Consider the following 72,089-nt stretch of genomic DNA (forward strand, 5'->3'; position numbering starts at 1 on the left):
TCATTTTGTGTCTAACAGGTAACCAACACTCCACATAGAATCATTCCCTGGCTGGTTGGCTAGTAGCACAGGTCATTTTTTCTCAATTTTTGTTCTAAACTGAATAAAACATGGGGAATTAAAGGAAAAAAAATTAAAAGGAAAAGCAAAGTATTTTTTTAGCCCCCTCCAAAAGTAAAAATTTTAACAAAAATAAATGAGTTTAAATAATGGGTTTAGCTTGATTTGAAATCACAAGAATATATCAAAAAATATTGTCACTCTAACTTATCTTTATCTCTATTGGATTTGACAGACACAGAATAGGCACATAAACATACAGAAAAATCATACCCTCTTACTGTACCATTGTTTGACAAAATAAATGCCTAAAGTGTTATGTAGTTGTAAAATATTTCAGGAATGTTATGGAGATTTCTATATGCTTGGCTCCACAAATTATAGTTCACAAAATAGATTGCCTCTTGGTTTTAAACAGACCCCAAATGAAGAGCTTAAAAAATGCCAGCATTTATTATATTATTTCTCTGTGCCAAGAAACTGGCTGCATATTTTCCATTCCATTTAATCTGCACATTAATCCAGTTTAGTAATTACTATTGTGTTGTCCTGTTTCTTTTTTTTTTAAAGAGAGAGAGAGAGAAAGAGAATTTGTAATATTTATTTTTAGTTCTTGGCAGACACAACATCTTTGTTTGTATGTGGTGCTGAGGATCGAACCCGGGCACACGCATGCCAGGCGAGCATGCTACCACTTGAGCCACATCCCCAGCCCCTGTCCTGTTTCTTTAAATAAATTAAAAAACCTATGATCAGAGAATAACTTCTCTCAGATTCTCAAATTCTTCAATAACTGACTTGAGGTAAAATCCTATTGTTTTAAATATGATATTATCCTCCCAATGATACAAAAAGAACCATATAGACTTCGAAACTTTATAATTTATAAAGAAAGAATATCAAGAAAAGGCCAATGTAGTTGAATTTTGCAATAACCTTGCATTTACTAGAGTATAGAAATAGAACACATATACCTGAAGTATAGATATTAGGCTAAAAACTTACTCTAATATAAAATATTGTCATTATTCTTTACCTCTAAGAAGGCCAAACCTAAGAATAATGTAGACAGGAGGAGAGAGAAAAATAACCGTTTAACACAAGAAAAAGGGAGTGGAACCTATTTAAAAAGCCATGCAGATATATCATCTTTGTATAGATAACAGTTAAAAAAAAACTTTTATTTTCACATCTAATAGGGAATTTCATCTAGATTCATTATTTTATAGAAAGCCAGTGAGAGAAAAAGAAAGACATTAAGAAGAGTAATTATATGATACTCATTAAGTTCTACCAAGTTAATGATGAAACTTCATTTTCTTTAATATACTAAAGAAGTAGGAGCATAGAAATACAAATCACACCTTCTTAATTAGAACAGATTAATTACAAAAAATTAAGAAAACAATTTTCAATGACTTCATTTTCTTTTAAATTCATATTGGTTTCTGTATGAATTTCTAACTGGAAGTACAATTTCTGTTTATTAACATTTGTTGCCAAGTACTGTATATCATCCATAATTCTGGGTTATTAAATTCCTGAAGCATGCAATACAGCAAACTTAATAGATTTTATGCAAATTGTTATATAGCAAAATAAGACCAGGTGGTACTTATCCTAGCAGAATCCTTCCATAACATTTTCATATTTTTGTTAAAATTAAACAAAATATAAAGTTACCCTTGTGACATTTAATTTATTTTAATTCATTCTCTATTACAATTTTTTATCCATTCTTCTGGCCCTTTGCACCATGTTATGATACAGTTTTCATTTTAACATTCTTTGATGTTCAGTAGTTTACTACTTTTAAATTGTGACTAGAAACTATGGGACAATTATGCATAGCAATATTCTCACTGAAAAACCACATGCAGAGGATAAAATCGAGCTTGAGATAGAGTTCAACCATTAAAAAAATGACTCATATTTGATATAATATTTGATTGGATATTAATTGTATCTAAATTATAGAAATTTTCTCAGATTTCAGATACAAGATCTGAAAAAATTTTCAAACATCATTAGACATTAGGAAAATACAATACAAAAATCAAATACTACTTTATACACCTTTAAGAATGTATAAAACTGAAAGAACTGAAAATATCTAGAATTTTCAAGGAGAAAGTATTTGAAAATTGTATACTTCATCAAAAGGAATGTGAAACTGTATATCAACTCTGGAAATTAGTCTGGTACTTTTGCTGAACTTAAATTTGTGTTTTCCATATGAACTGCAGATCCCATTCCACATTTACTCACAGAAATATAAATTTGAGTTTACACAATGTCTTTAAGCAAATGTTCATCAGTATAAAAACTCAAATGTCCCTCATCTAGGAAATAAACAAATTAAACTAACAATAAAACTAACAAAAAGGGATGGAATAAAAATAAATACATGGGCTGGGGATGTGGCTCAAGCAGTAGCATGCTTGCCTGGCATGTGTGCAGTGCTGGGTTCTATCCTAAGCTCCACATACAAATAAAGGTGTTGTGTCCATCGAAAACTAAAAAATAAATATTAAAAAACTCTCTCTCTCTCTCTTTAAAAAAATAAATTTAATAAGAACAACAACTCTGAATTCATTAGGTTAAGTTAAAGTAAGCCAATTCAAAAGGTTATGCTAGTATTCTGAGTGAAAAATTAGCAAATCACATCCAGAAGTAGTTAAAAGAATTATATTCATAATTCCAACTGGAATTTATTGTCAGTATGGTAAACCAGTACTTCAATTAAAAACCAGTCACTGTAATCTATCATATCAATAGATCTAAAAATAAAAGTTGTAATTATTGAAATGGATACAGAAAAATCATTTGTGTGTGTTTGTGTGTGTGTGTGTGTGTGTGTGTGTATACATGTGAGTTTGCACACTGGGGATAGAACCTAGGACCTCATACATGCTAGGCAAGAACTCTATCACTGAACTACTCCCTAGCCCTCTTTAAACTCTTATCTTAAGAGAGGGTCTTGCTAAGTTGCCCTGACTATCTTTAAATTAGAAATCCTCCTGCCTCAGCCTCCAGAATGATCAGGATAACAGACATGTGCCAATGTGTCTGGTTCAGAAAACGAATCTTAAAAATCAATACTCATCAGGGTCAGTGGAGCTCACTTGTAATCCCAGTGGCTGAGGAGGCTGAGGCAGGAGTATCAAAAGTTCAAAGCCAGACTTATCAAAAGTAAGATGCTAAGCAACTCAGTGGGACCTTGTCTCTAAAAAAATGCAAAATGGGTCTGGGGATGTGGCTCAGTGGTCTAGTGGGTCTAGTGCCCCTGAGGTTAATCCCCAGTACACATCCCCCCCCCCAAAAAAATATCAATACTCATGCTAAATGTGGTAGTACAGGCCTGTGAGCCCAGCTAATTTGGTGAATGAGGCAGGAGGATTTCAAGTTTAAGACCCTCCTTAGCAACTTAAAGCGACTGTCTCAAAATGGAAAATATAAAAAGGTGTGGGATGTAGTTCAGTGTTAAAGTGTCCCTGGTTTGAATCCCCAATACATAAATGAAACAAATATATATATTTTTAAATCAATACCCATTCAAGAGGAAAAAAAAATCCTCCCAGCAATTAAGAATAGATGTGTACTTTCTCTACTTAATAGAAAATACTTAAAAAATTTTTCAACCAGTCTCATTTTTAAAACAAGACTGTGAACATTACAAAGATTATGTATTTTTATCCAAGACAGAAATTCAAACTATCACAGGCAAGGAGGGAGGGAGGGGGGAAGAAAAGAAGAAAGGAAGGAAGAAAGAATGAATTAATAATTTGAAGGAAGGAAATAAAATGTTTACCATTTGAAGATAAATTTAACATAGGTTTTGTATGTTTGAATAAAACAGCAACAAAATCTTTTGGAACTGAAAAGTTCAGCAAGTTTAGAGGTAAAAAGCCAATGTCCAAGTTTTTTATACAACCTTCATATGGAAGGACAAAAACCTTGGAATAATTGTAACAACATTGAAAAGAATAAAGCAGGAAGCATCATTGTGCCTGATGTTAAAGACAGCTACTTTGCTGCAATTAATAGGAGAATGGAGAACTGGCAAAAGACAGAACACAGACCAGAAGAACAAAATAAGATAAAGAAATAGCTGCTAACAAATATGTCCAACTATGTTTTGACAGAGGGAGGAAATCATTTCATTTCAGGAAGATTATCTTTCCCCATCATTTGGATCAATCCACATGCCTAAAACAAAACAAACAAACAAAAAAACTCCCAGAAACCTCAACATAAACCTCACATGGCTTACATAAAACTCATTCAAAATGCATGCAAAAAGGACTTTCATATAGAACTATAAATCTTACCAGGAAAAAATCGAAGAAAAACATTGGGGGATGTATAGCTAAGGGAACATAAAACTAAACATGCCTGTGAAACAGAATGAGCAAATCTTTATGCCTAACCAAATAACTAAAAAAAAAAAAAAAAGATGGCAAAGATGCAGGGAAAGAAAAAGAGGAGCAAACTAAACCTAAAGCAAATAGGGAAAAAAAAGTCAAAAAATACCTCAGAAATATATCAAATGGAGAATAGAAAAACAATACTGAAAAACAGTGTTATGTATTTTTCTCTAAGATGAATAAAATTGAAAAAAAAAAGTTTGGCTAATTTGATTAAGAGAAAAAAACAAATATTGAAATTTCTAAAGAATTAAAAGTTGAGCCAGTATAATTCAATTCAGAAAATATGTATATATAATATATTTTATTTAAACATATATATATATTTAAAAGGACCACCAATAAATTAGAAAACTAGATAAAATTGCAAAATTCCTAGAAACACAGAAAAGATAAAAACTGACTCAAAAACCATAACAATGTGAACACATTTTTATCAAGTGAGGACATTGAATCACTAATTAAAAACCTCTCAACACAGAAAAACTCAGAACCAGATGGCTAGCTGGGGAATTCTATCAAGCATTTAAAGGAGAATTAGCATTCACATTTCACAAAGTTGTCCCCAAAATGGAAGGAGTCATCACTTCCAACTTATCATATGAGGCCAGCATCATCATGTTACCTAAAATAAAAGCCTTCACAAGTAAGAAAACAGCAAACCAATCTCCAAAATAAATAGAGATTCAAAAAGCTTCAGTACTATTTAAGGACATTTTTTTTGGTGGGGGTAGTAAGGATAATCTCTAGTCTTTATGAAGAGGCCTAGAGACCTCCCTTATCTCTTGTGCCATGTGAGGATGTGAGAACACCACAAGATAGCTAAATGTGACCCCAAACCTACCAAAAACTTGATCTTAAATTTGTCATTCTCCAGAACTTTTGGAAATGAGTTCCTGGTATTTATAAGCCATCCAATTATGGTATTTTATTGAAGCTGCCTAAAAAGACTAAAATAGTGTATCATATTTATAGATATGTACCATATTAGAAATTAAAGCTCAGATATTTTTTAAAAATGTTTTTAATACACTTTAAATTAACTGTACTAAACTTATTAACAAATTATTTTCTTAAAAAATGAATTTTTCAAATGAAAAATGCTAATAGTAAAAGTACTATTTATATTTTCACTAATGTCTTTAATATCTGACAAAACTGAGTTGAAGAGTGTCCTAATATTTACTTCTGTCCTATTTTTCCCAACCTATTTCAGTATCAAATATAATGTAGATTCTAGAAATCTTCATTTCCCTGTCCCTGAATGTTAATTTTAGAATACTGCACCACACTATTGTTATTATTCATTTGAGACCTTGTTTTTGAAGTATTTCATTTAATAATGGGCTTTTTTTTACTTTGCATCCTCTCTCTCATTTCCTAATAAATTATACATGAGCATGAACCAATTTCCATCATTTATCCATAATTTTTATCACTTTCACTTGTGAAAATTATACCAAAAACCTTTGTTTTATTATGCTTAATGATACTGCATATTGCCTTTTTTTCATTAGAAATTAAGAAGACAACAAAACATTGGAAAAAGCTGTTGAGAAATTGTGCAAAAGTTAGAGAAAAAAGTTGACTTTGAGGAATTGGCTTTGATAATTGTGGTTCTGGCAAGTCCAACAAGCCAGCCAGCTGGAAACAATCAAGAGGTGAAGCTGCAGGTATGTGTATAAATCCATAAGGCAGGCTGGTAGGCTGGAAGGACAGGTAGGTTTCATTGTTATCTTCCTGAGGCAGAATTCCTTGTTCCATGGGAAACCTCTTTCCCAAGTATTTCAGGTGAATGGAGGAGGCCCATCTGCATTTTAGAGGGCAATCACTTTTGTTTATGATCAACTTGTTGTAAATATCAATCACATCTATAGAATATGTTTCCTGCAACAATGGGATTAGCATTTGACCAAACAACTGGGCCCCACAGCCTAGATGAGCTAACATACGAAGTTTCACCCACTGTATCATATTAAAATGTGTTTATTAAGTTGATGCATCCATGAGAAAATGTTTAACATTTATTATATTTTTGCATTAGCACAAAGTTATTTTCTTTTCCCTACTTCTCATTCTTTACCTTTGGCCATTTTCCAGTTTTCAAATGTGACTTGCATATTCCAGTTTTACAGCCTAGAAAAGGAGACATGCTTGAGAAATAAGAAAAGATCAAAAGGATTAATTTGCATCAAATTTAATTACCTTTATTTAAAAAATAGTTTGTAAAAAGCAGTGTTCATTGAAATAAAGGAAAAGAGATGGATGGAAGAAAGCCTAGAGTGGCTCACATTATTGAAATAGGGAAAAAAAAAACAGGTGACAAAAAATATACTTACATAATCCTAAAAAAATTATAAGCAATGTTTTAGAGTCATAACAAAAATAATGACAATTGGGGCCAGGGTTGTGGCTCAGTGGTACAGCGCTTGCCTAGCATGCACAAGGCGCTGGGTTTGATTCCTGGTCACCACATAAAATAAATAAATAAATAAATAAATAATCAAATAAAATAAAAGTATTTAAAAAATAATGACAATTATAATAAAAGCTACTTTCTACTTTTTATATTTGAATATTCTTACAAACCTTTCAGCAGTGATACATTCTTGCCTCTTCTATAGAAAGTTCTATATATAATGTTGCCCTACATATAACTAATTTAAAACAATTGTTTCCATTAAATATATTGACTTTATATTTTCTCATTTGTATGCAAATATTATATGTACATTTTTTTTTTACTTTCAGAGAAATAACCATTTTTCATTAGATAATTATGCCTCTAAGGAAGAAAAATCCCAGGGCTAAAACAGGCAATAATTTAAGCTAAAATAAATTATAAGTTTTAAATGTGTTATTTAAAATCTAGATTTACATATATACATTCAAGGTTGTTTATTAGTACCCAAGAAAGCCTAGATAAAATCCTACATGATTTCATTATGAATGGGTACAAATTAAGGGCAAATTGGCAGATGATGTGGCCATTCCTACATATTAGACCAGTAATACACAAAATAAATACTCAACATAGGTTTTGTAACTTAGTTTGAGTAACAACAGGAAATATGTTATTTGATTAGAAAATAACCATTTGACTTTCATGACTTTCACAGTCATGAAAGTCAAATGGTTATTTATTTTTTGTCCATTTATCTGGATTGGTTGAACAAGTTTGTAGGTCACCCACAGAGAACTACTTTCGCTCAATTACTTGGGCAGTCTTTTTGATTATGTTTAAATATGACAAGGTAGTGAAGTGGCCTGGACTCTGAGAGGTTAGTGAATTTGTATGTGTCCTCTTGACTTGTAAACCTTTTATAAAGGACTCTCATAAATGTTCTTCTGTTAATTATCTTACCACATTCTAATGAATGCAAGTTCAATTACTTTGGAAACTCTCCAAAATATTTACAGTAAAATGCAATTCCTCTTTCAAGTATCTTTCTACAAATATTGTGATCATAGTAAAGCAGATCAAGATATAATAAAGAACTTTTCAATGAGAAAGTATGCATCATTGAGCAGCTCACTTAGAACTCCAGCGTCAGTATCTCTAATGGATAGAGAAACTTTTGGGTTCAATTAACTATACTTAAAATATTATTCTACAGAGGCATTAAAATTACGTTAAAAAGCACATGGATGAAAATTTTAAAATGTCACATTCCTATTTTAAAATGAACTCCTATTTCAAAATTCAAGCAAATTCTCAACATTAGAACAACTGTTGAGCATAAAATCAATGAGTGTAAAATATTTAATTGTTGGAATGAAGGCTAAATTCTTACTTTTACTTGTAGATGCTTCGTTACAGACATCAGGAACAAATGTAGGTTTAACTAATCCTTTGTATAAAAATCAATGATCATGAATAAGTAAAAGATATTGGTCTAGGTACAGCTCAAATGACCAAGAAATCATCTCAGTAGTGACCTTACATTTATAACATTTCTTAAGGAACACTACTTTGCAATATCCTAAATGGAACATCACTCTTTGTTTCTAAAAGAAAGGGAAATTGATCTTAATAAATAAATGTGCCAATCAGAGACTAAAACATTACATAGTCAAATCTATAAGAAAAGCACACAAAGAAATAGAAATGCACTGGAAATTTTGTAGCAATTTAAACAATCATGTTGTCTCAAATGGTAAAATAAGGTAAATAGTGTGCTTGAAAAGGTCAAAACTCTGTAAAATATATAATATACAGTCATGTCTAGCTGTATTTCATCTTCTGAAGTCAATTTAGAAATGAATTACATTTTCAAATGGAGAATTTTTTAATATCTATTTTTAAACTTCATTTAATATACAATTTTTTCTTCACTATTAGATTAAAATATAAATTAAGTGTACATCTATATCAGGTGTTTCCTACCATCAATAAATACACACATTCAAATCACAAGTTTCAGAAACTAATTTGCTCAAAACATTTCCTTTGAATACAGATGTCATCAAGCACTTTTTGTTAAATGTCAGATAGTAAATATTTTACATTTTGTGGACCATATGTTCCATATGACAATTCCTCCATAGTATTATTGTAGCAAAAAAAGTCATAAACATCACATAAAGAATAGATGGCCAGGTAAAAGGATGGAGTTGGAGACTATCATGCTAAGTTAAGTAAGCCAATCCCCCCAAACCAAAGGCCAAATGTTCTCATAAGTGAATGCTGATCATAATTGTGGGGGCGGGGGACATGGGATAAATGAAGGAACTTTGATGGGACAAAGGGGAGGCAAAGGTGCCAGGGCTTGGAGTAGGAAAGATGGTGGAATGAAATGGACATCATTACCCTAGCTACATGTATGACTGCACATATGGTGTGACACTACATGGTGTACAACCATAGAAATGTAAAGTTGTGCTGCAATTGTGTACAATGAATAAAAAATGCATTCTGTTGTCATATATACCCAATTAAAATAAATTTTAAAAACTTATGCTCTATATGTACATGAATATACCACAACAAACTTCACTTTTATGCATGTCTATAAAGCACAATTAAGAATAATTATAAATAACTATAAATAAATAGAAAAATAGAAGGAAAACCAGTAGAGTAGAAGAAGAGGAACAGGGGAAGGGAGAAAGGGCAGGAAAAAAAAACAAGTATTGGGGACTGAAATTGAGCAATTTATATTTCATGTTTTCATGACTATGACAAAATGAACCCTAATATTATGTATGACCCTAATGACTAATGAAAACATTAAAAAATAATAGATGTGTTGTTTTGCAATAAAACTTCATGACAACAGCCTCAAATATTCAAATGAACCCTTTTGGCTGGATTTGGACTATTGGCTATATTTGGCCCTCAGTTTGTAAGGTGCTGGCTCATTTTAATGCAATAAACAAATAACAATAAAAAGTATCTCTATAGATATTTTATTGGCTATTTCTTGCACAAACCTATTTCTAACATTGATAATCATCAATTTAGTATTTTCCTAATTTTATACAACTTTTGTGTAACCGTATCTTTAATGATTTTTCTGAAATGCTACTCATTTTATTCTAATTATGTAAGTACAATGAAAAATAGAATGCTTTCAAAATTTGCACATTTTACTTTATTATTTAAACCTGTAGGAAGAATGAGGAAAGACAATTTCTACCAAGTGAATGCTGATAATGAGTTTTAAAACTAGATATGCATACTCAATGGCGCTAAAGTAATTAGAACCTAAGTTTATTATCTTCAAGTTTAAAACCAGTACTTTAGAAATTGTCCCTTAGTTTAGTTTGGACTTAGTATAGAAAAGGTGAGCCATAACGAATATTGGGCTTAATTACCAGCCTCTCATATACATAATTACTTGAGAAACTTTATTAGCATTTTTCCTCCTAATTATGCACACTCTTATTGGAAAGTTCCAATAAACAAAACTCTTGAATCTGAATCTCTATTAGATTTTTTGTTTGCACCATACAGAATAGTGAATCAATTTCTGCTTATTTCAAACACAAAAATATAAAATTAACTACATAACTGGTCTTATCACTGGTTAGTAGAATAAAAAAAATCATATAGTAAAAAAATGTTTCACATATTTTATGAGAACAAAGATTAAAGAGATTGCAACTTGTCATAGCCAGCAATGTCTCTCAGACTTGAGGGCATTCTCATAACATCATAAAATGGAAAGCTCTGTATCATTTCAAAAACTGTTTGATTTTTCTTGCAAATTTAAAATATTATATGTAACAGTTTATTTTAGGAGTTATTTTGAATTCTTCTTCATCCTGCGTTTTCATATATGGCTCTATAAACAATGGGAAAACAAAGGAAAAAAAAATTTCCCTCCAGAACACTTGAGATTGCAACTGTGAGGATGAAATTGTGAACTGTGCGGGTAAATTTGTTTGAATGCAGTTAGGGACATAGGGAAACAATCCAAGCTAAAGTTCATTTACCAGGACTGTTTCAGTGTACAACAAAAAGGAAACTGTTAAGAACTGCAAATATGACACATACTTGAAACTCAATTTATTTACCAACTAAGTACTCTGCTGGGGATAAGTCATAGATTATTCCCTTAAATAATCCAAAAGTTGAGATCGATCATTGTTAACATAGAACAATGCAGCGGAACATGATGAATAAGTCAAAAAGAAAATGGTTCTTGAGTGGATAGACAAAAGATGAACTATGTTATCTGAGTGCTTACAAAATGAGTACTTTGTCAGCTAAGCTGAGATCGGTGTCCATTATGCAGTTTTATACAGTAACATTGAGACAGCATTACTGTGCTATGTGCAGAAGATCTCAGATATATGCATAGAACTTACCTACATATATGTGTTTTTGAGGGATGGAGGGAGGAAAGTGGGAAGAGAGGGGGAGGGGCAGGGGCTGTGAGAGAGGGGAAGGGAAGGGGAAGGGAGAGGGAGAGAGAGAGAGAGAGAATCCAAGAAAAACCTGGAAAAATAAACTTCATAAGAGAGAATGGCTAAACCAAACAAACAAAAATCAAAGGACAACAACCCACAGAATGTCTGTAGTTATATAAGTTAGCTAGGTTGCAGAATGTTCCTTTATTGGGCTGCAGCTCATATTTTTACATCATTAGATTCTTGTTATCCATTCTGACCAGAATGTCATTGAAGTACTGTTCTTCAATGCTCAGTACATTATATTGGTATATTTGACATCTCATTATTGGTGATTTTAAATTTTATCACCTGAGTAAGATGGAGTTTATTGAAGTTTTCCATTATAAAGATACTGTTTTGATTTTTTTCACCAATAAAGGTCCAAAGGAAGTAATATCAGACTATGTTAATACTTCAATTTTAGTTGCATTTTTGACAGAGCATCCATTGATGATTTTTGACAGCATAGATTTTAACTTGTATTGATATTTTGTTTTACAAAATATTTTTCCTATTTTTCTCACTGCTTCTTCATTTTTAGGTTATAAGTATAATATAATAAGCAGCTTTCCCATCAATGACATTTATTTATTTGCTTACTTATTCAATATGAATATTGATATTAATAAATAAGCAAACGGACTCATAGATTCTTATATATTGGTTATAACTCGTTATTGTTACTATTTGCTTGATGTTCATATAGTACCACCAGCTTGGCTGTAAGGAGTACTTTAGTCATCAGTACTTTTTTCATCTCACATAACTTACCCTTCTTTGATCATTTCCATATTGGCAAGAACTTTTAGAAAATATCAAGAACATGGATAAAATGAATGTATGAAGGGCCTTTCCAACTTAAATTAAGAACAAAGAAAAATTGAATGTAATATACATACATAGGTTGAATCTTAATCAAGTTTTGTGGGGTTTTTTGTTTTTTTTTGCTAAGGGATGAATTTTAAATATTTAACAAAATGTTAATAATTGTAGAATTTTATTAATATTAATGTACTTGTGTTTTCAATCATACTGTACTTATATAAGGGCATGTCCTGGTTCACAACATACAGATACTAGTATACTAATTGTAATGAGACAGCCTATCTGTGACTCAACATTTAGTGACCATGAAGAAGATATGGACATACTATGTACTATTTTTTTAAGCTTTTATATAAATGTGAATTTATATAACAACAGCAACAACAATAATTACAACAACAATAATTATAACAAAACATAAGTTCTGAGGTACCGGGTCTGGTTGAAAGCCAGAGATACACATGGATATGTACCTCCATAGGCAAATATGGTCCCTCAGAACAGGAACATGCACAACTTTCAAAGTGATTGGTTCTGGGCTAGATTATAACTGTAGAGCACAACCACCTTGATACACAAGAAATTTTGTTTTAGTGTTTATTTATTTACTGACTTGGCTTATTATTTACTTACTAGTTTTGTTATATACTAGGTTTTGAGAAATAAAAATAAGATAAAATATAAACTCTATTTCTGCTTAGGAAAAACCAAAACTGAATAGTAAAAATTGTTTTGTTTTTGATACTGAGGATTGAACTCGGGGATACTCAACCACTGAACCACATCCCCAGCCCTATTTTGTATTTTAGTTAGAGATAGGCTCTTACTGGGTTGCTCAATGCCTCACCATTGCTGAGGCTGGCTTTGAACTCACCATCTGCATGCTTCAGCATCTCAAGCCATTGGGCTTACAGGGGTGTGCAACCTAACAAAATTTTAATGCTTATCTTAGAGCTATCATAGATAAATTTCTTAATAGTTCTTAATTTCAAATTCTGCATTATGTGTTAAGAGGTAATATTTTTTCTTCTTCATGAGAAATATAAATTTAAGACAGAATGGTCTAGGTTCTGTTATAATAATGAGACAAATAACACTTTGTAAATGAAAGTCATATATGATCAAATATTAAGCAAATAAAATAAAAGATTGAATTAAAATTTAATAAATTTATTTTACTTTTAATTTAAAAATCTTGAGCATAATTGTATTCCTGAACATCTTTGTTTCCCCAAACTTGTATATTTCTTAGAATAGTTACTTTTGCTAGACAATGTTTGATGTATGATATTATAAATGTCTTTAACACAGACAGTTTGCCAAAAATATAGATCACTTGGCAACTGTTCCATTTGTTGTAACTATCAAAAATGACATTTTTTTGACACTTAAAAATTATTCTACCTCGTTCAGAATGATGCAAAGGCATTCAATCTTGAAGTTGAAAGCCATACATGTAATTAGTATACAAAGTGGATCCCACTTATCCTCAGCTTTAGAACCAGAGTTAAATTATGTCAATTGTTAAGAGTCTAGGTCATTAAGAAGGATGTTTTTTCCTCTAACACACAATCTGAGATATAAAAGTTCCCATGGTTAGTATATAAGACATTTGCAAATCCTATAAATTCAGACTTAAAATATTTTTCTGCAGATGTGATTTATATATTTAATCAAGCCTGTGGGTAGAATATCTATATCTTAGATTATAGTTTCAAATGGGATGTGATGAAGATATGTATTATATGGTCAATTCGTATTGTTAGCATAATGAATTCCTCAGAGTACTTCTCAAAAGAGTATAATTTTAAAATAGATTGTATCACCTGTTAAGAATAAAGCAATTAGGATTGCTTTTCTTACCAAGAATTTAATAGTTAGCCAAGTATGTATATAGGACAACCATCAGACTGGAATAAAATTTAAGATAGAACACACATAGTAGCCTCTAAATTTGACATTTATGAATGATGCATCAGGGTAAATAAAATTAAAATAATATGACCTTCCATTAACTGCTATAAGATCATACAATAGTAAATAGTGTTCTATAGCAATACAAAATTGACTTGAATGCAATATAAAACTTGAATGAAGGGGCTTGTGGCTCAGTGGTAGAGTGCTTGCCTAGCAAGTGTAAGGCTCTGGGTTTAATTCTCAGCACCACATATAAATAAATGAATAAAATAGAGGTACATCAACAACTAAAATATAAACTGAAAAAATCATTGCAATATATAAAATTATTTTGAAACCTATGGTACTGCTGATAACACACTGTAGGCCACACACTGCATTGGGTTGAGCCCTACATTGTAGGCATGAACCCTGTGATAAATACTAAAACATATTTTATGTTATGAATGGTACAAAAAAGATGACTCTTTGTGTCCTATAAATTAAGAAAATAAGGCAATGGTCATGAGTAAAAGGAAATGAAAACTTGGGCTTCAACATAAGCACAGGGTTCTGTATCACTGACAGTCTACCTAAAAGAAAGAATTACAGAATGTAACTGGTGTTCAATGAGGTTTCCATAAGATACTTAAAGAAGGATTTGGAAGGCTTTGTGAGGGCTATTAGAGACAGCTTCCATGGATCACTTCTGTTGCCTCAAAAGGAAAGTCGGGGTCATTTGGCCAAATAAAGAAATCCTTCCAAATCTTTTTTTTTCAGTTGTAAAGGGACACAATACCGTTATTTTTAATTAATTATTTACTTTATGTGGTACTGAGGATCAAACCCAGTGCCCCACAGGAGGTGCATGCAAGTGCTCCAACACAGAGCCACAATCCCAGCCCCTCCAAACATATTTTTCCCCCTGTGGAACACTATTAATTGGGAATATCTCTACAAATGGAAAAAATAAAGTGTAAAAATAAATCACTCTGCACATAGGCTTTTCTGACCATGAATACTGCCTTTTCCACACATCAAAATATATTTTATGCAAAACACCAGCCAAAAAAAGAATTCATATCATTAAATGAGGTTTGATAGTTAAACATAATATGCAAAATACATTAAAATTATAAAAATATAAGAGTAAAAACTGAAGTGAAAAACAGTGGATAAAGAAATTTGCCAAAAAAAAAAAAAAAAAAAAAAGATTGCTGAGAGCTTGATGATATATGCAAACCTCAAGGTAGAGCTGTTAAGCATCAGAAAGAGAGGGGTGTGGGTTGGCAGATATCGAGAAGACACTGCAAGAGAAAATTAAGTTATCACATTGTAAACAATGAAAACAGAAGTACTGAAAACGGTAAAAGCATAGAGTACCTGCTACAGAGTGCTATGAAAACAAACACAAAGTAAAATGAGTTTTAAGAAATTATTAAGTATATATATATATATATATATATATGTATATATATATATATATATATATATATATATATATATATATAGAGAGAGAGAGAGAGAGAGAGAGAGAGAGACAGACAGACAGACAGACAGACAGACATATCTGCACAAAGCTTGATAGTTCTTTGAATATATATATATATATATATATATATATATATATATATATATATATATATATAATGTAGTTACTGGAAAGGACAAAATAGCAAATTGAACAGAGGAAAAACAACAACAACAAATCAAAACTAAAGGAAATCTGAAACTACAGGGAAAAAGGGATACTGTTTTCAGGATATATTGCCAAAAAAGTGAAGAAGGTTTGGGTCACTCTGAATTACTTCATAATAAAAAATGAACTTCCAAGATACACAAACTTTAAAGTTTACAGTCATAAACATGTAGCAATCAACAAGAAAAAATGAAGATTAGTTCAAAATTCCCCATAAGTATACAAAACTAAAAAAAAAAAAACACTCACTTCCTGTGAGGAAACTAACTTTTTTTTTTTTACTCAGACTGTCATTTACTTATGAAAAAACCTTTATATATTTTTCATTGATAAACACAAAGAGAACTTATTCTTGGATGTCCTTAAAGACACTACTGGATGACAGGCTATCATGAGTTGCTGTACTTCAGTCACATTCTCAGGGTCCATTTCTAATTCTTTTTCTCTTTCTACTTATACCACATTCCTTACTTCAGTGAAGTCCATAAGGGTTATGATTATCTTCTTCCAAAGTCCTGTTAATGTTGATATTTTTACCTCATCCTATGAGTCACTAATAATAACATCTAGAATTTGAATTATTTCTAGAATCTTTTCAATTTACTTGGCCCAGATCCATCAGAAAAATCACTATGGCTGCTACAGCATTACAAAATGTATTTCTTAAACATCAGTTCCTGGCGATTGAAATTGCTGCTTGATCCATGCATTGCAGAATGGATATCTTGATAGCAGATATGCAAAGAAATACTCTCATTGTGCAACTTTATCATAGCTCCTGGGAATCTTCCTTTTTGAACAGTAAGTACCAACAGTGAATTTAGCATCTTTTTTTAAAAAAAAATTTATTGTTGGTTGTTCAAAACATTACATAGTTCTTGATATATAATATTTCACACTTTGATTCAAGTGGGTTATGAACTCCCATTTTTACCCCATATACAGATTGCAGAATCACATCAGTTACACATCCATTGATTTACATATTGCCATACTAGTGTCTGTTGTATTCTGCTGCCTTTGCTATCCTCTACTATCCACCCTCCCCTCCCCTCCCCTCTTCTCTCTCTACCCCCTCTACTGTCATTCATTTCTCCCCCTTGTATTATTTTTCCCTTTCCCCTCACTTCCTCTTGTATGTACTTTTGTATAACCCTGAGGGTCTCCTTCCATTTCATGCAATTTCCCTTCTCTCTCCCTTTCCCTCCCACCTCTCATCCCTGTTTAATGTTAATCTTCTTCTCATGCTCTTCGTCCCTACTCTGTTCTTGGTTAGTCTTCTTATATCAAAGAAGACATTTGGCATTTGTTTTTTAGGGATTGGCTAGCTTCACTTAGCATAATCTGCTCTAATGCCATCCATTTCCCTGCAAATTCTATGATTTTGTCATTTTTTAATGCAGAGTAATACTCCATTGTGTATAAATGTCACATTTTTTTTATCCATTCGTCTATTGAAGGGCATCTAGGTTGGTTCCACAGTCTTGCTATTGTGAATGGTGCTGCTATGAACATCGATGTAGCAGTGTCCCTGTAGCATGTTCTTTTTAGGTCTGTAGGGAATAGACCGAGAAGGGGAATAGCTGGGTCAAATGGTGGTTCCATTCCCAGCTTTCCAAGAAATCTCCATACTGCTTTCCAAATTGGCTGCACCAATTTGCAGTCCCACCAGCAATGTACAAGTGTACCCTTTTCCCCACATCCTCTCCAGCACTTGTTGTTGTTTGACTTCAGAATGGCTGCCAATCTTACTGGAGTGAGATGGTATCTTAGGGTGGTTTTGATTTGCATTTCTCTGACTGCTAGAGATAGTGAGCATTTTTTCATGTACTTGTTGATTGATTGTATGTCCTCCTCTGAGAAGTGTCTGTTCAGGTCCTTGGCCCATTTGTTGATTGAGTTGTTTGTTATCTTATTGTCTAATTTTTTGAGTTCTTTGTATACTCTGGATATTAGGGCTCTATCTGAAGTGTGAGGAGTAAAGATTTGTTCCCAGGATGTAGGCTCCCTATTTACATCTCTTATTGTTTCTTTTGCTGTGAAAAAAACTTTTTAATTTGAGTAAGTCCCATTTGTTGACTCTAGTTATTAACTTTTGTGCTATGGGTGTCCTATTGAGGAATTTGGAGCCCGACCCCACAGTATGTAGATCGTAGCCAACTTTTTCTTCTATCAGATGGCGTGTCTCTGATTTGATATCAAGCTCCTTGATCCATTTTGAATTAACTTTTGTGCATGGCGAGAGAAAGGGATTCAGTTTCATTTTGTTGCATATGGATTTCCAGTTTTCTCAGCACCATTTGATGAAGATGCTATCCTTCCTCCATTGCATGCCTTCAGCCCCTTTATCAAATATAAGATAGTTGTAGTTTTGTGGATTGGTTTCTGTGTCCTCTATTCTGTACCATTGGTCCACCCGCCTGTTTTGGTACCAGACTTTAAAGAATTATAAACAAACATGTTGTTATCCAAAGTTTTTCCATTTACACAAGCTAAACAAGTAATATTTAATATAATTCTTAAAGGCCCTAGGATTTTTGGATTGATAAATCAATATTATCTTCAACTTAAAGACACCAGATGTGTTAGCCCCTAACAAGATTTAAGTTCGAAGTCAGGCATTAACTTCTCTTTAGCTATGAAATCCCTAGATGGCATCTTCTTCCAATAGAAGGTTGATTTGTCTACATTTAAAATCTGTTGTTTATTGTAGCCACCTTCATCAATTGTCTTAGCTAGTTCTTCTGGACAACTTGCTGCAAAATCTGTATTAGCACTCACTGCTTCACATTGGACTTTGAAATGGCTTCTTTCCTTAACTCTCATTAGTCAACCTGTGTTAGCCTCGAACTTTTCTTCTGAAGCTTCCTCAAAATCAGCTCTCATAGAATTGAAAAGAATTAGATCCTTGCTCTGGATTAGGTTTTAGCTTAAGGGATAATGGTACTGATAAACTTGCTTGACTCAAGGTTATCACAAACCTTTAATCTATAAAGTATCACAATATATGTGAGGCCCAATAAAGAGAAAGCACAATAAAGTGAGCTATGCTTGTATACATCAACAAATTTAATATGTATACATGTCAAAATACTTGCACACAATAAAAAAATTCACCTCCATAAGAATTTTTAGGTTTGTAATTTTGATAGGCATTAGCAAGTTGACATCAACATTTATCATATTTCTAAACTCACATGTGAAATTGACTGTATCCTCATATCTTAAATAGCATAACAATAATAATGTATTTTCAAGGATTTTTATCTTTGCTATTGTGACTGATAAAATATGGTACTTGACTTAATTTTCATGTTCTTTATGTTAAATAAATTTAAACAAATTTTAATATTTTATATTTTCCATTCTGTTAATTACCTGTATATATTGTTCATTAATGTTAGGGTCAGTTTTGGTAGAATTTGGGAATTAACTTGTAGGAGATCCTTATAAAAGGTATTTTAACCCAAATAAAATAATGTAATTTAAAAGTTTCATTTATTAATTAACTTTTACTTGAATAAATTTCCTATTTACAAAATAAGAGACAAATATTTTGTGATTCTTGGGTTCTGATACACATATTGATTTGTAAGGCTCAAATGTAACAACAAATTCCAATTTTAGTTTTCTGGTCTTTCCCAGTTTTTCTTCATATTTTTATTTTTTTTAACACAGTTTATTAACTTGTTGGTGTCAGTATTTAAAATGCTGGAACTGTGCAATAAATTTATTTTTCATTGCAAGACTAAGTTGCCCAGGTGGAGCTCAAACTTGCTATCCTTCTGCCTCAAACTCTTGAATGTGCACTACCAAGCCTGGCTTCTTTCTTCTTTTACTATTATTTCAGTGTTTTCTATTCAGTGTGATTCTGGTTTTGGAGACAAATGATAAAGAGATTGGGGAGATATTATCCCACATTTATAGTTTATTGACTTCTTATAGCAAATAAAAAGTAATAACATTATGATCATTTTGGGCATCTACAAATGTAATTAGGTTTTCCTTCATAATGACTGGAAAATATATGAATCTGGTATATTATGTTTATAAATCATGAGTTTTTCAATGCTTTGAATAAGCAATATTAGTGCTTGTTAAGAAATTGGCGCAGAACCGAATCACTCGAACACATTGAAGCTAAGCAGAAGCAAGCCTATTGTCAGGAGAATCTGACAGATTGCCTCTACAGTGAGAACAGAAGCAAGACAAACTTTTATAAGTTAGAATCTAGGATATGCATTGGGGGTGGGCTTAGTCCTTGCTATTGCAAGTTGAGAGCAAGCTTTTAACTTTTTTGTAGAAAAGTAGTAAAATAATTATTTTTATTTTAAAATTTATAAAAAAAATTTGTAGTTGTAGATGGACACAATAGCTTAATTATTAATTTATTTGTGGTGCTGAGGATAGAACACATTGCCTCACACATGCCAGGCAGGCACTCTAACACTGAGCTATAACACCCCCTAGTAAAATATTTTTGTGTTTTACAGTAGTAATGCTTAGAAAGATTAAGCTCTCATCAACTTAAACAATACATTTAAATTTTATCCCAGCATAAAAGTAACATGAAATTTTGTTGATCTTATTGATGACAGGTTTAATTTAAAAACATTAAATGGCATAAATACATTTCAAATAAAATATTTTATCCTTACAATTTTAAAATTATTGGATAACTTTAGTCTGAAGCACATCAATTTGGTATAATGTTTTTTTCAAATCTTTTCCCCTAAAGATTTGTACATCTGGAATATATGAATACACTGAATGTATAAAAAAGAGCAATAGCATTACATTTACATTGATGTACTTATATTAATTAAGTTTAGCTTTTAAAGAAAAATTTAGATCCTGTAACAATACAAAATTTTTAAATAATAGTCATCATTTGATCATAATTGTAGCAACCTCAAGACTAGTTGCTTTACAGAATAAAACTTAATAGCCACAATGTTAAGAGTAAAATTAATGTTTTGAGAAATCTTGGTCATTTTAATAATTAGATTAAATCCAAGGTCAAAGGTTAATGTACTAATATAAATAAAGGACATTGATATCTTGACCCTAGGAAGAAACCTCAAATAGCTTTAATTTATATATATATATATATATATATATATATATATATATATATATATATATATATATATATATATTTCAACTTAGTTGCACATCACCTTGTTGAAATTTGCCCTTTATACAGACTTTCATTTTAATGAGGTGAAATTTTTTGTGTGTGTTATTTATAGTACTCTAATTAAAACACAGTTAAAACTTCGTATATAGAAATATTCTATAAACCATTTCATATAGAATTATATCTGTTTACCAGCTTATGAAAATCTAATGTTTAAGTATATAGTTTATGAGCATTGTATATGTTGGTTTTGATATTACACACATGCATATAGACAAGACAATTGATAGAATAAATAGAACCAATAAGTAAAGGTCTTATGACTTTCAAAACTTATTAGATTAAGAGTTGACTTTTGTAAATTGGCCTCCATGAAACAAATCTGATCAGAAATTACAATTTAGGCCTACAGGATCAAAATTATGAGCTCAAAGTGTAGTCCTAAGGGGAAAATATATATATATATGGTCGTTAATCATTTCAATTTTAATCATTTCAGTTTAGTAACATGAGAGAATCTCCAATTAACTAATTTGGTTTAGCTATATGTGAGAATGATAAAGAGAGAAAGAGGGGGTGAGTGAGAGGGAGAGGGAGAGAAAATTTTGAAGTTACTATGTTGCCATGCACAGGGAAGTAATTAAATACTTCTGGGCCTGTTGGTCTCTTGTGTCTTTAAAATCTCTTTAGAAGGGGAATGTTTGGCAATTTATCATTTCTGTAATTTGGGATCTTTGGATGTATTAGGAGACATGGGAAACTGGCTGCACTGAGGGGAGGGGTATTTTTTTCAGGGGGCAACCAATCTGCCAGTGTCCCCATTGTTCACATTTGGGACAAAACTTGGTTGAGGGCCTTGGGTAAGGGCATGCTTTGCCCAGTGTCCAGTTCATCCACATTGGAAACAGGACTCTGTGGGTATTTTGGAGGCTCTATAGAGTTGGGTTGGGGCATAAGCCTTAGAAACTTTCCTTCGGTTTTGAATTATGGAGGCTCTAGCTAAATTTGAATTTTAAGATGTTTCACCTATTTGTTTTTGGTTTCATCCATCTGGTTGTAAAATTCTTGAAAGCCTTAGCTAAGATTAACTGCTGAGGAGACTCAGGACTCTTCTCTAACAGTCTGAGTTTTTTTTTGTGGATGTCAGGTGTATACCCGCAGATAAAATTAAAATGTAGAAGGAGACTGCCATTAGGGTTGTTGACATCCAAATTTGTATAGTTGGTGATGTACTCAGTAATTCGGGTCAAAAATTGGGTGGGATTTTCATTAGGTAATTGGGTAATTTCTTTTATCTTTTCCCAATTTACCATGATTAGCAATAGTTTTTACTTGATCATTTAATTTTTTTTTGGGGGGGTGTCTAAGGGACAGATTAAGATGGAATGTAGGATTTATTTGTATCATGGAAGATGGAGGAATCTGTTTTCCTACAATAGAAAAACCAGAGGTGGAGCTGTATATAGAGGCCCAAATAATCAATGGCTAGTAATAGTTTGGGGGTAAATATCCAATTATGAGGAGCAGTGATGGCTAGTCCCCCAGCCAGTAGGAGGATAATGGAAATTTTGAGACTCCAAATTGTGATTAGAAAATCTAAAATCATGGGGGCTAATGGTCAGAGAGTAAAGGAAAGAAATAAAGGAGAGTGGAATTATGTAACTTCCACAGGGGAGAAATCAGAAAGAGTGCCTTGAAGAAAGAGGGACTGGATCCCAAGGAGGAGAGGACTTACATAAGGGAGCAGGATTGGCACAGAGGGTAAGAAGAATAGAGGGAATGATTAGAGCAGAGAAAAAGGAAACTTGTATGCATGGATTTCCTTCCATTTATCCAAGTGCTGATAAGAGTTATAAAGATCCCTCAAAATATTGGGATCGAAGGTGCCATTAGGTGGCAATTTGGATCCATTGTCCAGATTATAAAAAGGCCATGACTGAGTGGAAATTAGTGGTTGGGCCTTTAGATCTGGAGTCAAACAGAGGGAGACTTAGTGGGTGAAGAGGCAATAGAAAATTAAACCAGATGGGACTTTTGGATTGGGAGTTCACTGTAATGAGTTTTCTTTAAAGCTGGAGTGGCTAGAGGTAGGTATCCCAGGCTCTAGACCAAACCAGGAGGAGGAGGCATTCAGTGAAAAGGGTCAGCTGTACCCAATTCACTGGCCCCTGAACCAAAACCTTTTTGAGACCCAGAAGGTAGTCAGATCACCCCATTCCCAATCACACCAAGGTATATGAAGCCCAAGGACGGGGCACGGGGGAGGCAGTGTCTTGGTGGCTGGGATCAGGCTTCCTCCCCTGAGTAGGCAGCCGAGATCAACCAAAACCCTAGGAACAGAAGCTCACCAATGTCAAGAGTCTTGGTGGTGAGCTAAGACCTAAGTTAATTTGGAGGGTCCTGGATGTCCTCTAATTAATTGTGTACTCTGGAGAGGAGATTTGTTTAAGGTGGGTAAGGGGAAAGCAAGGGTAAGTTTGTATCTAGAGGAATGTACCCAGTAATGAACAGGATCTAAGTCAACTCTAAGGGTCCTCATGCTGAGCTGGAACCTTGGGAGGAGGATAGGGAAAGGGAAGGTCACACTCCCAAATGAGGCCAGTGTGTGGACGTGGGAGAGTGCTAGGTAGACAGAAGGGGTGTGAGGTGATTGTCCTGGGCCCTTGGTTTCAGGATCCCAAAACAGCTCAGATCCCCTGGAGGGGAGAGCAAGGTCATTGGGAGAGACAAGTTCCTGGCCAATGCACCAATATTAGGAAACTGGCACAGGACTGAATCACTCAAACTCACCAAAGCTAAATAGAAGCAAATTTATTGTCAGGAATATCTGACAGACTGCCAGAGACAACAGTAGCAGATTTCCTCTAAGCCAAACTTTCATAAGTCAGAATCTAATTTATGCATTGGGGGTGGGCTTAGCCCTTACTATTTGAATGTGGAGAGCAAGCTTCAAAACCTCAGGAACCAAAAAGGGGAGAGTGCAGGAGGAGCAGGCACAATTCCACTAGTTCTTGGAATGGGCACCCCCGTACATACTCAGAAAGCAGACTAATGTCTGTGAGCATTGTGGTCAGGGTGCAGGTGGGTGGGGGTGTCAGCTACTACCTGAGTGGAATCTTGCAGGAAGGGGGAAGTAGGGGAGCAGAGTGAGGTGTCTGGGCAGAATAGGGTCAGCTTGACTTAAGAGTCTGACTGAGGTTGGAGCTCACATAGGGCCCAACCACACCTATTCAATCCAAGTGATAGTAGGGTCCATTTGGAGCTGGTATAATAATTTTACTGTACACAATTTTGCCAGGAAAACCAATGTAACCTGTGACTTATTTGACATTTGCTAATATTCCAAGGCAGTCAACCAAATATTCCATAAAATATCTATATTTTATCAAATAGTTTTTCTAACATCATGTAATATCATTTTGCTTTTTATCAACCATAAATTATTCTTTAAGTGTCAGAGAAGCCTTATAAGTAATATAAATATTTGAGATGCTCTACAACTCTAATATTTACTTAATATATTTATATATTTCCCCTTTTCTCCATTTTCTTCCCTTATTAGATTAACTACTTGCCTTATCCTTTCTAAAAACAAATTATTTCTACTCTTTTTGCTTCTTTTTTAACTCTTTAATTTTTTGCTTTTATATTAATTAGATGCTTCTTTCTAATTACCTGGAATAAAAAAAAATTACCTCTTTTTTTTTGTTGTTGTTAATGAGCTTCTTAATTAACCTATGACATATATTACAAATTTTTTCAGGCTTTTTCTATGCACCTAATTAACAATAATTTGTAGGCTCAGAAATGCTATTATTTTATTATCTTATTTTCCATCTATGTTATAATTTTAGCTCTGAATCCCTTTTTGACGGAAAGTTTAATGTCAAAAGAACTTCTGTGTGTTGTCTGGTCTCATTTCCAAGTAGAAGAATGTTCCCATAATTTGTAAAATTGTTATTATATTTAAATAAGGGAAAGTTTTCAATAACACATATACTTTTAGAAAAATTTATTGAGGTTTTACTTTGGTAGTAATATATGGAAAATATTTAAGAATGAGTTTTTGTTATGTTAAAAGATTTATTCACTTTATTAGGTTTATTTTATTGTATGTATTCAGATTTTTGTAGTACTATATTTTTTTCTGTTTACTGAAAGATTATTCATCCTGCAAACAAAATAATATTTTTTAAAAAAGCAACAACAATAGAATGTCTAGGTAACATATAGCATGAATCAAATGTAAAATATTGATGAATAATAAATATAAATATAAATAATAAAATATAAATAAAGCTCAAGTATTATGTGGGATATACTCATGCTAAAATTAAAAATTAAAAGAATAATTTAAAAACAGTGATTGTCAGAAATTTGAAATTTACTAGGCATCCTTAATTTTAATTTATTTATTTTTAATTCAACAAACCCTAATTTTAAGTTCAGAACATTTTATTCAATTATTTCAGCTCTTCAATATGTTGATTATTATCTTAAAGGTTTATTAAGTATACTAAATGGATAACCCAGGATTTTTTTCTGGTGAAGATAATGATTTTTTAAAGTGGTAAATTAATAAGGAAAAAGAGAAAAACACAGATAGAAAAAATTACTTTTAAATGGCAACTAAAGACAGCATGAATGACTGTGAAGTGACTGTGCGAAGATGATTATAACTTACTCTCTCAGACATATTGTGTTGAATGCGTTTTGAAATTTTAAAGTAAAATTTTGTAAAAATTACTGTCTTTACTGTTTTGGAACTTGAAAATGGGAATCCAGATTTCTACAAAAATTTCGGAATTCATTAGTTTACAGAATAATTGAAGAAATAACTTAAAGAATGACTTCTACTCACTCCAGTCTTAATTTTCTATATACATTTTATTTTAATATGATTTCCTTACTAATCTTTTAAAAATAGAGACAAATACATAAACATATACACGTACGCATATAGAATACATGTCTAGCTTGTATTCAATCATCCATTTATTCTTTCTCCCTCTCTCTCTCTCTCTCTCTCTCTCTCTCTCTCTCTCTCTCTCACACACACACACACACACACACACACACACACACACACAAACTATTATCATGTCTTTTGTCTCAGTCACTAATGGCATTCCAGGGAGGTTTGAAGATTGAGTGATTTCAACAATGCTTGAGTTATATACTAAACAATATGTTGCTACAACTGCAGGTCTTGGGCAAGATTAATCTTAGTCAACATTACAACATTACAACAGGATTATCTCAGTAGTCTAACTACTGGTCTTCTTTCTTTCTTATCTTAAGTCAATCTAGTAGAAGCTACAATTATTTCAAGATATTTCCTGAGTTAACTTTCTGGTAGGATTATTTTAATGATTTTAAATGATTTCTTTTAGAAATTCTGTTTCTTCCCTCATATGTGAGATTATTGTTTTGCTTGCTTTCTGTTTTAAAGACAATGTAGGAGCAGGATAAGAAGTCATTTTAAACAGCTAATTTTGGAATATGTTTCTGTAAATATTTCTCATGTTGTTAGCCATTATTTTGACACTGTTTATCACCTGTTTGTATTATAAACACTTTATACAAATTAATATATTCAAATATGTTATTTTATGTCTTTTTGATTTTCACTCTAGCATAGAAATATCTTCTGCACCTGAAGTTCACACAAGTGATATTTATATTTTCTTGCAGTGTTGAGATACTTTTCCTCTATTGTTATTTTCAATAAAACTCAAATGTACCCATGTAAAAAATGTGTGATATCTATGTTGATATCTGTCTGCCTAGAACATCCAATACCCCTGAAACATTGACTAAATAATGCTGTTTCCCACTTAGTAACAATGTTAAAGATAATATATGATATTTATCATGATATTATGTAATATAATAATACATTATAATAATATAATAAGCTAATATATAGTATATATAATACTAAGTTCCTTTATATTCTCAGAGATGATTTTGTTCTCTTTGCTTTTTATGAAGCTATTTGTCTATTTTCAAACAAAATATATCTTCTCTAAATGTATTAACATTATAAACATAAATATCTAGTGAGGCTAATCTTCTGACAAGATTTTTTTCCCAAATAGATGTTAAAATTTTATTATAAATTTTTCAATGGCTCTTTAAAAATTGTGTTGCTATACAGAGTTATAAAATAAAAATAATAACACAACCTAGTACAATATAATTAGAAGTAGAATTTTATTACATTTATTTTTATATACATATTTACTGTAGACACTCTTAGCTTCTCTGTTTACACAGTGTAATCTTTATAAACAAAATGATTTGCCTTTACTATTAAAATATTTTATACTTATTAAAATTTTTATTCATTTTCCCTTGTTAACCTTATTATAATGAAAATTCTTTCCACTTAAATTAGTAACATGTAAATTATAGTACAATAAATATATATATGCAAAATATATGTACAGACACATGCCCATGTGCATATTTTTTGCCTGTTTTAATTTCAAGTATGTAATAGCATCTTTTATTGATAATTTCACTTTGAGCCTAATAGTTATACAAATGTTTTAAAGACATAATTTACCAGTTTTTAATTTCTATAATAGTTAAATTGTGAGTAAGTTGGCAGCAGTCTGAAGACTTTTTGTTTTCGACATTTTTCTGTTTTGGCATTCTTAAAAGGTGGGCACTTTCTCTCCTAACCTAATGACCATTGTTTGATTCCTGCCTTGGGAATCAGTATCTCTGTGTATCTCTGTAAGCTTGTAGCTGACAAAGATACATATAGTTGTTTTTTTAACCAAGGCAAATAGACCTCGTCTAGGCACTGTGGAAATCCAGTACACACATTTCCCTGCAGTACTGGGGATTGAACATCCTCACACATGTGAATCAAGCACTCTGCCACTGAGTCACATCCCCAGTTCATACTTCCCTAAAAGTACATCATTATGTACTCTTACTTTTACTCTGAAGTTCTGCATGTTCTTATTAGTTTTAAGCTCCAGTTGCCTCTGGGAAATTAGCGAGGAAGGAGTTATGCTGAAACAGAGAACTATCCCATTGAATAGCTCTGTTAAATTACACAATGACTCAATCCTCCTCACTTTCTGCTGGCTCTGCAGTCCCTGTTTACCATTCAATAAGTGCAAGTTCTCTGTTCAGAATCTGCAGTGGCAATACCATTAGATGTTATTCAGGCAAAGTAAAAGCTACAGATAAGTGTGAGCAATGTGCCTTGTGTATATCACAGGTGAGTTTCTCAGTTATTCTTTTTGTACATAATATGATGACCGATGTATTTCTTTTTGTCTTCATATTCTGTTAGCACCAGAGATAAAAATTAAAACCTCAACTCTGTTTCCAGAATATCTGAAGAAAGCCTACAAATAATAAAAAAGACTGACAATCCAATATATAATGTGCAAAAGATGTGAACATGAATGTCACAAGAGAGAATAGCCAAAAGACCAGTAGGTACCAAAAAAAATCACTTATCATGGAAGTGTAAATTAAATCTACAAAGGTATACCACATGTATCCAACACATGTCTCAAGTTTGAAAAGACTGGCCATCATTGTCAAAGATGTACAGCTACTTGTTGGTTCACGCATTCCAGTGAGAGTGAAGCCACAGTCAAGGACTTTTGGCACTATCTCATGGAACTAAGCATGTATTTCTCTGCACTCCAGCAATCTCATTTCTTTGCAAATGTCTGAACAAAATGAGTATCTTTGTTCTCCAGAAGACATGGATGAGTTTGCTCATCTATATTATGTGTATTCATAGCAATTTGATTCACATAGTCAACAACTGAAAACAATCAAGGGCCCAACAAAAGACAAAGGGCTAGATTAAAGGTATTACATAAAAATAATAGAAAAGAAGAACAAACTGCAACAATATAGATGCATTTCACATGCCATTTAACATACCTTAGGCTGCTAGGGAATTACCTTCTGCCAATTACCTGGTATTCATATATAAAATTAATTTAATAGTGCAGTAAAATTAACATAATTTATTTATTGCATTTGATATATTTTAATTTTTTTAAAATACAAAAAATTGAAGAATATATCTTCTGGCATATATACCTATATCAATATATATATAGAGAGATAGACATAGATATATATATGATTTTTCCAGCCTTGTTATAAATTGCAAAGGTTTTACCTGGAGGGTTTTCTCAGGAATGCTAACCTCCCTGTGCTGGACTCCCTGCTCTGTGAATGCATTGTACTCTGTGACAGAAGAGAGATTCAAGGAGACCACTGGATATATCCAAATAAAGATTCAAGACAAGGACAATGTTTGCATCAGCTTTCAGATTTTATGACTTAAATAAACAAAATAAAAAATTAGGGGAGAGAAAGTTTATTTATGTTTATGGTTTCAGAGGCTTCAGTCCATGGTTGGCTGGTCCCCAAAATTTGGGCCTGAGGTGATTTTTTCATAAATGAAATTTTTGTGATAATTGTCATTACCATTCCATTGTTTTTTAGTCTCTTATATTTCCTTATGCCTGCTCATGATGAAGAACTCTTGAATCTGACTGGTATTCAATCTATGGTACAAAATGCCTATTTTTAATATCATTATAAATTTATCAATGCAATTGTCAAGAAGAACATTAACAAGTTTGGCATAACCTGAAATTGAGGGTTAGTGTATTTCAGATACATTCATCTTTTAGGGCATTTTATGTTTAGTTTATACCCCTATGCATTTGTATGCATTTATTTCCAGAGTCATTGGTGTCTTACCCATTTTTAACTACGTCTTAGAACACCATGTTCTGTTTGACTTGTGTTCATGTTTTTTTCATTAAAATACAGTTGCCATTTGTACAGCATCATTTATATTTGAATTTGAGACTTATGCTTTCTAAATTTGCGCATTTTATATTCATTGGAGTAGATTCAATTTTTTGTTAAATTTTTAAGTTAATAACTTAAAATAATGTCACAGTGACATAATATATATTACAATATAATGGGAACAATGTTTTTTTAAATATCAAAAATACATTTGAAAATTTTTAAATAATATTAACAAAAACTGAGTTATTTAAAAATCACACAATACTACATTTTCTAATAATTATTTTTACATAAAAATGTTTCACATAGTTTTGCAAACAGGATGAGTAAATAATATTTAATTATAAAAATAGATTGCATTCTACTAATTTGATAAAAATATGTAATGAAATTAATTTTTACTAGAATTACCAGAAGAAAAGGAAACATTACTAAATTAGAACAATATTTTACCACATTTTATATTTCCTCAGACTCTTAAGTTATATGAAAATATGAGAACTGTATATACATATGAAAACCAAATATACATATGAAAGTAAAAAGGTTATTTGTAACTACATGAGCTATTAACTTTTATTAACCTTTACTATAAATGATAAGGACATTGATACTTTTGCTTCTCCTTTATTCTAATATTTGATATTTACATCATTACATTATCCAATATTTATTACTGTATAACTCATTCTGTAATTATTGCCCATTCAATTTGAAAATACTCTTTTCTATATTTAAATGTACCTATGTTTATTAACACAATTTCTCTATTTTGGAGACTGCTTATATTGATTAACTTCCTAATTAGATAAAATTAATTATTAATAATATTTATACAATAAATCCAAGCTTTATAGTCATCAATTTAATCTTTCTTGAGAATAACTTCAACTTTTGGCTCATAGTTTTTATTTTGAATGTTCTGATGTTAGCAGTGAATGGTACTGTAGGGAAGTTCAATACCAGTCTAAAACTCAAACCCTTTAAGCAAGTTGGCTTCTGCTCCATTGTCTCAGGTATTCTTTCCAAATTCTTGAAGATCTACTTAACTAAAAGGCACCCGCATGTTGCCTAAAACTCAAAGTGCTCTATGCATAGATTTATTTATTTTTTGTTTGTTTTTTTCTAGTAAATTTTAGTTTTATTACTGTGCTAAATCATTACTTGTTATTTTTAGTTGCTGAGATTCATTCCTCACCAAGACTAATTATCTTTATTTTTAGTGGATTTGTCTCACTGTTTAGTCTTTATTTTCATTTGTAGTACTCCATAATTTTCTCAAACTCTTTCTCTCCTCTCATCATTAATTCTCCTTCTCTTTGTCCTGGGTGCTACCAAATTTATTATGAGTTCAGTTGTGATTTTTTTTTATCCTGTTATTTTCCGTCAATTTTCTCTTATCTATTTGGAGTCTGAATTTGTTGAATTAAATAAACTCACTATTGCTTAGTGAGTTTCTTTGTTCCTCACAGCACTTGGGCAAGCTTCTTTCTGTTTCTTGGGTCCAACTTACCTCTAACCTAAGTTCGAGAACTTCATGCTGTGTGTCAATTTTTGTGGCCATTGACTCCGCCAAACTGTATTTCCTTATTTCTATACAACTTAAGTATACTTCATATTCTGGCCACCTGGAGACTTTCATTCATTTTTAGGCTAATGAAGATCATTTCACTTCTTTCTCACCATAGAGAAAGCTGTGTGTAGTCCACATAAAAAACAATCTTTTCAGACTGGGATTGTGGCTCAGCGGTAGAGCACTCACTTAGCACAGGTGGACCCAGGTTCGATTCTCAGCACCACATAAAAATAAAGGCATTGTGTTCTGTCCATCTCCAAAAAAAAAATTTTCTCCCTCCACATATATGAGGACATTTATTGATCTGGCATTTTTGTTTCTTCCATGTGTTTGGATAACACCACACAATTCAAAGTGGAGATGCTCACAGACACCACATACCCCACGTCTTCAGTGAGCAGACAGGACAATTGACTTGCTAGAAAGAGTGCCCATGCTTTTCTAGGCATCTCTTCACAACCAACCTGCTCCCTAACTCTAGGCTCCTCTCCCAGGAAAAGAGATAAATGCCATTCCTCCCTTTCTGTTGGCCTCCTCTGGCTTCACAAACATCAGTATAAATTTGGTGGATACTGAGAATGAATAGTATACTTTCTTCGGAGAATAGGGAACTTTTAAAGCTACAGTTTGCTCTACCTAGATCCAGAATTATCTGCATTTCAAAGTATGTCATTAGGCCCTTCCTCTTTCTTTCTCTGCTGCTAGTGAATGCCTGCCTGGATTTTCAATGTTTTCTTCATCTTCTTCTTTTAGTTATACTGAAGAGAAGAATTTTATGGCTTCCATTATTTTGTACACACAAATCTGATTCTTATTTAAAAATATATACACTCCCATAAAACCATGAAATATTATTTATTTTCATTTAAAGTATATAATTATTTAGCTCAGTAGAAGTCTTTTCCATATTAGTGTACATTTCGTATCACAAATATAAGGTTTTACTTTTTCTTAAGACTTAAGTAGGATTATAGCATACCAATAGGTTTAATGAGTTTGATTTCTTTCTGATCATGCAATGTAGCCAGATTATTAAAAAAAAAAAGTTCACTTGAAATAAGTGGTGTTTATACTTTTGAGTATGAGTCTTCAGTACCAAAAACTACAGATAAAACTTTTCATGGGGCACCACCTTATGACATAAAAAGTAACAAAACAAAAAAAAAGAACAGAAAAGCTATAGTTCCTCCATGAACTATAGCTTTTCTGTTCTCATTAAAATATTCCCCGGATTTAAAAAAAAATGTTTTTCAACATATCTGTTAAATGAGATGAAATAATTAATCATTTACTAATTACTTTTGAAGAGTTTCCTGGGATGGATTACAGTTTTTCATCCAATAGGATTTTACTATACCATGAATTCCATAGAGTACTATCATGCATATAATATTTAACCAAGGATTATATACATTAAAACTTATTATTAAAAAAAAAACTTATTATTAAAGGATGGACTTAATATGTTTACTGTAATATCTGAAATATGAACTATTATTTAACTAAATATATTTAACTAAATATATATTTTAAATATAGCAATAATTAGAGCTGGGTATAAAATATGCTAGTAAAATATGTATTATATATGATTATACATACTATATATGTTATAAGGTAACTTTTAAATAAAAAAATATTAAAAATTCTGTTTAAATTCAAAACAAGCATGTCTTTTTTTTAATTTTAATTTTTTAATTTGTTTTACTTAGTTACACATGACAGTACAATGATCTTGACATATCATACATTTGAATCAGATGGGGTATAATTTCTCATTTTTCTGAGTGTACAGGTTGCAGAATCACATTGGTCATGCAGTCACGTATATACCCACAGCAATAATAATGTCTATTTTATTCTGCTGTCCTTTCTTTCCCCCCTTCCCATACTCTCCCCTCCCATCACTTCTCTCTACCCAATCTAATGTGACACACTGTTTTTTTTTTTTATTTCCCCACATCATCATACATGTATTCTGTATAACGATGAGGGTCTCCTTCCATCTTCCATGCAATTCTCCTTCTCCCTCCTTTTCTCTCCCACCTCTCTTCCCTATTTAGTGGTAATCTTCTTCTCATGTTCTTCCCTGCTACCCCATTTTGAGTCACCCCCCTTATATCAGATAAGACATTTGGCATTTGTTTTTTAGGGATTGGCTAACTTCACTTAGCATAATCTGCTCTAATGCCATCCATTTCCCTGCAATTTTGCCATGATCTTGTTATTTTTTAGTGCTGAGTAATATTCCATTATATATAAATGCCACAGTTTTTTATCCATTCATCTCTTAAATTAAAAAAAATAGCAGAAAATAATTTTAAACTCTCAGGATTTAGTCAGCTTTTTTTGTCACTGCGAACAATATCAACTAGAACATCCTAGAGCAAGACAAGTTTTGCAGGCTCAAGGTTTTAAAGGTTTCATCCCATAGATGGTGAACTCCATTTCTCTGGACCCAAGATGAGGCAGCACATCATGCTAGAAGAGAGTCCAGCAGAGGAAAGGTGTTCAAGTCATGGCGTGGTCAGGAAGCAGAAGAGGTAGGGAAGGGTCCACAGGGAAAATGCACCCCTAGGCTATGGCTCCCAGTGACCCACCTCCTCTAGACATGTTCATCTGCTTACAGTTACCACCAGTACACTCCATTCAAATTGAGTTATAGTTTTCATAATATAATAATATAATATATAATAATATAATAATTCCATCTGTGAAATTTCCTGCATTAATAGAAACTTTGGGTAAATACCTCATATTCAAACCAAAACACTTCAGATCAGGTAATCTTATTTCTCCTCTAGATCCAATAACAGATTATAAATCTTTTGACCTAGTTTCCTAATAGTAAGACAATTTCACTTTTTACCCAGATGGAAAGAGCCTTTCTCAAATGCAATAACATCTCTATTTTTACTAGTAAAATTTTCACTTCTGAAGCAAATTCCTCTATTTTATTTTGTAACTAGACATACCAAAATACAAGTGATTAGATTATATGGCAAGATAGATCTGTCAATATTTTAAATCAGTAATTTTCTCAAGTGTATTACATTTATTTTAAGTACCTAAAAGTTATTGGGGGTAGTGATTTTTGTCTTAAGTATTAGTGTTAAATATAAATTTTAAATTTGATTTTCTTTTCCAATGTGATTGCTTTTTGCAAACATATAGCATGACATTAAAAAAGAAGAAAAGATTTTAAAAGTTTGAATAAAAATAGATAAACAGAGATTACCTTAATACACAAAATTTATTTCAGTGGAAATATATGCTTTTGAGGAAAAGAAACATAATATTAAATATGAATAAAAGGAGAACAATGCTAAGAAAAAAATGTTAAAAACATAGACATATATTATGTTTTCATTTTGTAGTGCAATTTATTTTCTATATTTGTGTTTTCATTGTGGGATTTACTAGCAGACTAATATCACATAATTTTAATATGGAAAATTCATGATGTGGAAAACACTAAGTGCTTGCTTTACAGTTTAAATATTTAATTTATTTTTATAATCATTAGTTTCAAATGTCATTAAAGACTTTAGAAACCAGACCCAAATAAATAATAACACATTTTTCATGTTTCTACTTAACCAAAAATATGTCCTGCTAATATAGAGATATTAGTACCATTATTACAAAAACCTATAAGTAGGAAATTGGGTATAAGTTTCTGGAACTTAGTAATTAATTTACAGGTCATTTACTTTAGATATGTGAAGGAAGCTGCCTACTGTTTGTTTGCTTTTTGGTATTTATTTTTTGATTTGTTTTATTCTATTTTCCCCCTATGCTTTTGACAGTGGAAATTCTAAGAAAAAACTGAAAAGCAAATGGGTGAACCCTAGGATCAATACATCAAGAACAAAAGGGAGAAGACTGAGGAGTACTGAATATTCACTTCATTTTAAGAAAACTGCAGGGTTTTTTTATTTTTATTTTTTTTATAATCACATACTGTGCAAAGTTAGAGAACTTACACTGCTTTAATATTTATTTCAGAATTTAAGTTGTCACTTTGTAGGGTTATTTTATGGGATTTTCCAGGTACTTCACCGATATATATATATATATATATATATATATATATATATATATATATATATATATATATATTAGGAAACTAGGTCAAAAGATTTATAATCTAAGATGTTATTGGATCTAGAGGAGAAATAAGATTACCTGATCTGAATATATATATATATATATATATATATATATATATATATATATATATATATATATATATATATATTAGGATTCCTAAAATATTCTGCAATAAAAGACAGTTTAAAAAGTAAATGAGTAATATTAATAAATCAGATTATTATAAAACAAAATCAATTTCCAGTAATTTGACTTATGGGGGTATCAATCTTTTCACTTTGTTATATCAAATTTGCTTGATGTATGTTTAAATTAGCTTCCAATGGATGCATAAATGAAGGATCTTTCCATAGTTTTTTTTATATCATGCCATACTTAATTTATTCCATTTTGGCTTTAGAAAGGCCCAAAAGGTCAGTCATGTTAACTCTGAATTTTTCTGGAGATATCCTGATAATTATCTAAACACCAATAGTGGAAATAACAGATTAGAATGTGGGGATAAATTGGAAAAATTTTAATTTCAAAATTCCTTATTACTCCACATCTAAAAGTTTACAACATTTAGAGATTTTCATGATATTATATCTTTATCCTCTAAAAAATGTAGAGAAATCTTTATAGTCTGGTATGTTGAAAAAGATGCCACTGAGATGTTATTGCAATTTCTGTCAAAAAGTTTAGGGAAACCTATCAGAATCTCACAGTTCAACTGATGGGAAACCTGATAGGGTCAAGAGAGTAGTCATGGATAAGGAAAAGGCAGAAGTATAATACATTTAAAAAGGTTATTATTGTACTTTCAGTTCTTAAAATGCTTTGATAGATTCTTTAATATTCACGTGAAATTTATACAAAAGAGCAAAACAGAACTATTTAACTTCAAAGCTACAATATTATTAAATTATTTTCTACATCATTTATTTGACTTCTAATTACCATATGAATTATATAATAACACACAACTCAAGCTCACATGTGGTGACATGGTCTCAGTGGTTCAGGAGACTGACACAGGAAGACCTCAAGTTCATGTTCCAGCTCAGGAATTTAGCAAAGACTTAAGCAACTTAGTGAGATCCTGTCTCAAAATAAAAAATATATAAACGGCTGGGGATATCACTCAGTAGTAAACTACCCCTTGTTTAAATTTTCAGTAAACTGCTGACACCCCCCCCAAAAACCCTGAAGAACATAAAAATAAATTTAACACTACTTATTTAAATATTGCTTAAATTTTATTCAAATCATTTTTATGAATCAAAAGTCATATACCTAATAAATCAAATTAAATTGAATATTTTAAAATTATAAACTCAGAAAATACCTTCATTTTACTGCAATTATTGCAAGGCCAATTGTAACACTTATGAAAATTTGGTGTCAAAATTTTGCCAATCTGAATGACTATTTTTTTTTATATTTCCTTTTCTTCCCTTTGCTTTACTTGCCCTATATTAACACCCCAAAATTTTTGTAATATTATATTTTCAAATTTGTGTATTTTCACTAACTTACCAAATGCAAAGGAGGCAACACTCCATCTCAAACGTTAGGAAGAATCACTTGGGTGATTTATTGATTCTGAACCTGAACATAACATCTACTTTATAGTTCAGGGAAACTTGAATACAATACAGTGATCAGTCTTCTGTATCTTCCCCTTTGTATTTTAATAGTTGTTTCTTTTGTTATAATGCACAACCTTAATAGCTTCTCTTTCACAGGATTTTAATTCATTAAACCATATTTTCTTTCTCAGAAATTGTGTATTTTTTCCCCAACTTCACATGGTCAACATTTATTTAACACACCTTCCTGGAATTGCAATGTACTGATTTGGTACATTGATATGATGAATAACTCAAAAAATGCTATCAGAATTTTATAACAATTAGCATTACCAATATTTTTCATCTGCCTTTGAAGGAAAGATTGTTTTTAGCTGTTAGGGATATTGAGTTATTTATTATCTTAAGATCCACTATTAGTGGTTCACTAATTTTCTTTACATAAAAAAAGATACCTTGTCTCCTAAAGTATTGGGAAAATGTTCCCTGGCTTATAGCACTGAATATTGCCTTGTGGGGTGCTGAAAATTTTGTTGTTATTCTCATTGTTCACTTGCTGTTTTTTGTTTTAATCTTTAAAAGCAGATTCATTGGAGTATCTGTTGGTATTAATCATTCTGTAAAAGTTTTTGAAATGTACGCTGTCTATAATCCCAGCAGTTCGGGAGACTGAGGCAGGAGGATCACAAGTTCAAACCCAACTTCAGCAAAAGAGGGGCACAAAGCAATTCAGTGAGATCCTGTCTCTAAATAAAATATAAAATAGAGCTGGGGATGTGGCTGGTTGAATGCCCAAAAGTTCAATCCCTGATACTCCCCAAATAGCCTAATATTCACAAGGTAGCTTCATTTATTCTTTAATTCCTAGACAAGTTTATAAATATGAACAGTTTATCATTTTTCCAATTGTGATTTTCACAGGAAATGTTATCTCTTTTTTCAAGGCTCTTCCTATGTTTTAGTTGGCTCATTCTTAGCATTTTTTAGCACTTTTTATATGCGTCTACATTTTGTTATTTGCTTAAATATCTTTACCTTGCCAATGCATTTATCTCAGGATGTCACTCTGTTCTATGGGTATTATACTTTTTTTGTTTAGTTTTTGTACATTTTATTGGTGTACTTGCTATTACATATTTGTAAATCCACACAGTATAACAATATAATTTGGCCAATATCACTCCCTGTCTCCTGCCCCTTGGTTCCTTTTCTCCACTGATCTCCCTTTGATTATTAGGAGGTCCACCTGCACCATTTTTTCCTTTTTCCTATCTAGTTTGTGCGTATAGGAGAAAACATATGACACTTGTCTTTCTGAGTTTGAACTATTTCACTGAACATAATGGTATCTAGTTCAATCCATTTTCCTGCAAATGCCAACATTTCATGTTTCTTTATGGCTGAATAAAATATGATTGTTATATATTACCATATTGATGGCTGCTTCCATAGTTTGACTATTCTGAATGGTGCTGCTTTAAACATGGGTATGCACTATCACTGTAGAAAGAAGACTTTAATTTTTCAGAATAAATACTAAAGACTGGTATCATTCAATCATATGGTGGTTCCATGCCCAGTCTTTTGCAGAAACTCTATGTTGATTTCCATAGTGGTTGTAGTAATTGAAAGTTCTACCAACAGTATAAAAGTGTTCCTTTTTCTCAACATCCTCTCCAGCATTTATTATTATTTGTATTCTTGACGATTATCATTCTGACTGTTGTGAGATAAAATCTCAGTGTAGATTTGATTTGGATTTCCCTAATTTCTCTGACATTGAACATTTTTTCATGTATTTGGTGGCCACTTATTTTTCTTCTTTTGAGAATTGCCTGCTTAATTCATTTGTCCATTTATTAATTGGGTTATTTGATTTTTTGGTGTAAAGATTTTGAGTACTTTATATATTTTAGATATGTATCCTCTGTCAGAAGAATAGTTAATTAAGATTTTTGCCCATTCTGTAGGTTCTGTCTTCACATTTTTAATTGTTTCCTTTGCTGTGAAGAAGCTTTAAAATTTGATGCCATCCTATTTATTAACTCTTGTCATTATATCCTGAGCTTTAGGGATCTTATTGAGAAAGTCATTGCCTCTGCCTAAAAGCTTGAGTGTTAACCATATGTTTTACTGTAGGAGTTGCATAGTTTCTCGTCTAATTTCAAGGTCTTTGATCCATTTTGAGTTGATTTTTTTGCAGGTTGAGAGATAGGTCTAGATTCATTTTTCTACATATGAAAAATCAGTTTTCACAGCACCACTTTTTAAAAAGGGCTATCTTTTCTCTAATGAATGTTTTTGGCACCTTCGTCAAGGATCAGATGACTGTAGACATGTAGATTTGTGTCTGGGTCTTCTATTATGTACCAGTAGTCAGTCTATATGTCTGTTTTTATATCAACACCATGTAGTTTTCATTGTATAGCTCTGTAGAATAATTTGATGTCAGGCATTGTGATGTATCCAGCATTGCTTTTTTTTTTTCTTAAAATTTCTTTGGTTATTCTGGGCTTTTTATTCTGCCAAATGAATTACAGGACAGTTAATTTTTATACTTATATAAAAATGTCAATAATACTTTTATGGAAATTGCATTGAATCTGTACATCATTTTTGTTAGTATGGCCATCTTAACAATATTAATTCTGCCTTTTCATGAACATGGGAGGTCTTTCAATGTTCTGAGATTTTCTATTGTAGAAGTCTTTTACCTCCCAGGTTATATTTATTCCAAGGTATTTTATTTTATTTTTGGAGAGTATTATAAATGCAATTGTTTCCTGATTTCTTTCTTAGTGAATTTGTTGTTGATATATAGGAAAACTATTTATTTTTGCATGTTGATTTTGTAATCTGGTATTTTACAAATTTGTATATTAGCTCTAGGAGTCTGTTGGTGAAGTTTTTTTGGATCTTCTGGGTATAGATAGGATCATATCATCTGCTAACAGTGATAATTTAAATTTTTCCTTTCCTGTTTTATCCCTTTTATTTCTTTAGGGCTCTGGCTAGAATTTCCAGATCTATATTAACTAGGAGTGAGGAGATGGACATCCTTATCTTTGCTGAGATTTTAAATGAAATGCTTTCAGTTTTTCTCCATTTATTATGAAGTTGGCTTTATGTTTTTATTATGTAGCCTTTATGATGTTGAGAGAAGATCCTATTCCTAGTTTATTTAGTGTTTTTTTTTTTTTATGATGAAGTAGTGCTGAGATTTGTCAAAGAACTCCTCTGCATCTATTGGGACTACTACATGGTTTTTGTCCTTAATTCTGTTTATGTGATGAGTTGCATTTATTGATTTGTGTATAATCAAACATCCTTGCATGTCTAGAAAAAAACCAATTTGGTCTTGATATTTAATCTTCTTAATATGTTGCTGAACATGAGTTGCTAATATTTTATTAAGTATTTTTGCATCTACATTCATCAGTGATACTGGACTGTAATTTGCTTCCCTGATGTGTCCTTATCTGGCTTTAGTATGAATGTGATACTGGCTTTGAAAAACAAATTTGAAAGTGTTCCATCCCTTTCTATTTCATGAAATAATTTTAGGTAGAATAGCATTAGCTCTTTAAAGTTTTATAAAATTCAGCTGAGAATCCATCTTGCCCTGAGCTTTTCCTTGTTGGAAGGCATTTTATTATTGATTGTATCTCATTACAAGCTTTTTGTCTGTTTATGTTTTCTATGTCCTTTTGATTCAGGTTTGGCAGATCATATTTGTCTATAAATGTATTAATTTCTTCTAGTTTTTCCAGTTTATAGGAGTATGTTTCCAAAATAGTCTCTAATGATCTACTGGATTTCTGAGATGTCTATGGTGATTTCTCCTTTTTCATATTAATATTATTAACTTGGGTTTTCTTTCTTTTTCTTTCTTTTTTTTTTTTTTGGCTAAAGGTTTATCTATATTGTTTATCTTTTCAAAGAAACAACTCTTTTTTTTCATCAATCCATTATTTTATATTGTTTTCTTCTTAATTTGTTTTGTATTCTACACAATTACCATGTGAACATATTTGTATTTCTCTGTATATTTTTCATACAGAATATGAAAATATAGAATATATAGAATTTCTCTACTTGTAGTGACTCAACTTATAAAGTTTTTTTTTTAATTTTTATTTTTGAGATCTGGAAAGGTTATGTACATTCATTCTATAGAAATCATACTATGATATGCAATGAATTAATATATTAACTACATTTCAACTTGTGCTATTTTTTTTTTATACTAGGGATTGAACTCAGGGGCACTCAACCAATGATCCAAATGCCCAGCCCTATTTTGTATTTTATTTAGAGACAGGATTTCACTGAGTTGTTTAGCACATTGCTGTTGCTGAGGCTGGCTTTGAATCTGAGATTCTCCTGTCTCAGACTCCCAAACCACTGGGATTACAGGAGAGAGCCACTGTGCCCAGCTCACATTTTGCTATTCTTAAGTTATGATGGTTTATCAATACATAATCCCATTGCATGTCATGGGACATTAACCGTATACTCTGCATGTCAATGTGTATAAGTATGTGTGTGTGTATGTACATGGCACATAAACATATTCTTTTATTTCTTCTATTTTTTTATAATCTAAAATAATACTTCTGCCACAGTACTTTTGTTTTAAGGAAATATCTATCTGTGCCTTCTCAGTGTTCATATGCATATAGGTGAATTTTCCTTTTTCCTTTTTACTCATTCTATGTAAAATTTATCTTTGGCCTAAAATTTTATTTTAATGAGATGAGTTGAAGCACCTATAGGAGTAGCATTGATAGGTTAAAACTCAGTTTATTTTTCTGTGTATATTTGTCCTTTATTTGCATTTATCCAAAGGAAATGTAAGAAGGATGCACTTCTTGATTCCTTGATTTTTTTTCTTACCTCTCTGCCTAATGTTTTCCAAAGTTTTTAGCACTTGTCTGTGTTTCTTCCTTTCATTAAGATTTACTGCAGTATTTGTTTCCATTTCATGTATATAATATTTGCTTATGTCAGTTTCAGGAGGATAATTTGTAATCTGCTTTCACTCATATTATTTCCAAAAATATATTTCCCCTTGCTTTAGATTTTTTAATTATTTATGTTAATGTAGTTAAAATTAGTCCAAAGAAAAACATAGGTTAAAATTAGTTTGACAGAATTTGAAAGAGACATATATCAAAATTTGATTATACAAGAAAAGTCACTTGTTCAACATCTTTCCACTTCAATGCATGCCTAAAACACTTTTAAAAACACCTCTACAGTAGTGACTAAAGTCTATCTAGAGAATTAAAGCATTAAAAAGTCCAACGGCATTGTCTTATGAGGTTTCAGATCCATATGTTTAGAAAGTCTGTTGGGACAGTCACAGATCATGTGCATCCACGTCAGCTAACCAAAGGGCCAAGGCACTCATTTAGGCTACTCATCTTGGTCTCAGGCAACACAGCCATGGCCAGTCAGTCCCCGGAAGTCCAGAAGCTACTGTGGGTGGAAAAGTAGACCACCGTAGTGTCCAGGGTCCACAAGTGAATGAACCTGAGGCTGAAGCAGGCCAAGGCAGTTTAGGCTGAAAGTGAACTATTCTTCCTCTCAAGAGAGAAGGTATGCAATGTCAAAGCAGCTTGTCCCTGGGAGCCCATGGCAGCTGTAGCACTGAAGTGAGGGAGACCCAGTAAAGGTGGGCATCCTCCAGACCTACTTTCAGCAGAATAGGAATGTTGTCTCTGATCACCTCTAGATCTTTGCAGTATCTGGCCAGAAACCCATGAAACCTACCACGTGGATGGATAAAAGAAGAAGTACCTGTTTTAAGAATTAAGATTCTATTTATTGATTTTTTATATTTTTATTCGTTCCTTATAGTTGTATATAAGGATGGGATTGTTATTACATATTCATATGTGCACATAATAGAACCATATAATTGTGAATATCATCCTCTAGTGGTTCCCCTTTCTCTGCTTCTGCCTCCTCCTTGTACCTTCTCTCTCTTCTACTGAACTCCCCTATATTTTTGCAGGATTCCTGGCCCCATTTCTTTCTTTTTAAATTTTTTTCCCTCTCTAGCTTCCCCATATGAGAGAAAACATAAGACCCTTTACTCTCAGAGTTTGATTTATTTTGCTAAACACTGACATTGTTGATGCCCTCACAGAATATGAATCTGTGGCACAGCTCCAGTTAGGATCTTATGAAAACATGGTGGTAGGAAAGATGGTAGAATGAGATGGACATCATTACCCTAAGTACATGTATGAAGACATGAATGGTGTGACTCTACTTTGTGTACAATTAGAGATATGAAAAATTGTACACTATATGTATAATATGAATTGTAACTCATTCTACTGTCATATATAAGAAATTAAAATATAAAAATATAAAAATAAATAAAAAACAAGGCTAAAAAAAGATATTATGAAAATACATTACTTTATTTCTGTATGTTTATAGGAGGTCCCCTCATTTTCTGGAAAGTAGCATATCTAACATCTTTGTAAAAATTTCATACATATCCAAATATTTTATTACTTTACCTCATATGTCTTAGAAATGTAATGAATACACACACACACACACACACACACACACACATACATATATTTAGTATTCCATGCCTTTTAGCTCAAGCACTATACACACACACACACACACACATATATATATATATGTATATGTGTACTTTCACTGTAATGCAAGAGACAGAGAGATAATTGCTTTTGAATATTAAATTAACATTTTTATCTCCAAACTATAAGTCATTGATCTCTCTCTCTCAATACTCAGATTGATTCCTCTCAAACAAACACAATTAATCTAAAACATTTAAAAGCCTGTTGACCATAATAATAAAATTGTATTTAAACATTGAAAATTTTTCTTTTTTTTCAAACGTTATTTTCTATATATCATACAGATAGATTAGTTTTGCTCCCTAAGTGTCCTGAAATAAAGCAAAGACAATCACACACTGTCTTATTGGGCTGATCAACATAGAATGAGATAATTATCCTAAAATTCAATGCATTATCTACATTATATACCTTACCTCAAAATTAGAAAAAAGTCATTTTATTGAGAGTGAAAGAGGGTGGTAATTGATCAAATTAGGAAATAAATGTAAATAAACCAGAAAATATTTCTAAAATTGTGCACAAAAACTTCTCCAAAATTTACAAGAGATATCATTATCTTTTCATGGAAAAGAAGTAAATTATATGCTAATTTTATTATTATGTAATATCAATTGTAAGATATTTACAATTTCAGCTATGATTAAATGTTAGAAATGTGCAGGTAGAAATTGATACAATTTGGTACTTCACATTTTTAAAAGGTATTAAGCCTGAGTATCATTAACTATTCTTTGTTCTGCTTGCTTCACAGGGGCACTGAACAAGTGCTGAATCTTCATCCTGAATAATGTCATACTGTTGATGAACATTCACTGAGAAAGCAAGAGGCAAAAGGAGGAAACAATTAATTGTGACTGAGGTGAGTAGACAGGGTCAAAGAAGCTTTAAAAATAGAAAATATTTAGCTTGAGAGATAGTAATAGAAAGTCTTTCCAAGGCTGAGGGAACCTGCGCAGAGTCAGGGAGATATGAACAGATTGATGCACTCAGAAGAACACTGACAATTTCATATTCCTGCAGCATAAACTCAAAGTGGAATGGTGTGGAAAAGAGATTGTCAAATACCAGATTGAGTGGTGAATTCCCCAAACAAATTATTAGGAAGAAAAAGCTGAAAGGTTCAGAAATATTATTGTCTTTATCTCAGAAATGCTAAGAGTGAAAAAGAAAGCATCAAATAAACACTATTTTTATTTGTATTACACTTCAAATGTGTACAAACAATATTTTCTAAATTGATTCTTTAAAAAAAATAGCTGTAATGAATGTCTTTTGCATTAACAGTTATGGCAATCACTAATAATTAACTAAATTAAAATAATCTCAGGAATAGCTTTCTGTTCATTGTTTTTGTAAGAATTTTATAGAATAAATAAAATATCTTTATTAATGTGGACAATTTATAATAAACTAGTAATTAATGAAGAAAATTAAAGTATTTACATAGAAGGTATGAAATTTGTACATTTGTATAAGTGTAACACATTACTAACAATATATTATTTTATTTATGTTGCTAGTAAATTTTTCTAAATGTTTTGAATCCAAAATAATTTTTGTATTTGTAAATTGGTAATATAATTTCTTTTTAAACATAAAATTTTGATGTAAACAAAAGTAGTATACACCAAGACTAAAAAATCTTTACTATAGATGCTACATTCTAGAGTGCTATGTTGATATATATATATATATATATATATATATATATATATATATATATATATATATATATATATATATATATATATATAAACACACTATGTGAAAGGGGGGGGGAGTAAACCTGAGTCCTAATTTCAGTCAGTTAATTATACCAGTTTATTAGTTATGGTTCTTCTAAGAAAATGAAAATTCAAAATGGGTAATAAAGGAGAAGTCTATGAACTTGTTTTTATAGAGGTTTGGGTGATATTTAAAAATGAAAGAAACTGTTCTTTTCCCTGTGCCTGAAAGATGAATATGAAGGATCAGTTGTCCAAAGATGCAGAACATAAGTAGAAAGAATGGAGAACTACCCATCAGAACCACCACTTTAATAGTTCCAACAAATCCACAAGAAGCTCACATTCCTCCAGCACTCAGATCTTGTGCTGGTGCCTCCATTCTGTCTATCTATACACAACATACATCAAACTCCAGACATGTCATCATGGCAGTCTATCTGCAGCAGTTTCTCAGAGCACACTGCAGTGTAGGGAAGGTTAGATAATGTCTTTAGACAGGCAAACCGATTAAATTTTGGTGATACTACTCCTTTTCCCCATCTTCTCCCACACCATTAGTTCTTCTCTTTTACCCATTTGAAAAACTTACATACTCAACATAAACAACTTGTACTTCTCATCAAGTTTAAGTAGCATAATGTCTAAAGTGGTAAACAAACAAAAGATGTACAGAAAAATATCAGTGCAATTGACATACCATAGACTATGAAAGATAAAAAAAAGAGTTGCCATAACTATTACACAAATCAGTGATGAAGCAAAACAAACATTATTTTACTATATATCATGGTTAAGAATAGGGATTTTCATGTGGCTTCTACGCAGAAGACTTTCAAGCTTTTACCAGTTATTAAACATATCTATTCCTTCCATACTATTGAGGAACGGAAAAATGACCACAAAATGAATTTGTAGTCCTATTGAAATCACTGCAAGAGTCAAACAAAATTCTCATCAACCATCAGAAACCTGTACTCTATGCAGAGCTAAGTTGAAAAAGTTCAGATAATTAGTGTCAGTTCAGAGACAGTATGATAAACCCCAAAACTTTTTGTTTGCTTTCTTTATTTGACTTTTCTTGGGAGCATGTTATCATTAAATATTTAAAATTCCCTCTGTAAAATGTTTGGATTGGATGGTTTCATGTTAGAAATATGTCTCATTATTGTTAAACACTATATATATATATATATATATATATATATATATATATATATATATATATATATATATATAAATTAAAAATTCCCACTCCATGAAGTGGCAAAAGTCTGGCACCTGGCACCTGACTTGCCTTTCTGATCTATGGCTGCAGAACTTTTCTGCTAATACCTGTTATGCAACCCTTTAGCTGGCTGTCAATCTATATTATCCCTTGAAACCTATGCTTTATTAACCATCACTTAAAAACCCTGCAAATTAAAACATTTTAATTATTATTCATGCCTTGAAATTTATTGGAATATTTGCATTCACTGTGTATCTAAGGTCAATGACCAACAATCTGCCTCTAGCAATATTTACACCAGTGCTATTTATGGAATTTTGGGGAACTCAAGTTTATTGTAGCAACCTTTGCCACGGTCCTAACAAATAGGTAGGTTGGAATTGAAACATTGTATTTAGAGGTAGCTGACAATGTTTCTTTCATAACATTATAGTCCACGTGAGGCTTCTGATTTCTTTCTATACATACCCACTTCAAAGTTCTGAGTTTCAATCATATTGATAATTTCTAGAACTCCCTCTTGAGTATAGGATTGATGGAAATAAAGTAACTGCTCCTAGGAAATCATTACCAGGTCCTAGATTCAAAATATTAAATCCCAGGTTCCATTCAAGGACAACTTACAAATAGTTTTGGGTGGCATTTACATTTGTTTATTTTAGTCTCCTGTGTCTAGCACCCTCAGAGCATCCGATACAGTCCCATAAATGCTTGCTGGCCTCCTGTCAACTGAAGCTAATGGAATTATGTAACTGTTCTATAAATAGACTTCCTAAAGCCAACTTTGTTCTCATTTGTTATATATTGGACAACTCCTGTGTTCATGAAGTTAATAAGGGGTATTTATCATAACTTCTGCAGAGAAAATAGTTCCCAAATGTATATAAGGAAAATCTTTCACAAAGGGAAAGTCTGTTTCCCTCAGAAAGGTTTAGAAATTGTTCCTCTATGAGTAAGGAAGACTTTAGGAGCATGTGGGGAGGGGAGTCCAAGATTCTTGTATGCCTATGTCTTCCAAATTTTCTCTATTCTATATCTCAGGGACTCAAGTGCTCTGAGTTGAGGATTTTACTGGCACTGAAAATGTGTAACTTCTACTAAAAATACTATTTACTGGTCTCAATCATATCTGCTGTGAAACTGAAGGAAGTAAAAAACTCCTTAAAACTGTCATTGAGAATGTCTGATTTTTCCATTTGTTATCTGAGTTGGATATTTGATTTTTATTTTACTCTTTTATTTGAATGTACTTTCTAGAATTCTAAGCCTTTGTCATCTAAACATGCATATGTATGTGTATATATATAATCATTATTAGTAACAGAATGGAATTCCAAAGAAATTTTTTTCTCTCAAATCATATATCTTATTTGCATTTCTTTTCATGTGAGGCCCAGCGTGGTGATATATATATATTTCTTGTAGATGGACACAGTATCTTTATTTATTTTTATGTGATGCTGAGGATTGAACCCAGTGCCTCAGACATGCAAGGCAAGCACTCTACCACTGAGCTACAATTCCAGTTCCAGCCCAGTGACATTCTGAGACTCTCAATGCCACAACTTTTCACAGATTACCAGTGTCCAACTTCTCTGGAACCCATTTTCTTGATGGATTTCTCAATGTATGTACTATTCAACCTTGCAATCCTATTTCCAAGATTAATTTCCTGGAGCCATTTCTCATAATTATTACATTAGTTAAGACTCTCTAACAAATGAGTGAACAAATACATACATACACACAAACATACACACACACACACACACACATTAAAATGGGTACTTTGTGAGAAGTTTAACAAAGCAAATTATTTTATAAAACGTGGCTTATTGAATTAAGAAATTCATGGAGGTAGTTTTTAAAGAGTCTTTGAGGCAGTGGAGTGTTCAGATAATTTTAATAACTGGCTTTCCACAAACAACAACAACAAAAAAAATAATTTGTAGATGTTAGTTTCTCTGACACCATTGCTGTCTCCATGGCTGATTTCAAGCTGGGAGTGGAGCCCCAGTGAGTAGAGCATTGGGAAGCAGTGCCCAGACCTGGACAATGGGAGCTTGTAAAAGTTGTTCCAGCATACCCACACTACACCTGGGCCTAGAGCAGAAGTAAGGCATTGCCTACTTAGGCCAGCCAAGGCAGGGACAATAGCAGTTACTATGATTTAGAGGTGGCATTTTATTTTTTTGAGACGATTGTCTGGTATGAATATTGCAATCATTTCATTGAATGCTGTGGAGGAGAGTGACTGAGGCAAATTAGAATTCCTCTTCTAATCTGTCTTTTGTTAGTGTGGAACACTGAATAAAACTGATTGATATCCTAAATTCAGATAGCCCAGAAAACAAAGTACAGGGGTCAGGTCCTAGGTGCAGAGGTTAGAAAGTCGACAGAGAAAGTCAAACTAAAGATATCTAAATTGCATGAGTTTTTGTTTTTTCTTATGTACTTCACAGTTGATTAAAAGTCCTGAGTATATTTTTCTACAGTGTTTTACTGTATTATTCAATACAATTATCTGTCCTACAGTGGTTGAAATAATAACTTACCATATTCTTTGTTACTCAAAAAAAGTATAAGTGTTCTCTAGCTGTAACTATAATTTTGGATTCATACCAAACAGAATTCTGAATGGTTGTGTATGCTTGGCAATTTTTTTTAAAAAATGGGGGAATATTATAAAAATGTAACTGTCATACAAACTATCACTCATCTGTTTTGGGGCCTCCCTTTCCCTACATCCAGACTTCTCTTTATCATTGTAAGAAAGACAAGCTTACATAAGTCTTATAACTAGATCTGCTCAGTACTCTACATGAACCACATTTTTCATCCAAAAGAATCTCATTATCTCTAATGGATCATTTAAATTTCTGTATTTTTCAAGTTCTTCTTATTGATCCTTTTCTGATCTTTGTAGGCTTAGCTGAAATTCAGACTATTCTTTCTAAACATATTGAGCACTCTTTCTCTCTTTTTTTCAATTCCTAATTAAATTTAGAAAAAAAAGAGAGAGAGAAAGAAAAGTGATTATGTCATCTATTCATTATATACATGCTAATACTTGAGAATTCTCTTGGAAGAACATAGAAAATTTATTTAGATATTATAGGCATTTACTCTATAATATAGACTTTGATAAATTTAATGATTGTTTTGGTCCATGTGTTGCATTAATGTAACAGCTGAAAAATAGTAATTTATAAGAAACAGCAATTTATTCTGGTCTGAAAACTGAGAAGTTCATGATCAAAGCAGTGGCATCATCTGGTACAGGTCTTTCTGCTCTATCTTTGGTTGGTGGAAAGTGGAGCAAGGAAGGGATGAAGCTTGGATCTTCTCCTGGTACAAGGAGCGGAGAGAGACCCACACTAAGAATCCATTTTGTAGCAGCATTGACCTATTCTTGAGTAAACAGTCCACCTCCCAATATTGTTGTGTTTAGATTCAGTTTTGAAGACAAAGATTTTTGGGGGGACACAGTAAAATTATAGCAACAATCATAGGTAATCACAAATCTGATCTCTGTTTTCATCATGTGTAAAGTAACTGGAAGTCATTTTTTCCTTAAAAGAAACTCAACTCTTATAATTTAATTCATTTTAAATTTATGAATGTTAATTATCATTAATGTTTTCACATGACATTTCTATAACTAGCAAAGACCTTGGATAAAACAAATTGTCCCTCAAATTGGAAACATAAGGACAAAGAGAACTTTAATTACTTTTTTTAAGACTACACTATTAGCATTTGGTAGACCCAGGACACAAAGTCAGGGATTTCTTACTTTTATTATCTTGCAAAAAGCTTACATAGTTATCCTTACATTCCAAGTCCTTCAAGTCAGTTTTCAAAGAGTAGCAGACAGAATGTGACACAATACTTCCAATGTACATGGTGATGCCTCTCTCTTTATCTGCATCAGCTCCTCAAAGGGTCTAGACCTAATCAACACCCATGCATTCAATTCATTGAGCAAAATAACATTGTCATTACAGCTATATATTTGTGCCTTTGGCTTCAGAGATGGTTTCCAAATTATTTTCTTTATAATTAAAGCCTACATATAACAAATATATAAAATTGATTTAAATGTTGCAAAAAACACTAATATCTAAAATTATGCAGGAACAAAACAAAAATGAATGAAGTAAGTCAAATCTAAATTTTGGTGATATTATAGTTTAAATATGAGGTGTCCCCCAAAAGCTCATGTGAAAGACTAATTAGTGTGTTAATCCCCTGATAGGGATCAACTAGATGGTAACTGTAGGCAGTTAAGTGTAGCTGGAGGAGCTTGGTTGATAGGGGCATGCCCTTAGGGTTTATATTTTGTTGTGCTCAGGAGATCTCTCTCTTTCTCTCTCTTCTTCCTGCAGTCATGTCCTGAGCTACTTTTTTCCACCATACTCTTCTGCCATGATGTTCTATGGGTTCAGAGCAATAGAGTCAACCATCTATGGATTGAGACTTCTAAAACTGTGAGTGCTAAGTAAACTTTTCCTCCTATAAAATTGTTCTTGCCATGCCTTTTGGTCACAACAATGAAAAAACTTACTAAATAAATGGAAAGTATGAAGGAAGTGCCACAAGCTTGAAAATATGTAAAGACTATATAGAAAATAATAAGGGAATAAAGAACAATAGATATATTTTACATGAGATATATTGGTACGTTAATATTAAAAATAAAAATTATTTCTGTGAACCTACAGTATAAGGCACTATTTATGGGATTTTTGACTCATCTAATTGACATTCAAAACATGTAATCTTTCAATGAACTGTGACTGCTTGATATGCCTACACCCATTCAACAATAAAATCACTTAAAGAATAGAAATAAATTGACTTGGGATAATTTTTTTTTTAAAAAAGAAACACTTTAATTGTTCCTTTCGGGTTCAATGAAATGACTCTCTTGAAAAAAAAATAAATGAAATATAATTTTCCTTTAGCAAATAAAGCCCACAGTGCAAATGTGGGCTTACATTATATACTTTGTTAAATGTATATATAGTAGATACATTCAGCCACATGATCATGAAAACAAATAATCAATACTCCTATATGTTGCTCAGCTATGGTGTTCAGAAGATTAGTTATATTTAAGTGCATCCTTTTAAATTTATATTTTAAACTTGTTATGGGTTTATTGTAACCTAATTACATCATAAGTTGTAGAATATCTATATGATCCCTGAGAGTTAAGATTTCAACATACAAATTTTAGAGGAAAAGAAGCATTCAGTTAATAATAATGTGAGTATATTAAAATATATACATATTTACATATGAAAATGTATATATAGAAGTTTACAGAAATGCATATTTATTTCAATCCTGCTTTTCTCAGCTAACTGTTAGTTACTTGTCCTTAATGAATATGTAATCAGGAAATCATTAATGAAAATATGTTTATAATATATTCAGTTAAATGTGTATTTGAACAAAGTCTTAAGCTGCATCTTTCATTAAGTTTAATTATGGAACTGAATTTCATAACCTTGGTGAGATTTATTACATCATACTTTAAAAAGTAATAGATATGCTCTTCTGTTATCATCTAGATTTTTCTTACTTTAATACTAAGCTGAATTCCTCATTAATTCTAACCATTTTTTATCTGTTCACTCTCTGTTCCTCTGTGGCAATATTGTCTCTGTTTACTTCTTTTGAAGGAAACTTGCATTTTATGCATATTAATGAAGGTGTTGATATACAAGATGTTGTTAGGGAGTGGTTGAGAGACTTTGATTCCTGATCAAATATGTAAAGCAAGATTATCAGAGGAAACAAATTGCCTGAGAGAATTTGAACCTCAGTAACTAGGAAAATGAATTAGGGATCCTCAGGGCAATTGTGTTTTCTTAAGGATTCATAGAGATTATCATCTTGGTTTTAAATATATTGAACTGATCTTCTAAAACTTACTTTTCTGTGCTTTAAGTTATCCCTGAAAAAAAATGTTTTCTAGTAAGAAAACTGTGACTTCTTTAGTCAAAACACATCCTATTTAGATAAAAGTGATTGATTTTTTTTTAAAGTGGAGACAGGGTTAAGAATACAGAAAAGTATAATGACAATTTCTACAAAAAAGGAAAATAAATTTCAAATCAGATTATTTGCTTAACATCTCACCATAATAAGGCAAGATATATAAATTAAATATTCAAAAATACTGGAAAATAGAAATTCCTCAGCCTAAGTTCTGCAGAAAAGCAAAGTGGTTATGTACCAGTACTTTAAAAAGTAGTGCAATGCTGGGGATGGTAAGTAAGAGAATGAGAGTGTGGATGCGAATCATTCCTGAGCTGTCCAACTCCCACAGCTGCAAGTGAGTGTTCACTGCCAGGCAACTGTCTCTGGAATGCTCTTATGCCCCATGGTAATTCAAGACTGTTTGCCATTGGAGAGTGGGAAGAGATTTAGTTGGGGAGCTTCCAACTTTCACTGATCAGAAGATTGCTTCTGGAGTTGTTATTTCCCTTGCACTTCTGTGTTCAACTGTATGAGCTTTCAAGCAGTGCTTCCTATACTTCAGCTTCAACAAGGATCTCTGGGACAGGATAGAAGAAACAGGGAGCAGACACTGAGTATGCTGCTCTCAGGAGTCCTTCCTTAAGTCAGTTAATTTAAGCATCTACAAAAAAAAAAATGTTGAAAAGAGTCCTAGAGATACGTGAAAAAACATGTTCCCAAAAGACATACTACTAATCAACAGTTGAACTCTCACTTTTACAAAATATGACAAGGTATGTATGAAGTTATGAATCAAGAATCTGTATAAAATTATAAAACATGAATGTCAGATTTAATTCCATATATAGCAATTAGGGTGACCTAAAACTAGGGATATTTCATATTTCTGTAAGAGTATTTCTTCTTTTTGCTTTATCTCATAATCTCTGGTCCTCTAGACAAACACTTCCTCTTTAGGAGCTAGTGGTAGTAACTTAACCATTTTAAATGTATTTTAGTGTTTAACATTTTTAATCAATGTAATCATTTATATATTTGTGAAGTACAGCAAGATAATATGAAATATGTGTAAAATGTATCATGAGAAAATCAGGAAATTAGAATTTCCACCTTCTTCAACATTTATCATTTCTCAGTTTTAGCAAATTTTGAACTCCTCTCTTCTAGTTCTTTATAAAACAAATAATAAATTGTTGTAGACTATAGAGACTCTTGTGCAGTCTACCACTAAAACTTATTCCTTCTAACTGCATGTATAGGTATACACATATATATTTAAACCAACTTAAATTCCTTCATTCTGTAGTATCCATTAATAAATTTGCATATGATTTGCAGTGTTCCATTCTATCACAAACCCTGTCATCATCTTGTGTGAATAATAAATCTATGTGGACATCTCTTCCCTAAGGAATGTGATGGACTCTGGATGACTTGGCTTCTCACTGTGGCCTTTTACCCCTTCTGCCCTCCTTTTTCACAGCCTTGTCATCCCAGATTGCTTCATACTTAAAACCACAAACTTAGTCTTGCTTTTGTCTCACAACAATTCCCTGTCTTTCTAGATTTCTTACTCAATTACTCTTGACACAATTGTTATGTCTCATTTCACTCATATAATTGTGACATTTTCAACTTATTCTTTCCTTCATTTGCATTTTTTTAATCTCCAGAAAGCTTAGACTTCAGAGTTCTTCATCTGAATATAAAGTTTACTCTTTCATTGTTATTGGTCATCCCTGAAAGAGAGGAAAAAGGGAAAAAAAATGAAACCTAAAGGAAACATTAATATTTTTATTCCAAACCTAAAACTGAACTTTGAAGATCTACCCACTAAGTAATTCTAAATAAAAATTAACTGAAAATTACCAAGTATTCACACTAGACCTACTGCCTCAGTTGTAAGTCCATCATGGTAAAGTGTTAATATATTTTGTCTTTGTTGTGGTAAGATATGTCTTCAAATGACAGGGAATTCATAAAACCTTACATAACTGAAACCAACATCCCCTTTCTTCTTTCTATTCACTCAGAAGTTTATTCATGAAAAAAAATACTAATAATTGGTACTAACAATGTGCCAAACTCAAGAGTCAACATTTCAAACTTCAGTAGAGAAACATTGCTCTCTTGGTAGGATTCTTAAAGACCTAACTTTGGTTCTTTCTACCACAAACTGCTTTAGATCATGCCATGGATTTCTGGAAGAGTTTAAATTTTCTTGTTTTAATTAAAACCTTCCACGATAAACAAAAGTTAAAAGAATTTGCAGCTAGAAAACCATCTCTTCAAAACATCCTTGACAAAACATTACAGGAAGAGGAAATGGAAAATAACAATGAAAACCAACAGTGGGAGGTAGGACACTAAAGGGGGGAAAATAATCAAAGTGGAAAACAAACCATGTTTAGTAACATAAATAAACAAATATGGCTGGAAGAACAACCCATATCTCAATAATAACCCTAAATGTTAATGGCTTAAACTCACCAATCAAGAGACACAGGCTAGTAGAATGGATCACAAAACAAGACCCAACAATATGCTGCCTACAGGAGACGCATTTGATAGGAAAAGACATACATAGGCTGAAGGTGAAAGGTTGGGAAAAATCATATCACTCATATGGACTTCGGAAACAAGCAGGAGTATCCATACTCATATCAAATAAAATAGATTTTAAGCCAAAGTTAATCAAAAGAGATAAAGAGGGACACTACATACTGCTCAAGGGAACCATACACCAACAAGTCATAACAATCATAAATATATATGCCCCAAACAATGGTGCAGCTATGTTCATCAAACAAACTCTTCTCAAGTTCAAGAGTCTAATAGACCACCATACAATAATCATGGGAGACTTCAACACACCTCTATCACCACTGGACAGATCTTCCAAACAAAAGTTGAATAAGGAAACTATAGAACTCAATAACACAATTAATAACCTAGACTTAATTGACATATATAGAATATACCACCCAACATCAAGCAGTTACACTTTTTTCTCAGCAGCACATGGATCCTTCTCAAAAATAGATCATATATTATGTCACAGGGAAACTCTTAGACAATACAAAGGAGTAGAGATAATATCATGCATCCTTTCTGATCATAATGGAATGGAACTGAAAATCAACGATAAAAGAAGGAAGGAAAAAGAATACATCACTTGGAGAATGAACAATAGGTTACTGAATGATCAATGGGTTATAGAAGACATCAAGGAGGAAATTAAAAAATTCTTAGAGATTAATGAAAACACAGACACAACATATCGGAATCTATGGGACATATTGAAAGCAGTTCTAAGAGGAAAATTCATTGCTTGGAGTTCATTCCTTAAAAAAAATAAAAAACCAACAAATAAATGATCTCATACTTCATCTCAAAATCCTAGAAAAAGAAGAGCAAAATAACAGCAAAAGAAGTAGAAGGCAAGAAATAATTAAAATCAGAGCTGAAATTAATGAAATCGAAACAAAAGAAACAATTGAAAAAATTGACAAAACTAAAAGTTGGTTCTTTGAAAAAATAAACAAAATCGACAGACCCTTAGCCATGCTAGCGAAGAGAAGAAGAGAGAGAACTCAAATTACTAGCATACGGGATGAAAGAGGCAATATCACAACAGACACTTCAGAAATACAGAAGATAATCAGAAATTATTTTGAATCCTTATACTCCAATAAATTAGAAGATAGTGAAGGCATAGATAAATTTCTTAAGTCATATGATCTGCCCAGATTGAGTCAGGAGGATATAGACAACCTAAACAGACCAATATCAATTGAGGAAATAGAAGAAACCATCAAAAGACTACCAACTAAGAAAAGCCCAGGACCGGATGGGTATACAGCAGAGTTTTACAAAACCTTTAAAGAGGAACTAATACCAATACTTTTCAAGCTACTTCGGGAAATAGAAAAAGAGGGAGAACTTCCAAATTCATTCTACGAGGCCAACATCACCCTGATACCTAAACCAGACAAAGACACTTCAAAGAAAGAAAACTACAGACCAATATCTCTAATGAACCTAGATGCAAAAATCCTCAATAAAATTCTGGCCACTCGGATACAAAAACATATCAAAAAAATTGTGCACCATGATCAAGTAGGATTCATCCCTGGGATGCAAGGCTGGTTCAATATACGGAAATCAATAAATGTTATTCACCACATCAATAGACTTAAAAATAAGAACCATATGATCATCTCGATAGATGCAGAAAAAGCATTCGACAAAGTACAGCATCCCTTTATGTTCAAAACTCTAGAAAAACTAGGGATAACAGGAACATACCTCAATATTGTAAAAGCAATCTATGCTAAGCCTCAGGCTAGCATCATTCTGAATGGAGAAAAATTGAAGGCATTCCCTCTAAAATCTGGAACAAGACAGGGATGCCCTCTCTCACCACTTCTGTTCAACATAGTTCTCGAAACACTGGCCAGAGCAATTAGACAGACGAAAGAAATTAAAGGCATCAAAATAGGAAAAGAAGAACTTAAATTATCACTATTTGCAGATGACATGATTCTATACCTAGCAGACCCAAAAGGGTCTACAAAGAAACTATTAGAGCTAATAAATGAATTCAGCAAAGTGGCAGGATATAAAATCAACACCCATAAATCAAAGGCATTCCTGTATATCAGCGACAAATCCTCTGAAATGGAAATGAGGACAACCACTCCATTCACAATATCTTCAAAAAAAATAAAATACTTGGGAATCAACCTAACAAAAGAGGTGAAAGACTTATACAATGAAAACTACAGAACCCTAAAGAGAGAAATAGAAGAAGATCTTAGAAGATGGAAAAATATACCCTGTTCATGGATAGGCAGAACTAACATCATCAAAATGGCGATATTACCAAAAGTTCTCTATAGGTTTAATGCAATGCCAATCAAAATCCCAACGGCATTTCCTGTAGAAATAGAGAAAGCAATCATGAAATTCATATGGAAAAATAAACGACCCAGAATAGCAAAAACAATGCTAAGCAGGAAGTGTGAATCAGGCGGTATAGCGATACCAGACTTCAAACTATATTACAGAGCAATAGTAACAAAAACAGCATGGTACTGGTACCAAAACAGGCGGGTGGACCAATGGTACAGAATAGAGGACACAGAAACCAATCCACAAAACTACAACTATCTTATATTTGATAAAGGGTCTAAAAGCATGCAATGGAGGAAGGATAGCATCTTCAACAAATGGTGCTGGGAAAACTGGAAATCCATATGCAACAAAATGAAACTGAATCCCTTTCTCTCGCCATGCACAAAAGTTAATTCAAAATGGATCAAGGAGCTTGATATCAAATCAGAGACACGCCGTCTGATAGAAGAAAAAGTTGGCTACGATCTACATACTGTGGGGTCGGGCTCCAAATTCCTCAATAGGACACCCATAGCACAAAAGTTAATAACTAGAATCAACAAATGGGACTTACTCAAACTAAAAAGTTTTTTCTCAGCAAAAGATACAATAAGAGAGGTAAATAGAGAGCCTACATCCTGGGAACAAATCTTTACTCCTCACACTTCAGATAGAGCCCTAATATCCAGAGTATACAAAGAACTCAAAAAATTAGACAATAAGATAACAAACAACCCAATCAACAAATGGGCCAAGGACCTGAACTTCTCAGAGGAGGACATACAATCAATCAACAAGTACATGAAAAAATGCTCACCATCTCTAGCAGTCAGAGAAATGCAAATCAAACCACCCTAAGATACCATCTCACTCCAGTTAGATTGGCAGCCATTATGAAGTCAAACAACAAGTGCTGGCGAGGATGTGGGGAAAAGGGTACACTTGTACATTGCTGGTGGGACTGCAAATTGGTGCAGCCAATTTGGAAAGCAGTATAGAGATTTCTTGGAAAGCTGGGAATGGAGCCACCATTTGACCCAGCTATTCCCCTTCTCGGTCTATTCCCTAAAGACCTAAATAGAGCATGCTACAGGGACACTGCTACATCGATGTTCATAGCAGAACAATTCACAATAGCTAGACTGTGGAACCAACCTAGATGCCCTTCAATGGATGAATGGATAAAAAAAATGTGGCATTTATACACAATGGAGTATTACTCTGCATTAAAAAATGACAAAATCATAGAATTTACAGGGAAATGGATGGCATTAGAGCAGATTATGCTAAGTGAAGCTAGCCAATCCCTAAAAAACAAATGCCAAATGTCTTCTTTGATATAAGGAGAGTAACTAAGAACAGAGTAGGGTCGAAGAGCATGAGAAGAAGATTAATATTAAATAGGGATGAGAGGTGGGAGGGAAAGGGAGAGAAAAGGGAAAATGCATGGAAATGGAAGGAGACCCTCAGAGTTATACAAAAGTACATACAAGAGGAAGTGAGGGGAAAGGGAAAAATAATACAAGGGGGACAAACGAATGTCAGTAGAGGGGGCAGAGAGAGAAGAGGGGAGGGGAGGGGAGGGGAGGGGGATAGTAGAGGATAGGAAAGACAGCAGAATACAACAGACACTAGTATGGCAATATGTAAATCAATGGATGTGTAACTGATGTGATTCTGCAATCTGTATATGGGGTAAAAATGGGAGCTCATAACCCACTTGAATCAAATTGTGAAATATGATATATCAAGAACTATGTAATGTTTTGAACAGCCAACAATAAAAAATTAAAAAAAAAATTTCTTGTTTTGAGTTAATTATATTCATAGCAAATCACTTTAAAAATGTTTTTCTTTATCTGATTCATTTACTAATTCTTCAGCTAATGATTCAGTTCCTAATTATGTGTTTATATATATAATCAGAACAAGGTGTGGTGGCACACACCTGTAATCCCAGGGACTCCACAGACCAAGGCAGGAGAATAACAAGTTCAAGGCCAGCCTCAGCAACTTAGAATATTCTGCCAAAATAAGAAAAAAAAAAGGACTGGAGATGGACTTCATTGTAAAGTGCCCTTGGGTTCAATCCCTAGAATGCATGTGTGTGTGTGTGTGTGTGTGTGTGTGTGTGTGTGTGTGTCTATCTATCTGATTTTATTAGTCAATCCTTGAAGAGAGGAAAAGGATAAATATATTCAGAACCTAGAAATACATCTGTGAAAAGACTCATTTTCTACTTCAAGCAACCTCCAATTTTTGTTTGATCTTTTAATTTGCACATGCTCTGCTCTGAAACTGGATCTACAGTCTGGTGATTGCAGAAAGTGTGGTAGCATTGGTGTACTCCAATCACATTTGCTACATTCTCAAACTGAAAATGCATTTCAGTCCAGGTCCAGCAATAAAGATGTATAAACTGAAGGAAATTAGAAGTATATGAGACAACTGCTTGTTTTAAGATCTCTTGGAAGGAAACAGGTAATATCTTTTTATTTCCCCACCATGTTGAGTCAGGGGATTACCAGTAAAGGAACCATTATGGGATGCTCCTGTGGCAGGAGAGAGTGCAGACCAAGAAATGTTGTAAATGCCATGGGAAAAGCAGCACCTGCACTAGCCTAGGTTCCTGAGGGGCATGGTGGGCATTACCTACATTATCATATCCATAAAAAGGCCTCTCAGTGAAGTGTCCTAATTAAAAATTATTTGGGAACTACACTTTACTTGACCCAGTCTTTTGTAACCCATCTCCATAGTTTTATTTTTTAATCCCCACTTTTCATATTTGTAACTCTGTTTTTGACAGTAAAAAACTTGGTTCCCACTGTCTACAGCATATTTACTTATTTTCTAAGTCATAGAAGATATACTTTTATAATAAATTTTGATGATATATGACTGGATAAGTAGAAAACTGAACGAATATGTAGTTTGATAGTTATAGTATTTGCCTATGAAAAGCCATGTCTATAATAAAAATAATTTGAAACAAGGATAAAATATTTTAATATAATTATTTTTTATTTTACCTTTATATATATATGACTATTGTCAAAGTTAATTTATAATGAAAAGTTAATGTAATTAGTCTTCTTTCTTTGGTGTGTATATGGTATTCATTTGAAATCTAATTAAATTATTTTTTTTAATTTTTCTTCAACTTAATTTGATTCTTTTTCAAACCTTTGTTATTTGCTTAATTTATGAAAATATAAAATGTTAACATAATCTCAACAATCAAAAGTACATAAAAGTGGGGCTGGGGCTAGGGCTCAGTGATAGTGCACTTGCCTAGCATGTATGAGGCACTAGGTTCAATTCTCAGCACAACATATAAACAAATAAAGGTCTATCAACATCTAAAATAAATTTTAAAATATATAAGTGTTTAGAATCATAGTGACCTCAGTTTCTATTATTTCTGCATCATTTATATCCTCCCACACCATATACCTGTTCTTTATCAACCCCAAAAGGTAACTTTTTTGATGTATTTTTTATTTCTGATTTATCCATCTTATCCATCTTGGTGCTTTAAAAACAAATTTTGCATACATATTTTAATACAGACACCTTATTTCTGAACTACTAACATGAGAAAGAGCATGGCATAAGTACTTTCTAAAATTTATTTTTAAATTAGTGACCATTCTGGGAATCACTTCCTCATTCTTGATTCTAGCTGCATGGTACTTCGATTTGTAAATCTATCATATGTTGTAGAACCACTTTTTCATACATGGGCATTGCAATATTTTACAGTAGTTCTATGAATAAACAGTGATATTTATGTTTATGATAATTAAGGAAAAATATTAAGGCAAATTGCTAGAAAAATATTTGCTGGGTGAAAGGTAAATTCATGTGCAACTTTACTGTATAAACATAGCCCATTCCCCAAAGCACAATTTTACAAATTTGAGTTCTAGGTGCCAATTATTAGAGTCCCTATTTCTCTCAAGGTTCATCAAAACATATTATATATTTGCTAATACAAAACAATTTGACATATGGGAAGTAAATGATCTCTCTATATAGTTTTACATGTATTCTGTAATTATGAGTAAAGTTTAGTATTTTGTATATTTATATATTTTTATATTTTTCTAATGAATTTTTGCACACTTACATTAAATATTTTTAGAGATTATGGTTATTATTTCATTATATGTAATATTATTAATAATTTTACATACCTTTCCTGTTTTACTATTTGCCAATTATCTTTATTAGAGTCTTTTTTGTTCTATGTTTTGCTCTGATTCTTTTCTTTTTTTAATTTTTCGTTTTTTTTTTTTTTTTTTTGTTAGAGCATTTTGATTTGGATAATATAAGAATACAAACAAGAAAGTTTTATTTTAGATATTTTTGTATTCTTAAAGCAATAAAACAACAGAAATATCCACAGGATTCATGAGATTATATTAAAAAAATATAGATACGTATGTCTTATAAATCTGTCATGTCAAGTGGCAGGTGAACAAATGAATTCAAAGGTAAGAAGAAAAGTCTGAATCAATAATCAAAAGAAATGCTCATGGGCAAATAAATTTTATATCAACCCAATGAAAAGGAGAGATAGCAGAGTCAATTGAATATTAAGGGTTGGTAGAGGAGGAAAAGTCATCCAAAAGGCAGGGAGGATTGCAGAAGGAAATGGGTTCTTGGAATTTCCAAGGAATTCATAAAATAACATACATAAGCTAAGGTGAATCTATTTGTCAACTTTTTATCACTGTAACACAATTTCCAAACAGAATAATTAAAAATAAATAAGCTTACATAGCTTACAGTTTTGGAAGTTGGCATTCACTCTAGACAGCACAGTATAGGCTTTGGTAAGGGCCTCAGTGTGGATGGCAGGCTATATGTAGTAAGATTGGTCATATCTTCAAAATTAAACCTGAGAGCAACTCACAATCAGGCATAGGCTTATATAATAATCACCTCACAAGAACTAACAAAGATCCCACAAGAAATATTTCAATGCCTTTCAAAGACATATTCCTATTAGGCTGAGGAATTGTCACTAGGTCCCACTTCAAAATGGTTCTACTGTCTCTTAAATTCTTCAGCCTGAAGACCAATTTACTAACACATAAACCTTTGGGAAAACACAATATATCCAAGCCACAGCCATGGATATGTCAGTGGTGAAAGACAAGAAGAGTTCAATCATAAAGAAATGTTGAATTTGTTGATGACTTTCTGCAGCTATTGAGATGATTATGTGATATTTGTTCTTGCTTATATTGTGTGGTGTATTGATTTTTGTGCTTTTATTGATTTGTGTATGTTGAACCAAACTTGCATCCCTTTAATTAAACTGATTTGATCATGGTGTGCGATGTTGAAATGTAATTTTGTTTGCTAGAAGTATCCTTATCTGATTTTTGCTATGAGGGTGATATTGGCTTAAGAGAATGAGTTTAGCAATGTTCCTTCTGTTTCTATTTCATGGTACAATTTGAAGAGCATTTGTATTGGTGTTTCTTTAAAGAATTAAAAATCAGCATACTTTAGGGACATAATCACACCCAGATTTATGCCAGTACAATTCACAATAGCCAAGTGAAGGAGTCAACCTATACATCCATCAAAAGATGAAAGGAACAAAAAAATATGGTGTATATACAGAATGGAGTTTTTATTCATCCATAAAATATGAAATCATGTCATTTGCAGGACAATGAATGGAACAGTAGACCTTCAAGTAAGGGAAACAAGCCAGACACCAAAAGACATATATTATATATTTTCCCTCATATGTAGAAGCTACAGGGAAAGAAGAAAGTAAAGGATGTTCTGAAAATAGGAGGGAATCATTAAGGTAATGGAAGGGCACAGTGGCAAGGAAGAGGCAAAGATTAGCAAAGACATCAGGAAGTAATATAACCAAGTTATGTAATGTGCATCTACAGACATGTCACAATGAAATATACTGTTATGTAAATTAATATGCAACAATAAAATAATATTTTTAAAATGATAACAGAGACAGACAGGAGAGTGAATGCTTTGGAAACACTGATGAGACTTGAAGAAGTGTTTCAATGATAGTGCAAAAGCAAGTGAACCATATGCCAAGGAGTAAGTTCACTGGAATTTGTGTTGTTTTAAATAGTGATTTTAGAGGTGGAAAATTTCACAGTTTTTGACAGAAATGTTCAAGGCTAACATGGAGGGAAAGTGAATGAAAGGAAGGGAAGTAGGATAAATGTCCAGATGTTGCCTATGTCATACACAGGAATCTAAAGTCACTAAGATAACAAGTTGTAGGACCTAAAGGACTCTGATCCATGTTGTAGCACTTTCAGTAAATTCAGGAATGTGACCAGGAGGAGGATAGTTGATTATGAGCATGGTCAAAAAAAGAAGAGGAGGTATAAGCATCAAAAGGGACACTGTGGTATCAGAAAGATCTCAAGCCACTTTGCATTTTTAAGAAGTTCTAGAGAATAAAGCAAATCTCCAACTAGAGTAGCATTCAGAAATTGCAAAGCCTAAAATCAGAAAGTGTTTGGGAGTATTTGGAAATGAAAGGACATGCTGCTCCTTGGTTTTCTCCTGTAAATTCAATCTATAAACTTCTTATAAGTCATTTTCTGTTTTGTTAAGTACAGTAGAGTGAGGTGTATTATTTGGTTCTAGTGATTACTTCAACTGGATAAATATCTTTTGATCTAATCCTGAAACTAGTGCATCAGAATAATATTCTGAGGACTGTGACCTAAGCAACAACAATGGGGGTCTGGGGGGAATGGTGCAGCACAATGAGAACAGACTTCCAGAGGAAAGAGAGGGAGAGAGGAGTGACAAAGAAAGGCAAAGACAGAGTCAGAGAAAAGAAGAAAGCATTCTTGGAAGTATTATCTTTCATAGTGTTTGTCTTATCTTTCTGATAACATGCTTGATTCTCTACCATGAAGTAAACAATGTTTGGGTTTTGTAGGTCGGAAAAAAAATGACATTTACTATTAATATATAAATAAAATCATATAGAGAGAAAATACTCAAAATGTAGTAAGTTCCTTGGAGTTGGCCTTAAGGTAGAAGATATGTAATTGTGAGAATGCTATCGAAGTAGATTTTTAAAAAGCACAAAATTTCTAAAATTTTCAAAATTTTCTGATTGATAGAAATGTCTTTTTTTTAATTATTCTCCTTGAGTCCTTTCAAAAGATCACACATGAATTAATGCTAGTGAGGTGGTCATCAGAAGGACCCATTCAAGTCCTGCAGGGTGGAAGAAGATGGAGGTCAAAGAAACTCTTGAACAGTGAGATTCAATGAGCTTTCATGGTGGTGAATAGAGGTTGCTCTGAGGGTGGCAGTCCAGAAAGGGCATGGAACTCTGTGTGCCCCATTTCCATTCCATACTTGGCTCTAAACAATCTCTTCCTTTCAGCTGTTTCTAAGGTATATTAAGTAAGTGTTTTCCTGAGTTCTCTAAGCGAGTGTAATCAAAAAATAAAACACTGGAAGGAATCATGGGAACATCTAAAATGGTAGTTGGTTGGACAGAAATGTGGACAGCCTATGCCATTTATTTGTGTCTGACTTAATTGCAGGCAATCTTTGAAGCTAAGCCTGTAAACCTGTATGGTCTGATGTTAAGTTCTGGTACTTGGTGTCAGAAGTGAACTCAATTATTGGACAACCCGTTAGCCTCAGAGAACTTGATAACCTCATAGATCATTTCTTCATTGGGAGTATAATAAAAAAAAAGCCACATAATTCAAGAGTAGTGAAAACAAATTGGGATTCCAACTAGTATTTTACTTAATATCAAAAATGTAAAATAAGGCATATATTTTGTCACATCAATAGACATAAATGGAAAGATTTATTTCTTTCAGATAGCATTATAAAGTCTCAGGTATAAGTATATAAGACTGTAGCCATGCATGATACAAAATAAATAATGCTTCCAAAAATGCTTTGAAATCTTATCACAGCCCAGAAGCTATTTTGTTGTAAGGCAAATTCATCCCGAATCCCAGCCAAGTCCTCATATGCCAAAGGACATAGCTGTAAATCTTAAAAGGCTGCCTAAATACAAGGACCCTGAGGACATAGTTATAGCAATATGTGAGCATGTTTTCTTGCATGATGGTCCAGGAGGCAAATGTTAATGACCAGAAACTATTAAAAAAGATGCTGCAAAATGGCAAACATTTATCTAGAATATGTAAACATTGTCTTGAAAGTTTAGGGATGGGAATATTGAAAAAATCAGTGAATAAGGAAGACTTGGTGGAAAAATTCATGGAAGAAAGTCAAATAAATAAGAACTATACAGATTTACCATTATTTAGTTTTCTTTAATTTAAGATATGGTATATTACTTGCTAGGAGACTCTCTTTGTTGTATATTTACAACAAATATAATTTTTTACATGTCGTTACCTGCAAAGATATTGCATAGAAAATGTAGCCTCCCAGGTTAAATAGTAGATATAAAAGTGGGACTCAAGTCTTTGTTGCCCATTCTTTATACTACACTATTTTGAATTATCTGTTCCATTTTCTAAACCAGTTTGGAATGTGATGCCACATCTATTCCCTTTCCTGAATCAATCAGGCTTATTCCAATGTCAGTGTTCTCCTGGAAAATGTCACACAGGCATTTTAAGCAGGTTTGGAAATGATAGCAATTTCCAAAGAGTGCTCAGACCCATAAATTAACATGAGGCTATATTCTGCCACAGACCTTGAAGTGCTAATGTAGCGATATATTCATAAGAAATGACATCCGTGTCAGAGTTGATATAACATAAGGAAAGCAAAACTTAAGGCAGAAAGTAAATTTGAAAAAAAAATAGTAAATCATTACAATACTTTTCATTTAGGTTTATTTACGTTTTGTTACCAGATTTCTAAGAGATTTTGAAAAAAGAAGCTGCAGCCAAACAGTCCATTTATAGCTCCTGACAAGGCAGTCGTCCCACTTCTTTGTCTATTTTCCTTTCCGGAGAAAATAGATTAGACAGTTTAGAAGAAAATCACACATCTACTTTCCTTCTTTACCTTGAGCCAAAAGTCTAGCAAAAACCTGGGCCTTGTTCCCTAAGTTTTATCATTTTTCCAGTGCTAAACCAAAGTTTAAAAATTATCTCAATAAAGATGTTTGGAAAAGTCCAGATGCCAGAATAGGCCATAGACTTCAACATCCATTCCCAAAAGAAATAAAAGGCACCAAGGTCTACAGCCATTTCAGCACTGCTAGTTTCACAATCTACTTACTTTTCTGCAAAACCAAAATAGTTTAATCCTGTCATGACTGCTCACAAATTAGTGTGAAAACAAAACAAAACAAACAACAACAAAAAAAAACATTGCCCCATCATATCTCCTTCTGGTCCTGCTTCTCACAGTTTCTACCCTGGTCTGAGGTTGAGGGGACTGGTTGGGGTAGGGGTTGGGTTTGGGGTGTGTACTTACTTTGCATTTTGTCTGAATTGTCCTTAGGAGATTGTAGTAAGGCAGTGAAGCAATGACTTTATAATTTATGTCTTTAGGAAGCACAGCAGACCGATCTTTATAACTGAATTTGTTAAATTTGGTGCATTTCACTTGTAGATGCAGCAGAGAAGCACCCCAGTTTAAGAATAGTTTCCAGAGAGCTAGAGTTGTGACTCAGTGGTAAAGTGCTCACCTAACAATTGTGAGGCACAGGATTCGATCCTCAGCACAACATAAAAATCAACAAATAAAATAAAGGTATTGTGTTCATCTATAATTAAAACAAAATATTAAATAAAAGAATAGTTTCCAGAAACCATCTGCTAGCATTTAAATACTGGCTGACAATTACTAACTCTATTTCCTTAGACAAATTGTTTAATGTCTATGGGCTTCAGTTTTCTAATCTGCAAATAACACTATCTATCACAAATTGGTCGGTTTTAAGGATAAAAGAAAATAGCAAACTTTTCTTTTGTAAATACCCAATGTATCTTTATTTTTGTGACCTCAATTCTCAACTTTATATTTGGTAATTTGTATATCGCAATTATTGCAATGATTTTTATTGCAAAGACATTTTCATATATTTCTTAGACATCAATATACTGAGTCATCCTCTAGAAATATCATTCTCATATCACAAACTCTATGAATTTGTGAGAAAATAGCACATCATTTAGTAAACAGTGTGAAAAAAATGCATACCTACGGGAGGATACAGCCTCAGGTTTTTCTGTTAATTTTGCCACCTTTGTCACAAAATTATAACACACACAATGACATTTCTTGATTCCTGTCTAGAGCTGGCTCTGATGTCTGGAATTGCATGCTTTATCAAAATTTATCTTAAACCTTACAACCAACTTGAGAGGCAGAAATGATTATTCCACTTTACATATGAAAAAAAAAACTAAGTTCCTCAAATGTTAATTGTCTGCCCTAAGGCCATGTAATTAATCATTGTCCATGTTGGAATTTGAATCAGGATTCTGAATCCAGATCCAGTTCTATCTTTGGCTGTTTAACGTTTTCATAAAGAAATCTTCTTAAGCTTCTAAATATATTTATTTGATTGAAAATGTACAGAAGGAAGGCAAAATCTTGAACTGTTTAAAATTTGGGATGCTATCATTTTCAGGTGAAGGAAATGACAGCAGCCCTAGGCAGGTGTGTTACCAGCACCTGTCTCTCCTTTAAAAGCAGTGCAATCCAACTTGAGAGAGAGGGCAAGAAAGATAAGGCCTAAAGTCTTAGAAACTGACAAACTGACAACTGAAAGATAACTTGTCCTGAAGAATCCATGAAGATTTGAAGAATATACTAGCACATTGAATAGTAAAATATTATAAAAGGGGTGTGGGAAGAAATGTCCAATAATTAATAGAGGTAAATTAAAACAGAAGGCAAAGCCAGAGTACTGAGTACTTCAGCTATGCATAGATGGGAAAATGAAAATGATCTGCAGTTCACAGAGGAATGAATACAATTGTATATTATAAATACAGTGAACTATAAACACAAATTTTACATTACTTACTAAGTGATTTGAGTATAGGAAACAATCAAGTATTTTTATGATCTGCTCCTATAAATAGATATTTGTTTCATATTACTCATAAATGGCCAATTTATTCAACATATAGGCTAGTAGTTTGCAAAATGAAGTAGATATCAAACACTTGTGAAAACAGTTTCTTGGAGCCTCCCTCCAGATTTTCTGTTACAATGGGTATTGGGTGGTGCCTAAGAATTTGCATTTTTAGCATATATCCTGGTGATGATGCTAAAGATGCTGATCTAAAGATACTTCAAAACCACTGAAATAAATTTCATTACTTATTATTTTACCTTTAAAATATATGTTCCTTTTTCTAATGTTTTTCTTTTCCTTTTTTTGATGAAAATAAGTATCAAGTTGTAGAAAAGATGATTTAAAAAATAAAGAATTTACATTTATAGAAGAATTATCCTATTTTTATAATATGATTCCCACAATGATGAACTCTTTTTTGAGGAATTAAAGAGATTTGTTTCAATTATGCAGAACAGCAAGAACAACAAAAATTCAAACAGATTCTTTGTTTTTCTCCTTAATAATTTATCATTATGTCCTTTTAAAGAAAATATGGAAGGTCTCATGATTGTAAGTGAGGATTTAAAACACTCTAATTCAAAGTTTGCTAAATGTTTAATTTGTTTAAAAATATATTGAAATAATCTTAAGGCTGTATTTTAAATATATTCTGTGCCAACCAACATTACACAATGACCCTCAGTACAATGTGGTATGGTATTGACTAATGTAGGAGACAGGAGTCTTGTGCTATATCCATATTTTGAATGACTTGAAGATATTTGTCATGTCACATTTCTATTTATTTTCTTATTTTGTTATTTTTAATTAAAGTTGACATAAAAGATTAAATTTTTAATAGTGCTTGCACAGGTGATTAAAAAAAGTAAGTTATAAAAAATCAGCTATTTTTATTACTGAAGAATTCAGTATATTAACTGCATTTCTAGCTAAACTAGGAAATTAAGAGGTTTTCTATATATTCACATAAGTCTTCTAGTTATCATAGTAACTTTCCTAATATATGCTATTGTGAAATGTTCTAAAGGTCTAAATAATTTACTTTATGTATATTATTTTCTTATTCTGGGATTATAAACCTCAAAGATTAAACAAATGTCCTCATATTATGAACATTAATTAACCTAACATTCTCAATATAATGTAAGCACTAAAGTTAAGTGTTTTGGGAAAAAAAAAATGAATGAGCCCTTATTACTTGAATTAAAAAAAAGATTCTCAGACATAACACAAAATCAAATAAAAATGAGTAATTTGTTTTTCATAAAAATTAAAAATCATTAATAAAGTGTATAAATAACCCCTTTACTGGGAGAATGTATTCACAATACACAATACACAATACAAAGAGAATTATTTCTAGGATATGCAATGTGTATTTTCTTACACCTAAGTAGTATATAAACATTACTACAATGAAGAAATAAGACTTTCACATTTCTTCATAAAACTCTTTTGCAGTTAACATTTTGCACATATTTACCTGATCTTTATATTTTCATTAATTCTGCTTGTTCTAGAAGTGTGCAATATTGAGTTAAACAATATATTACCTTTTTTGAATCATTTCTTTTTCTGAAAATTAGGTTAAATAATAATGTTTCACCTCAGTTATTGAATGTATTTGTACTGTGTTCATTTTTATTGCTGAAGAGTCAATTATCTGAGTATAGGAAAAAAATCTTACATATTTTTTGTTTGTTCACTTTTTTACATGAATACTCCTCTAAAATTTAGTAAGCGATTTGAACACATAGTTCCAGGAAAGAAAATAGGTGAATGTTTATTTAATGCCTATAAAAAATGTATTGAGTTTTGTTCATTCATGAAGAAAATGTAAATTAGAACTCTGTTTATAACAACTACAGACATAGTCATATGGTTTAAATTTAACATGTAGCAATATCAAGTGTTAACATGGAGAAGGAAAAGCTTGAACTCTGGTTTACACTGCAGCTGGGAATGTAAACTTGCATAACCATTTGGAAAACAGTTTGACAGTTTTTTTTTTTAATTAGGTTACACATATGCCTACCCTGTGACTTAATAATTTGACTCAACTATTTACCCAAGAAAAATAAAAGGATGCAAAACAAAGACTTCTTTCAAATTTATATAACAGGTTTTTTTTTCCTTTTTTTTAAAGAGAAAGAGAGAGAGAGAGAGAGAGAGAGAGAGAGAGAGAGAGAGAATTTTTTAACATTTATTTTTTAGTTTTCAGTGGACACAAAATTTTTATTTTACTTTTATGTGGTGCTGAGGCTCGAACCCAGTGCCCTGTGCATGCCAGGCAAGTGCCTTACCACTTGAGCCACATCTCCAGCCCAGCAGTTTTTTTCTTAATATCCAAAAATATAAACCATATGTCCATAAAAAAAGTGAGCAGACAAAAAATATGTAAGATTGTTTACTAAATAATTGACTCTTCAGCAATAAAAATGAACACAGTACAAATACACTCAATAACTCAGGTGAAACATTATTATTTAACCTAATTTTAAGAAAAAGAAATGATTCACAAAAGGCAATATATTGCTTAATTCAATATTGCACACTTCTAGAAAAGGCAGAATTGATGGAAATATAAAGATCAGGTAAATATGTGCAAAATGTTAACTGCAAAAGAGTTTTATGAAGTAATGTTAAAGTCTTATTTCTTCATTGTAGTAGTGTTTACATTGTCAGATCATTTTTCAAAACTCATTGAAATTTGAGATCAATAGGATTGACATTTTTAACTTAATAATTTAGGTAATAAAAATCAATGTGCTTTGCTCTGTATTCAGATTAACTAATAATAATAGTAACTTATTATTATAATTATATGAGAGTATCTTAGGAATTCAGAAAAGTTATTGATAAAAGTCACCATCCATTCACAACTGAAATTGACAGAAGGTAGAAATATAATGAAAGCCCATCAATCTAATAATTGGAGTCAACCACAAATACAGTTAAAGAAATTAACAAAAACCTACACCTAGCATCATACATAATGGTGAGGAATTGAACACTTTCCTCCTAAGATTCAGAACAAGGTAACAGTGGTTGCTTTCACCATTTCCTTGTTGGGTATAAAATTCTCTGTGCAATTAGTTAAGTGGAAAAGAGGCATGAAGAATTGACAGTTGAATAAAACAGACTTCATATATAGGCTACATTATTAGTAGTTAGAAAAATAATGACAACTGTATAGTAGCTATTATAAATAATAAGTTGACTGGAAGGCTGCAGGGTATGTTTTATATGTAAAATGGAATTTTATCACTTGCACATCTGAAAAGTTGATACACACTTGATTTTCCCCTACACTTCTTATTAAATACAAAAAACCCCCTGAAATAGTATATAAAATTTGCTTCAAAAGATCCTGAAATATGAAAAAAAAAACATGAACAAAAACAGACAGACAGACACACACACACACACACATACACACGCATACACACAAAAAATCAGACATTCCGGAGACCTCAAGCACAAGGGTACATAGCTGTAGGTTTTCTTTGGTTGTCTTTTTTTGTTCATA

This window comes from Marmota flaviventris, unplaced genomic scaffold (assembly GCF_047511675.1).
Source record: "Marmota flaviventris isolate mMarFla1 unplaced genomic scaffold, mMarFla1.hap1 Scaffold_45, whole genome shotgun sequence".
Lineage (NCBI taxonomy): Eukaryota > Metazoa > Chordata > Mammalia > Rodentia > Sciuridae > Marmota > Marmota flaviventris.